The sequence below is a fragment of the Triticum urartu genome, chromosome 7A, assembly GCF_056163025.1.
Source record: "Triticum urartu cultivar PI428250 chromosome 7A, HENAU_Tu73, whole genome shotgun sequence".
In the NCBI taxonomy this organism is placed as follows: domain Eukaryota; kingdom Viridiplantae; phylum Streptophyta; class Magnoliopsida; order Poales; family Poaceae; genus Triticum; species Triticum urartu.
Genome location: NC_141879.1, coordinates 263,368,042 through 263,440,130, shown reverse-complemented (window position 1 = coordinate 263,440,130; position 72,089 = coordinate 263,368,042). Strand labels below are relative to the sequence as shown.

Sequence of the window (72,089 nt, the reverse complement as noted above, 5' to 3'; positions counted from 1 at the left end):
TGCTTACCATTGTTTCCTTGCAACACATATAAGGTAGTTAGTCATCAGGTTAAGAAAGGGTTTGCATGCTATCAGTAAAATATGTTGATGAAAAATAAGCACATTGCAGATTCATCAGATTAATTCAAGCCACATGGAAAACCCATTTATCCAAACCAAGCTTGATTAAGAACTAGGAAATATAGCACATGTATATGTTTCTCATGTATTAAGTGCAGCCAAATTCGATTTATTCCTCACATGGTATACAATAAGAGAATGTAGCCATAGCAATTGAACATCGCATTGCAAAATTGAACCAAGCAGTTAACTAAACACCGCAGCAAATGAACCAAATGTCAACTGAGCACCACATTGCACAATATAACATACTCCTAATAGAAGATCAGACACTTAATCAAACCAAGCATGCTTAACAACTTGGAAATATAGCAATTGTATTTGTTTCTCATGTATTTAGTACAATGAAATTCGATTTATTCCTCACATGGTATACAATAAGAGAATGCAGCCACAACAATTGAACATCGCATTGCAGAATTGAACCAAGCAGTTAACTAAACACCACAACAAATGAACCAAATGTTAACCGAGCACCACATTGCACAATATAACATACTCCTAATAGAAGATCAGATAGTTAACCAAACCAAGCATGCTTAACAACTTGGAAATATAGAAATTGTATTTGTTTCTCATGTATTTAGTACAGCCAAATTCGATTTATTCCTCACATGGTATACAATAAGAGAATGTAGCCAGAACAATTGAACATTGCATTGCAGAATTGAACCAAGCAGTTAACTAAACACCACAACAAGTGAACCAAGCCACAACAGATGAACCAAGCAGTTAACTAAACACCAATTGAACAATATAACATACTCCTAATAGAAGATCAGACAGTTAACCAAACCAAGCATACTTAACAACTTGGAAATATTGCACCATGAAGAATTGAACATCACATTTGCAGAATTGAACCAAGCAGTTAATTGAACACCACATTGCAAGACATATAGAACATATACAGTATAGCAGAAGATTGCATGGTGAAAGTAGATAGCACAATTCACTAGAATTTGTTAAGGAAAGGCAGTAGCTAGCAAACTGAGCATGGGTCCTTATAGTGAGCTAATAAGACAAGCTACTCCTCATTGACGGAGATATCGATGGTGATTGGCTCCTTGGACATGGAAGAGGGCAAGGCCTCCGCATCGTGGGTTCCCTCTTTGTAGTGGTGAGTTGTCTGTGCCGCTCCGGGCACCAACCTGCTGGCTCTCGAGATGAGGTAAGCACGTGCACGCTGAGAAAACACCTCGTAGTCTTCATCGAAGGCACCGACGGTGGCCTCGAGAAAATGCCATGAACTATCGTTTAAAGCAGCCAATCGCATCGCGGCATCGGCACGCGAGGCGTCAATGGTGGCCTCGACGGCGAGGTGCTCCTCCAAGATCTGGGGGTCGGCATGAATGGCAGCCATCGCGACCTCATCCGCCCGTGTGGCCGCGATTTGCTTCTTCGCTGCCAAATGCTCCTTGAGGTCTTGGCTATACTGCGTGCACCATGGCTTAGGCCGAACCTTATTTGGTGGAGGGGTCGGTGATTTGGGTGGAAGGTGTCGCGCTCGCGCCGGCGGTCGGGGCATGTGGGTTGTGGAAGGAGGAGGAGGATGGGGGTCGGGTGTGGATTACCTGCCTGGAAAGACGAGGCCGAGCAGCGTGAAGGTGGGTCGCCGGTGAGGAGGCGGCAGTGTTGCAAGAAGGAGTGAAGGTTTGAACTTGGAAAGGAAGCCGGAAAGGGGGGAAATGTGGCTTTTGGTAAGGGGGAGGGGCGGGGAGGTAGATATTTCCGCGGAAGCCGAAAATTTGGAATCGCTTCAGCCAAAAAACTGGCGCGCAAAGTGTCATCAGACATGGTCCCTTATTCAGACACGGTTCGAAGATATTTTGTGCCGCATCTCACACGGTTGGTTATAATAAACTGTGTGGGATCTACTTGATTTTTCGTCTTGAATTGAATTGCATAATGGGGTCACAACGGCCATGGACGGTGTTTGAATTGCTAGACCTTTTATCTGCAGTGATCATAAAAGAATTGGAATTATTCAGGGTTCGTATGGACATTTTTATGCATTAAGTGAGTTTTCAATGCATTTATGTGCATAACTCAAATTTGAACTACATGCACATGCCCCGGTGCATATAAATTGGTTGAAATATCAAATCTTTGTCCTTGGGTGCATGCTTTGATCCCATGCAAGAAATGGGAATGAATGTCAAGCACATTGCCACCCTCACTCGGCCGCAAACATTGAGATACATGGTTTTTAAATTCCAGTAAATCCAAAACTCGTTTGAAATTCATGAAACTTGGCATGCTATCATGGAGCGGCATCAACATGGTCTGGTAAAGTTTTTATCCCATTTGTGGCAAGTTAGGATATATGCTTCTCACAAACCAGAGCTTCTCACAACAAGCATGATGGTTTCGGTAGGGAACGCCCCAACTTTGGGGGTGAAACGATATCTATTACCTCTAATTGCTTCAATTTTTTCTCATGTCAACATAGAACAACAGGAGTGTTGTGTTATTTTTTGTGATTTTTCAGGGTTTGTTTGGACATTTTTATGCATTAAGTGAGTTTTCAATGCATTTATGTGCATAATTCAAATTTGAACTACATGCACATGCCCCGGTGCATATAAATTGGTTGAAAAATCGAATCTTTGGTCCTTGGGTGCATGCTTAGGTCCCATGCAAGAAATGGGAATGAATGTCAAGCACCGTGCCACCGTCACTCAGCCGCAAACATTGAGATACCTGATTTTTAAATTTTAGTAAATCCAAAACTCATCTGAAATTCATGAAACTTGGCATGCTATCATGGAGCGGCATCAACATGCCGTGGTAAAGTTTTTGTACCATTTGGGGCAGGTTTGGGTATATGCTTCTCATAAACCAGAGCTTCTCAAGAAAAGCATGATGGTTTCGGTAGGGAACGCCCCAACTTTGGGGGCAAAACGATATCCATTGCCTCTAATTGCTTTTCAATTTTTTCTCGTTTCGACATAGAACAACATGAGTGTTGTGTTATTTTTGTGATTTTTAGGGGTTCGTTTGGACATTTTTATGCATTAAGTGAGTTTTCAATGCATTTATGTGCATAATTCAAATTTGAACTACATGCACATGCCCCGGTGCATATAAATTGGTTGAAAAATCAAATCCTTGGTTCTTGGGTGCATGCTTAGGTCCCATGCAAGAAATGGGAACGAATGTCAAGCACCGTGCCACCGTCACTCGGCCGCAAACATTGAGATACCTGGTTTTTAAATTCTATCAATTCGAAAACTTGTCTGAAATTCATGAAAATTGGCATGCTATCATGGAGCGGCATCAACATGTCGTGGTAAAGTTTTTGTCCCATTTGGGGCAGGTTTGGGTATCTGTTTCTCACAAACCAGAGCTTCTCACAACAAGCATGATGGTTTCGGTAGGGAACGCGCCAACTTTAGGGGTGAAACTATATCCATTGCCTCTAATTGCTTTCAATTTTTTTCTCGTGTCAACATAGAACAACAGGAGTGTTGCGTTATTTTTTGTGATTTTTCAGGGTTCGTTTCGACATTTTTATGCATTAAGTGAGTTTTCAATGAATTTATGTGCATAATTCAAATTTGAACTACATGCACATGCCCGGATGCATATATAAATTGGTTAAAAAAAATCAAATCTTTGGTCCTTGGGTGCACGCTTATGTCCCATGCAAGAAATGGGAACGAATGTCAAGCACCATGCCACCGTCACTCGGCCGCAAACATTGAGATACCCAATTTTTAAATTCTAGTAAATCCAAAACTCGTCTGAAATTCGTGAAACTTGGCATGCTATCATGGAGAGGCATCAACATGCCGTGGTAAAGTTTTTGTTCCATTTCGGGCAGGTTTGGGTATATGCTTCTCACAAACCAAAGCTTCTCACAACAAGCATGATGGTTTCGGTAGGGAACGCCCCAACTTTGAGGGAGAAACGATATCCATTGCCTCTAATTGATTTCAAATTTTTTCTTGTGTCAACACAGAACAACAGGAATGTTGCATTATTTTTATGGGTTTTCGGGGTTCGTTTGGACATTTTTATGCATTAATTGAGTTTTCAATGCATTTATGTGCATAATTCAAATTTGAACTACATGCACATGCTCCGATGCATATAAATTGGTTGAAAAAACAAATTTTGTCCTTGGGTACGTGCTTAGGTCCCATGCAAGAAACGGGAATGAATATCAAGCACCGTGCCACCGTCACTCGACCGCAAACATTGAGATAGCAGGTTTTTAAATTCCAGTAAATCCAAAACTCGTTTGAAATTTATTAAACTTGGCATGCTATCATGGAGTGGCATCAACATGTCGTGGTAAAGTTGTTTTCCCATCTGGGGCAGGTTTGGGTATATGTATCTCACAAACCAGAGTTTCTCACAACAAGCATGATGGTTTCGGTAGGGAACGCCCCAACTCTGGGGGCGAAACGATATCCATTGCCTCTAATTGCTTTCAAATTTTTTCTCGTGTCAACATAGAACAACAAGAGTGTTGTGTTAATTTTTGTGATTTTTCGGGGTTCGTTTGGACATTTTTATGCATTAAGTGAGTTTTCAATGCATTTATGTGCATAGTTCAAATTTGAACTACATGCACATGCCCGGATGCATATAAATTGGTTGAAAAATCAATTATTTGGTCCTTGGGTGCATGCTTAGGTCCCATGCAAGAATTGGGAATGAATGTCAAGCACCATGGCACCGTCACTCGGCCGCAAACATTGAGATACCTAGTTTTTAAACTCTAGTAAATCCAAAACTCGTCTGAAATTCATGAAACTTAGCATGCTATCATGGAGTGACATCAATATGCCGTGGTAAAGTTTTTGTCCTATTTGGGGCAGGTTTGGGTATATGCTTCTCACAAACCAGAGCTTCTCACATCAAGCATGATGGTTTCGGTGGGGAACGCCCCAACTTTGGGGGCGAAACGATATCCATAGCCTCTAATTGCTTTCAAATTTTTTCTCGTGTCAACATAGAACAACAGGAGTGTTGTGTTATTTTTTGTGATTTTTCGGGGTTTGTTTGGACATTTTTATGCATTAAGTGAGTTTTCAATGCATTTATGTGCATAATTCAAATTTGAACTACATGCACATGCCCCGGTGCATATAAATTGGTTGAAAAATCAAATCTTTGGTTCTTGGGTGCATGCTTAGGTCCCATGCAAGAAATGGGAATGAATGTCAAGCACCGTGCCACCGTCACTCGGCCGCAAACATTGAGATACCTAGTTTTTAAACTCTAGTAAATCCAAAACTCGTCTGAAATTCATGAAACTTAGCATGCTATCATGGAGCGACATCAACATGCCGTGGTAAAGTTTTTGTCCCATTTGGGGCAGGTTTGGGTATATGCTTCTCACAAACCAGAGCTTCTAACATCAAGCATGATGGTTTCGGTAGGGAACGCCGCAACTTTGGGGGCGAAACGATATCCATAGCCTCTAATTGCTTTCAAATTTTTTCTCATGTCAATATAGAACAACAGGAGTGTTGTGTTATTTTTTTGTGATTTTTCGGGGTTCGTTTGGACATTTTTATGCATTAATCGAGTTTTCAATGCATTTATTTGCATAATTCAAATTTGAACTACATGCACATGCCCCGGTGCATATAAATTGGTTGAAAAATCAAATCTTTGGTTCTTGGGTGCATGCTTAGGTCCAATGCAAGAAATGGGAATGAATGTAAGCACCGTGCCACCGTCACTCAGCCGCAAACATTGAGATACCTAGTTTTTAAATTCTAGTAAATCCAAAACTTGTCTGAAATTCATGAAACTTGGCATGCTATCATGGAGCGGCATCAACATGCCATGGTAAAGTTTTCGTCCCATTTGGGGCAGGGTTGGGTATATGTATCTCACAAACTAGTACTTCTCACAACAAGCATGATGGTTTCGGTAGGGAAGGCCCCAACTTTAGGGGTGAAACGATATCCATTGCCTCTAATTTCTTTCAATTTTTTTCTCGTGTCAACATAGAACAACAGGAGTGTTGCGTTATTTTTTGTGATTTTCGGGGTTCGTTTGGACAATTTTATGCATTAAGTGAGTTTTCCATGCATTTATGTGCATAGTTCAAATTTCAACTACATGCACATGCCCGGATGCATATAAATTGGTTGAAATATAAAATCTTTCGTCCTTGGGTGCACGCTTAGGTCCCATGCAAGAAATGGGAATGAATGTCAAGCACCATGCCACCGTCACTTGGTCGCAATCATTGATATACCTGGTTTTTAAATTCTACTAAATCCAAAACTCGTCTGAAATTCGTGAAACTTGGCATGCTATCATGGAGCGGCATCAACATGCCATGGTAAATTTTTTGTCCCATTTGGGGCAGGTTTGGGTATATCCTTCTCACAAACCATAGCTTCTCACAACAAGCATGATGGTTTCGGTAGGGAACGCCCCAACTTTGGGGGCGAAACGATATCCATTGCCTCTAATTGCTTTCAAATTTTTTCTCGTGTCAACATAGAACAACTGGAGTGTTGTGTTATTTTTTGTGATTTTTCGGGGTTCGTTTGGACATTTTTATGCATTAATTGAGTTTTCAATGCATTTATGTGCATAATTCAAATTTGAACAACATGCACATGCTCCGATGCATATAAATTGGTTGAAAAATCAAATCTTTGGTCCTTGGGTGCATGCTTAGGTCCCATGCAAGAAATGGGAATGAATGTCAAGCACCGTGCCACCGTCACTTGGTCGCAAACATTGAGATACCTTGTTTTTAGATTCTAGTAAATCCAAAACTCGTCTGAAATTCATGAAACTTGGCATGCTATCGTGGAGCGGCATCAACATGCCGTGGTAAAGTTTTTGTCCCATTTGGGGCAGGTTTGGGTATATGTATCTCACAAACCAGAGCTTCTCACAACAAGCATGATGGTTTCGGTAGGGAATGCCCCAACTTTAGGGGTGAAACGATATCCATTGCCTCTAATTGCTTTCAATTTTTTTTCTCGTGTCAACATAGAACAACATGAGTGTTGTGTTATTTTTTGTGATTTTTTGGGGTTCGTTTGGACATTTTTATGCATTAAGTTAGTTTTCAATGCATTTTTGTGCATAATTCAAATTTGAAGTCATGCACATGCTCCGGTGCATATAAATTGGTTGAAAAATCAAATCTTTGTCCCTGGTTGCATGCTTAGGTCCCGTGCAAGAAACGGGAATGAATGTCAAGCACCGTGCGACCGTCACTCGGCCGCAAACATTGAGATACCTGGTTTTTAAATTCTAGTAAATCCAAAACTTGTCTGAAATTCATGAAACTTGGCATGCTATCATGGAGTGGCATGAACATGCCATGGTAAAGTTTTTGTCCCATTTGGGGCAGGTTTGGTTATATGTATATCACAAACCAGAGCTTCTCACAACAAGCATGATGGTTTCGGTAGGGAACGCCCCAACTTTAGGGGTGAAACGATATCCATTGCCTCTAATTGCTTTCAATTTTTTTTCTCGTGTCAACATAGAACAACAGGAGTGTCGCGTTATTTTTTGTGATTTTCAGGGTTCGTTGGGACAATTTTATGCATTAATTGAGTTTTCAATGCATTTATGTGCATAGTTCAAATTTGAACTACATGCATATGCCCGGATGCATATAAATTGGTTGAAAAATCAAATCTTTGGTCCTTGGGTGCACGCTTAGGTCCCATGCAAGAATTGGGAATGAATGTCAAGCACCATGCCACCGTCACTCGGCCGCAAACATTGAGATACCTGGTTTTTAAATTCAAGTAAATCCAAAACTCGTCTGAAATTTGTGAAACTTGGCATGCTATCATGGAGAGGCATCAACATGCCATGGTAAAGGTTTTGTCCCATTTGGGGCAGTTTTGGGTATATCCTTCTCACAAACCATAGCTTCTCACAACAAGCATGATGGTTTCGGTAGGGAACGCCCCAACTTTGGGGGCGAAACGATATCCATTTGCCTCTAATTGCTTTCAAATTTTTTATGTGTCAACATAGAACAACGGGAGTGTTGTGTTATTTTTTGTGATTTTTCGGGGTTCGTTTGGACATTTTTATGCATTAAGTGAGTTTTTAATGCATTTATGTGCATAATTCAAATTTGAAGTACATGCACATGCTCCGGTGCATATAAATTGGTTTAAAAATCAAATCTTTGTCCTTTGTTGCATGCTTAGGTCCCATGCAAGAAATGGGAATGAATGTCAAGCACCGTGCCACCTTCACTCGGCCGCAAACATTGAGATACCTGGTTTTAAATTCCAGTAAATCCAAATCTCGTCTGAAATTCATGAAACTTGGCATGCTATCATCGAGCGGCATCAACATGTCGTGGTAACGTTTTTGTCCCATTTGGGGCAGGTTTGGGTATATGCTTCTCACAAACCAGAGCTTCTCACAACAAGCATGATGGTTTCGGTAGGGAACACCCCAACTTTGGGGGCGAAATGATATCCATTGCCTCTAATTTCTTTCAAATTTTATCTCGTGTCAACATAGAACAACCGGAGTGTTGTGTTATTTTTTGTGATTTTTCGGGGTTCGTTTGGACATTTTTGTGCATTAAGTGAGTTTTCAAAGCATTTATGTACAAATTCAAATTTGAACTACATGCACATGCCCCGGTGCATATAAATTGGTTGAAAAATCAAATCTTTGGTCCTTGGGTTCATGCTTAGGTCCCATGCAAGAAATGGGAATGAATGTCAAGCACCGTGCCACCGTCACTCAGTCGCAAACATTGAGATACCTGGTTTTTAAATTCTAGTATATCCAAAACTCGTCTGAAATTCATGAAACTTGGCATGCTATCATGGAGCGGCATCAACATGCCGTGGTAAAGTTTTTGTCCCATTTGGGGCAGGTTTGGGTATATGTATCTCACAAACCAGAGCTTCTCACAACAAGCATGATGGTTTCGGTAGGGAACGCCCCAACTTTGGGGGCGAAACGATATCCATTACCTCTAATTGCTTTCAAATTTTTTCTCATGTCAACATAGAACAACAGGAGTGTTGTGTTATTTTTTGTGATTTTTCAAGGTTCGTTTGGACATTTTTTTGTATTAAGTGAGTTTTCAATGCATTTATGTGCATAATTCAAATTTGAACTACATGCACATGCCCCGATGCATATAAATTGGTTGAAAAATCAAATCTTTGGTCGTTGGGTGCACGCTTAGGTCCCATCCAACAAATGGGAATGAATGTCAAGCACCATGCCACCGTCACTCGGCCGCAAACATTGAGATACCTGGTTTTTAAATTCTAGTAAATCCAAAACTCGTCTGAAATTCATGAAAGTTGGCATGCTATCTTGGAGCGGCATCAACATGTCGTGGTAAAGTTTTTGTCCCATTTGGGGCAGGTTTGGGTATATGTATCTCACAAACCAGAGCTTCTCACAACAAGCATGATGGTTTCGGTAGGGAATGCCCCAACATTGGGGGCGAAACGTTGTCCATTGCCTCTAATTGCTTTCAAATTTTTTCTCATGTCAACATAGAACAACTTGAGTGTTGTGTTATTTTTTGTGATTTTTCGGGGTTCGTTTGGACATTTTTATGCTTTAAGTGAGATTTCAATACATTTATGTGCATAATTCAAGTTTGAACTACATGCACATGCCCCGGTGAATATAAATTGGTTGAAAAATCGAATCTTTGGTCCTTGGGTGCATGCTTAGGTCCCATGCAAGAAATGGGAATGAATGTCAAACACCATGCCACCGTCACTCGACCGCAAACATTGAGATACCTGGTTTTTAAATTCTAGTAAATCCAAAACTCGTCTGGAATTCATGAAACTTGGCATGCTATCATGGAGGGGCATCAACATGCCATGGTAAAGTTTTTGTCCCATTTGGGGCAGGTTTGGGTATATGTGTCTCACAAAACAGAGCTTCTCATAACAAGCATGATGGTTTTAGTACGGAACGCCCCAACTTTGGGGGTGAAACGATATCCATTGCCTCTAATTGCTTTCAAATTTTTTCTCGTGTAAACATGTAACATCCCAAAATTCTAAATTTTGGAATGTTATAGTAAATAGATAGATTTGATTGATTGTTTGATTGATTCTCTGAAAGTGAGTGAATTCGAATCTTTTGAAAGTTAAATGAGAGGGAATAAAAGGACTTTCCCAAACTTTCATATTTGCTTTCTGATCTCCATGAATTCAAATTCTTTTCAAATACAAAACCCTGAGCGAAGATGATATGACTTCTTCCATTTAAAATTAAATGAAAGGGTATTTGAAAATAATTGAATTTCATTTGGAAATATTTCAATTCATAAACTTCATGCAGCTCAATGATTTTCATGAGAGAAGATAAAATGACTTCTTCAAATTATATGAAATATGAGTTGGGAGTTTAAAGAATTAAATTCAAAGTTCTTTCGAATTTATTTTCAATTTGGAGTTATTTGAGTTTTATTCAAATTATTTTTCTCCAAAAATAAAATATATGGAAATTAGGGTAACATGATTCCCTACAATAGAAAATTGGAGAAAAATTAATTTGAAATCATTTTGGTTTTTTTTAAATGATTTTTGTTGGGTTTTAATAGACCAGTAGCACTCTTTGATTTATTTGATTTTGTGTGGATTTTATTTGACTTTACTAAAATGTCCATGTTGTAGATAATGTTTTTCTAAAAATTCTGATATATTATATGCCTATATAATATTTTTATTTATTTTGGTTTTGTTATTTTCGTTGTCTGGAAAATAATGTTTTAAAAAAAACTTTCTCCTCTTCGCCGACTAGGCCGGCCCAGCTCCCAGCCAGGCCGCGGCCCAGCCCATCCGCACCGTCGCCACCGACCCCGGGCGGAGTCCCTTGCCCGTACGCCGCCGGCCGTTGCCGTGTCCGAGGTGGACACGCCGCCGTTGCCCCTTCCCCACGCCTCCCGAGGCCCCCTGACCCCTTTAAAGCCCCGCCGCGTCCTCCTCCCCGCTTCTCGTCGCCGCCGCATGCGCAAGCGCCGCCGCCCTCTGCCGCACTCGCCGCCGCCATTGGTTGCCGTCGCCGCCGCCTCGCTGCTCGCTGCTCCACGCCGCGCGCCGCACTCCGCCCCTCCGCCGTAGCCGCGCCTCGCCTAGCCCCTCGCCGCCTCGCATAGCTGCTGCCTCCGCCGCCGCGCCGGAGCGCGCTGCCCTCGCCGGAGCCGCGCCGACTCACCGGACTCGATCCGCCGCTGAAAACCGCCGGTTTTCGACGAAAACTCAACCGGTATAAACCGCGAACCTCTTCGGTTTATTTTTTTATTCGTTTTCGGTTTTATTAAGAAAACCTAGATCTGTTTTTTTAGGTTTAGTTATATAGAGAACGCTCGCTAGTTTAGGGTTTGTAGAGAACAGTTTTCGTTCATTAGCGTTCGGTAACGAACGTCCGCTATTTAGTCTTTTTCTTTTTATTTTTAGTTTTCTGCCAGGGACCCGTTTGTGAATATTTTATTTACAGATTAGCCCCTATTCTTCAAACGATCACAACTTTTTACTCGTTAGTCCAAATCCAACGAAACCAACGCCCACTTCTTCGTTATGATCTCCTCTATCCAGTAATCCAACTCAAACATGTTTTTGAAAAGTTTAAAATTTGAATTAGATCAGATTTGAATTCAAACTTCGTTTGATCATAACTTGAGTTTCGTAGCTCCGTTTGAGTTGATTCTTTTTGCAAATCGAAGCTCTTGACCTAAACTTTCTGATAAGGCCAAATTCACTTAATTTTGGTACTGTTAGAAATTGTTTTATGTTGCAAGAGTTATTTGCTTGGTTTTGACGTTTTCCGAATTGTTTTCTTTGTTCTCTCCAATCTTTGAGTGATTGCTTATGTGTGGTTACTATTGCTTGCTTACGATAGATTGACCGGAGTGAGACGAGTAGATCTATCAAGAATTTTGAGTGCAAATCGTCTTCATCAACATTGCAGGCAAGTTCACACTTTGATCATATCCCTTTCATACCCATTTTTTATGCATTAGTTTCACCCTCAAACATTGCATGAGTAGGATTGATAACATGTGGGTATTGGGAAGTAGTTGATGAGGTAGGAACCTATTGCCCTGCATTCAAACCTTGGGAGTTACTATTACGTTATGCTTATAGTGCCATGCTATGCTCGTAGACATGGATTGGGTTTTGAGAGTATTCATGACAGATGTGAGATTGTTAATTAATGGTTTACTTAAGGTGGCAACTTAAACACACATCTGGGTGGATTGAGGTACCTGGTTATTCTAGGATTGCCTGTCTAGGCACCTGGGTAGACCAGGATTGCCTATTTTTTTATGGACCGCCACCCAGGCTCAAAGGGATCATGAGATTATTCATACTAGAAACTTCCGTGTGCAGCCACAAGCTATTATGGGCTCTAGCATAGTTGATTAAGTCGTGCGAACTCTTACAGGGTAGACTAGCAGATGTAGAGGAAAGTAGGTGTACCGGTCTATCCATCGTAAGGTGCAAACGCTTTTGAAAGACTATGTCTCGGTCATCCGTCTTCTCAAACACCATGTAGTGCGAGAAAACAAATGGAGGTGATCGAGTCTTGTGGGGAAAAGTGCGCAAACCTCTGCAGAGTGTATAAACTAATCATGATTAGCCGTGTCCTCGGTTATGGACATCTTGAGTATCTAGTTCTTGGATTATCCTGTTGATCTCATCACGTTACTTTAAATGAATATTGTTGGTTTAATGATGTTACTTAATTGGGATTGAGAATGCTGTCAACCATTCTCAATGTTCAACAACCACCATGATAGTTAAATAAAATTTATTCCTTTGTAGTAGGGAAAAATTGGCTTTATGAAAAAACCTTATAACCATAGAGCTTTTCCACCAGCCAAATATGCATGTAGTGATAGTCTTTATTCATCATTCTCTATGGTGTGAATTTGCCAGTACATTCAATGTACTGACCCTCTGTGGCTGCAACGTCTCATGTTGCAGGATTATCTTACGACGAGTAAGTGATACGTTAGGGTTACGATTTCTACACTCAACTTTGCCGTTGGTGTTGATGGGAATCCACAACCTTGTTACTTCCGCTATTTTGGATTTGAGGTAATAGTATTTACGTTACTTTTACATGTGATTTACCTCTGTTATAAATCCTCGAGTACTGTGTGTGTCAGCATACCGATCCAGGCATGACACTTAAGCACAGAGACTTGTCCCATTTGGGTCGGGTCGCTACAAAACATAGAAAAACCGAAGTGTTGTGTTATTTTTTGTGATTTTTCTGGGTTCGTTTGGAAATTTTTATGCATTAAGTGAGTTTTCAATGCATTTATGTGCATAATTCAAATTTCAACTACATGCACATGCTCCGGTGCATATAAATCGGTTGAAAAATCAAATCTTTGGTCCTTGGGTGCATGCTTAGGTCCCATGCAAGAAACGGGAATGAATGTCAAGCACCGTGCCACCGTCACTCGGTCGCAAACATTGAGATACCTAGTTTTTAAATTCTAGTAAATCCAGAACTCGTCTGAAATTCATGAAACTTGGCATGCTATCATGGAGGGGCATCAACGTGTCGTAGTAAAGTTTTTGTCCCATTTGGGGCAGGTTTGGGTATATGTATCTCACAAACCAGAGCTTCTCACAACAAGCATGATGGTTTCAGTAGGGAACGCCACAACTTAGGGGGTGAAACGATATCCATTGCCTCCAATTGCTTTCAATTTTTTTCTCATGTCAACATAGAACAACAGGAGTGTTGTGTTATTTCTTGTGATTTTTCGAGGTTCGTTTGGACATTTTTTTTGCATTAAGTGAGTTTTCAATGCATTTATGTGCATAATTCAAATTTGAACAACATGCACATGCTCCGATGCATATAAATTGGTTGAAAAATCAAATCTTTGGTCCTTGGGTGCACGCTTAGGTCCCATGCAAGAAATGGGAATGAATGTCAAGCACCATGCCACCGTCACTCGGCCGCAAACATTGAGATACCTTGTTTTTAGATTCTAGTAAATCCAAAACTCGTCTGAAATTCATGAAACTTGGCATGCTATCATGGAGCGGCATCAACATGTCGTGGTAAAGTTTTTTTCCCATTTGGGGCAGGTTTGGGTATATGTATCTCACAAACCAGAACTTCTCACAACAAGCATGATGGTTTCGGTAGGGAACTCCCCAACTTTGGGGGCAAAACGATATCCATTGCCTCTAATTGCTTCAAAAAAAATTCTCATGTCAACATAGAACAACTGGAATGTTGTGTTATTTTTTGTGATTTTTCGGGGTTCGTTTGGACATTTTTATGCATTAAGTGGAATTTCAATGCATTTATGTGCATAATTCAAGTTTGAACTACATGCACATGCCCCGGTGAATATAAATTGGTTGAAAAATCAAATCTTTGGTCCTTGGGTGCATGCTTAGGTCCCATGCAAGAAATGGGAATGAATGTCAAACACTGTGCCACCGTCACTCGGTCGCAAACATTGAGATACCTGGTTTTTAAATTCTAGTAAATCCAAAACTTGTTTGAAATTCATGAAACTTGGCATGCTATGATGGAGCGGCATCAACATGTCGTGGTAAAGTTTTTGTCCCATTTGGGGCAGGTTTGGGTATATGTATCTCACAAAACAGAGCTTCTCACAATAAGCATGATGGTTTCAGTAGGGAACGCCCCAACTTTGGGGGGTGAAACGATATCCATTACCTCTAATTGCTTTCAATTTTTTTCTCATGTAAACATCGAAAAACCGGAGTGTTGTGTTATTTTTTGTGATTTTTCTGCGTTCGTTTGGAAATTTTTATGCATTAAGTGAGTTTTCAATGCATTTATGTGCATAATTCAAATTTGAACTACATGCACATGCTCTAGTTCATATAAATTGGTTAAAAAATCAAACCTTTGGTCCTTGGGTGCATGCTTAGGTCCCATGCAAGAAATGGGAATGAATGTCAAGCACCGTGCCACCGTCACTCGGTCCCAAACATTGAGATAACTGGTTTTTAAATTCTAGTAAATCCAAAACTCGTCTGAAATTCATGAAACTTGGCATGCTATCATGGAGCGGCATCAACATGCCGTGGTAAAGTTTTTGTCCCATTTGGGGCAGGTTTGGGTATATGTATGTCACAAACCAGAGCTTCTCACAACAAGCATGATGGTTTCAGTAGGGAACGCCCCAACTTTGGGGGTGAAACGATATCCATTGCCTCTAATTGCTTTCAATTTTTTTCTCATGTCAACATAGAACAACAAGAGTGTTGTGATATTTTTTGTGATTTTTGTGGGTTTGTTTGGAAATTTTTATGCATTAAGTGAGTTTTCAATGCATTTACGTGCATAATTCAAATTTGAACTACATGCACATGCTCCGGTGCATATAAATTGGTTAAAAATCAAATCTTTGGTCCTTGGGTGCATGCTTAGGTCCCATGCAAGAAATGGGAATGAATGTCAAGCACCGTGCCACCATTACTCGGTCGCAAACATTGAGATACCTGGTTTTTAAATTCTAGTAAATCCAAAACTCGTCTGAAATTCATGAAACTTTCACGCTATCATGGAGCGGCATCAACGTGCCGTGGTAAAGTTTTTGTCCCATTTGGGGCAGGTTTGGGTATATGTATCTCACAAACCAATGCTTCTCACAACAAGCATGATGGTTTCGGTAGGGAACGCCCCAACTTTGGGGGCGAAACGATATCCATTGCCTCTAATTGCTTTCAAATTTTTTTCTCGTGTAAACATAGAAAAACCCGCGTCTTATGTTTTTTTGTGATTTTTCTGGGGTTGTTTGGAAATTTTTATGTATTAAGTGAGGTTTCAATGCATTTATGTGCATAATTCAAATTTGAACTACATACACATGCTCCGGTGCATATAAATTGGTTGAAAAATCAAATCTTTGGTCCTTGGGTACATGCTTAGGTCCCATGCAAGAAATGGGAATGAATGTCAAGCACCGTGCCACCGTCACTCGGTCGTAAACATTGAGATACCTGGTTTTTAAATTCTAGTAAATCCAAAACTCGTCTGAAATTCATGAAACTTGGCATGCTATCATGGAGCGGCATGAACATGTCGTGGTAAAATTTTTGTCCCATTTGGGGAAGCTTTGGGTATATGTATCTCACAAACCAGAGCTTCTCAAAACAAGCATGATGGTTTCGGTATGGAACACCCCAACTTTGGGGGCCAAACGATATCCATTGCCTCTAATTGCTTTCAAATTTTTTCTCATGTCAACATAGAACAACAAGAGTGTTGTGTTATTTTTTGTGATTTTTTGAGGTTCGTTTGGACATTTTTTGCATTAAGTGAGTTTTCAATGCATTTATGTGCATAATTCAAATTTGAACTACATGCACATGCTCCGGTGCATATAAATTGGTTAAAAATCAAATCTTTGCTCCTTGGGTGCATGCTTAGGTCCCATGCAAGAAATGGGAATGAATGTCAAGCACCGTGCCACCATCACTCGGTCGCAAACATTGAGATACTTGGTTTTTAAATTCTTGTAAATCCAAAACTCGTCTGAAATTCATGAAACTTGGCATGCTATCATGGAGCGGCATCAACATGCCGTGGTAAAGTTTTTGTCCCATTTGGGGCAGGTTTGGGTATATGTATCTCACAAACCAATGCTTCTCACAACAAGCATGATGTTTTCAGTAGGGAACACCCCAACTTTGGGGGCGAAACGATATCCATTGCCTCTAATTGCTTTCAAAAAAATTTCTCGTGTAAACATAGAAAAACCCGCGTCTTGTGTTTTTTTGTGATTTTTCTGGGGTTGTTTGGAAATTTTTATGCATTAAGTGAGGTTTCAATGCATTTATGTGCATAATTCAAATTTGAACTACATGCACATGCTCCGGTGCATATAAATTGGTTGAAAAATCAAATCTTTGGTCCTTGGGTACATGCTTAGGTCCCATGCAAGAAATGGGAATGAATGTCAAGCACCGTGCCACCGTCACTCGATCGTAAACATTGAGATAACTGGTTTTTAAATTCTAGTAAATCCAAAACTCGTCTGAAATTCATGAAACTTGGCATGCTATCATGGAGCGGCATCAACATGCCATGGTAAAGTTTTTGTCCCATTTGGGGCAGGTTTGGGTATATGTATCTCACAAACCAGAGATTCTCAAAACAAGCATGATGGTTTCAGTATGGAACGCCCCAACTTTGGGGGCGAAACGATATCCATTGCCTCTAATTGCTTTCAAATTTTTCTCTTGTCAACATAGAACAACAGGAGTGTTGTGTTATTTTTTGTGATTTTTCGAGGTTCGTTTGGACATTTTTTGCATTAAGTGAGTTTTCAATGCATATATGCGCATAATTCAAATTTTAACTACATGCACATGCCCTGATGTGTATAAATTGGTTGAAAAAAATCAAATCTTTGGTCCTTGGGTGCACGCTTAGGTCCCATGCAAGAAATGGGAATGAATGTCAAGCATCATGCCACCGTCACTCGGCCGCAAACATTGAGATACCTGGTTTTTAAATTCTAGTAAATCCAAAACTCGTCTGAAATTCCTGAAACTTGGCATGCTATCATGGAGCGGCATCAACATGTTGTGGTAAATTTTTTGTCCCATTTGGGGCAGGTTTGGGTATATGTATCTCACAAACCAGAGCTTCTCACAACAAGCATGATGGTTTCGGTAGGGAACGCCCCAACTTTGGTGGCGAAACGATATCCATTGCCTCTAATGGCTTTCAAATTTTTCTCATGTCAACATAGAGCAACTAGAGTGTTGTGTTATTTTTTGTGATTTTTCGGGGTTCGTTTGGACATTTTTATGCACTAAGTGAGATTTCAATGCATTTATGTGCATAATTCAAGTTTGAACTACATGCACATGCCTCGGTGAATATAAATTGGTAGAAAAATCAAATCTTTAGTCTTTAGGTGCATGCTTAGGTTCCATGCTAGAAATGGGAATGAATGTCAAGGACCGTGCCACCGTCACTCGGATACAAACAGTGAGATACCTGGTTTTTAAATTCTAGTAAACCCAGAACTCGTCTGAAATTCATGAAACTTGGCATGCTATCATGGAGCGGCATCAACATGCCGTGGTAAAGTTTTTGTCCCATTTGGGGCAGGTTTGGGTATATGTATCTCACAAACCAGAGCTTCTCACAACAAGCATGATGGTTTCAGTAGGGAACGCCCCATCTTTGGGGGTGAAACGATATCCATTGCCTCTAATTGGTTTTAAATTTTTTCTTGTGTAAACGTAGAAAAACCGGAGTGTTGTGTTAGTTTTTGTGATTTTTCTGGGTTCGTTTGGAAATTTTTATGCATTAAGTGAGTTTTCAATGCATTTATGTGCATAATTCAAATTTTAAGTACATGCACATGCTCCGGTGCATATAAATTGGTTGAAAAATCAAATCTTTGTCCTTGGGTGCATGCTTAGGTCCCATGCAAGAAATGGGAATGAATGTCAAGCACCGTCACTCGACCGCAAACATTGAGATACCTGGTTTTTAAATTCTAGTAAATCCAAAACTCGTCTGAAATTCATGAAACTTGGCATGTTATCATGGAGCGGCATCAACATGCCGTGGTAAAGTTGTTGTCCCATTTGGGACAGGTTTGGGTATATGCTTCTCACAAACCAGAGCTTCTCACAACAAGCATGATGATTTCGATAGGGAACGCCTCAACTTTGGGGGCGAAATGATATCCATTGCCTCTAATTGCTTTCAATTTTTTTTCTCGTGTCAACATAGAACAACAGGAGTGTTGTGTTATTTTTTGTGATTTTTCTGGGTTCGTTTGGAAATTTTTATGCACCAATGCATTTATGTGCATAATTCAGATTTGAACTACATGCTCATGCTCGGGTGCATATAATTTGGTTGAAAAATCAAATCTTTGGTCCTTGGGTGCATGCTTAGGTCCCATGCAAGAAATGTGAATGAATGTCAAGCACCGCGCCACCGTCACTTGGCTGCAAACATTAAGATACCTGGTTTTTAAATTCTCGTAAATCCAAAACTCGTCTGAAATTCATGAAACTTGGCATCCTATCATGGAGCGGCATCAACATGCCATGGTAAACTTTTTGTCCCATTTGGGGCAGGTTTGGGTATATACTTCTCACAAACCAGAGTTTCTCACAAAAAGCATGATGATTTCGGTAGGGAATGCCCCAACTTTGGGGGTGAAACGATATTCATTGCCTCTGAATGCTTTCAAATTTTTTCTCGTGTCAACATAGAACAACAGGAGTGTTGTGTTTTTTTGTGATTTTTCGGGGTTCGTTTGGACTTTTAAGTAATTTAATTATGATAATTGTTCTTTAATAGATTGTATTTCCTTGTTGCAATCCATGTTGAATTCTCCGCATGCTTATAATCAAAACAAAGCTTTTAGTAAGCATATCGTTGACGCTATGATGCAATCTTTTGAAGAAAAGCTTGAATTGGAAGTTTCTATCCCTAGAAAACTTTATGATGAGTGGGAACCTACTATTAAGATTAAGATTAAAGATTATGAATGTTGTGCTTTGTGTGATTTGGGTGCTAGTGTTTCCACGATTCCAAAAACTTTATGTGATGCGTTAGGTTTCCGTCAATTTGATGATTGTTCCTTAAATTTGCATCTTGCGGATTCCACTATTAAGAAACCTATGGGAAGGATAAATGATGTTCTTATTGTTGAAAATAGGAATTATGTACCCATAGATTTCATTGTTCTTGATATAGATTGCAACCCTACATGTCCTATTATTCTTGGTACACCTTTCCTTAGAACGACTGGTGCAATTATTGATATGAAAGAAGGAAACATTAGATTTCAATTTCCGTTAAGGAAAGGCATGGAACACTTCCCTAGAAACAAAATTAAACTTCCTTATGAATCTTTTATGATTCAATGTTATGATTCAATCGTATGATTCAATGTTCACGGGTTTAAACCCTTCTGGGAATTGATGATCCATTACTTCATCAGTGAAGCATAGGGGGTGTGCGGCGCCTCTATGCCGGGCTATGTCACGATGCAATTCATACGAGTCTTGTCTGCTGTGTTTGGCCCGGTCGGATTTGCTTTTGGTATATCCGGCATGACGGTCGTCTTCATGTGTTGGGGCGCGCCCTCGTGATCCGAAGATCGATCTTTTGTGTCCTGCTTTGTTTTCCAATACGTCTCGTCCTGCGTGTTGCCTCGGGCCTTGCTATTTTTGTTTGACTGACGACGGGGTGCGGGCTGGACTTTGGGCAGATATGCCACTTTGTCCCGGCCACGAGGTGGCCGGTCTGCCGTATCATACGCCGGAAGCGCAGGCTTTAATGCTTCCTCTTCAAGTTGGGGTAGCAACCTGCACTTTAGGAAACTTTTGATTGGGCGCTCGAGTTCGTATTCCTCGGCTGCCAGGACCACAGTCCATCTATCCGCTAGCAGATCTTGCTCAGCTTGAAGCTGTTATTGCTTTTTCTTCAGGCTTTTTGCTGTGTCAATAAGCCGGCGCTTGAAGCACTCCTGTTCGATGGGATCCTCAGGCCCGATAAATCCTTCGTCGCCGAGGCTCACCTCGTCTTCGGAGAGAGGCATGTAATTGTCATCCTCTGATTCTCCATCTTCTGCCTATTCCTTAGGGCTGGCTTGCCCATCCTCCTGCTCAAAGCCTATCTGGAGGGGATTGTCTTCGTCTTCGGCACTATTTGCAGCGTTATTGTCTCCTGTGCCAGTATCGCTGTTTTTGCTATGGCGGGGCTTAGAGTGGCGCCGATGACGCCTGTTCTTGGATTGCTTCTCGGGGGGATTATCCTCCGTTGGCTTATAGCCATCGCATTCTTTGGGGGTGTCCACCATGTATATATCATATGATGAGGTGGCAGTCCAGCGCCCTGGGGGCGGTGGTTCCTGTTCATCTCCCGCATCGTCGTCCATATCGTTGATGTCTTCGGAGCCGAAATCGAGCATGTCGGTTAAGTCGTCGACAGTGGCTACTAAGTGGGTGGTGGGTGGGGAACAAATTTCTTGCCGTCCGCTTCCCACTCGAGCCAGACATAGTTTGGCCAAGGGTCTCCTGACAAGGAGAGAGACTGTAATGAGTTTAGCACGTCACCTAGGGGTGAGTGCTGAAAGATATCTGCGAAGGTGAACTCCATGATCGGTTCCCAATCAGATTGGATGGGCACGGACTCGAGCGGTTCGGAGTCTGTGGCCAGGGACGAATCCGAGTGTCTGGCAACACAGATCATAGGAGGTGAAGTCAGCATTCGACTCTATCGATGCTGAGTGTGCGGCCTCCGTGGCGGGGTCCATCCACCCATCCTCAGATGGCGTGATCTGTCCCAGATTCAGGGCCGGAGTAGTTACAGGTGTGATCTCCCGAACACTGTCCATCGGCAGAGCTAAATCATGTCCATCGTGACTGTGCGGCGCACCTGACGTGGGTTCGAATCCTTCGAAGATCAAGTCTCCGCGGATGTCGGCGGTATAGTTCAAGCTTCCAAACCTGACCTGATGGCCAGGGGCGTAGCTCTCGATCTGCTCTAGATGGCCAAGCGAGTTGGCCCGCAGTACGAAGCCACAAAATACGAAGATCTATCCAAGGAGGAAAACCTCACCCTAGATCGCATCGTTACCGATGATCGAATGAGCCATCAAGCCTTGCTTGTGACAGCACAGTGGAACTCTCAATCAAAGCACCAATGTCGGTGTCAAAACCGGTGGATCTCGGGTAGGGGGTCCCGAACTGTGCGTCCAAGGCGGATGGTAAGAGGACGCGGGGGACACAATGTTTACCCAGGTTCGGGCCCTCTCGATGGAGGTAATACCCTACTTCCTACTTGATTGATCTTGATGATATGAGTATTACAAGAGTTGATCTACCAAGAGATCGGAGAGGCTAAACCCTAGAAGCTAGCCTATGGTATGATCGTTGTTGTCCTACGGACTAAACCCTCCGGTTTATATAGACACCGGAAGGGGCTAGGGTTACACGGAGTCAGTTACAAGGGAGGAGATCTACATATCTGAATTGTCAAGCTTGCCTTCCACGCAAAGGAGAGTCCCACCCGGACACGGGACAAAGTCTTCAATCTTGTATCTTCATAATCCAACAGTCCGGCCAAAGTATATAGTCCGGCTGTCCAAGGACCCCCTAATCCAGGACTCCCTCAGGCGCCTCCGTGGTGGTATGCAGATCTTTGTGAAAACCAAGAACATACAAGACTAGATGAGAATCAGAAGACGAAGATCCTCGGCAAGATCCTTGCCGAGGATACCCATGAGATCCCCCAGCAAGACCCTTGCCAGGGACGCCCACGACGCCCCGGCAAGACCCTTGCCGAAGACATCCGCGGGGCCGCAGCCAAGCCCACACCTTCCAAGACTCCACCGCTGTTCCCACATAGCTGCCAGCCCATCAACTAGGTGAGCACATGTGTGTCGACGTGCGGTCTCTAGGCCAAGTCAACAAGCACCTGTGTGGTGGCATGCAGATCTTCGTGAAGACTTTGCCACTGCACCAACTTAGTAGCCAGCCAGCCAGCGTGGCACTACACGCCTCGTCAGCTCGGATGCGCGTCGAGGCCAGGCGAGGCGGCGACAGCTGGGACGAGCTTCCTTGTCGTCCCCGTTAAAGCAAGAAGGGCACTTCGGCAGCGCATTAAATGTGTTTGTCCTATGGTGCCAGGAGATAGACTCGACTACTGTACAACTTTCCACCTCTTGTGTGCCACTATGGCAGCCCCTTTATCTATAAAAGGAGGCCCGCGGCGTACTAGGAGAGGATTTGGACTTTTTGGACCCTACACGCTTTGTAGCTAGTCTAAGAACACCAGATAAACATAAACCAGCAGGAGTAGGGTATTACGGATCACTTGCGGCCCAAACCTGGATAATCCCCCCATGTTGATCCCTCAAACCCGCTCTTTCCACAGCCCCGCGCCAGCCAACCATAGCAAAAGGGATTCTTCATGATCCTGTAGGTGTCGTTTCCCCCGACATCTTTGGCGCGCCAGGTAGGGGGCGCAAGCTGTGAAAATCCGGTTTGAAGGTTAGCACATCGACTTCATCATCACCATGGCCCCCAAAAGAAAGGGGATCACACTGATCGTCTCGTCCGGGGCCGGCCCGTCCGCGCCAGCGCGAGCAGGCGGCCAGGTGGCCACGGATGGAGCCGGAGACGCGGCCCATGAGCATCCACGACATTCTGGCGATCGGAGCCAGGCGAGCAGCGTCGTCCGAATCCGGGACGATGAGCCACACGCCGCTGGGTCCGGGGGCAGGGCCGTGCTACCCACGGGCGGCGTGGAAGCCTCAACGGCACCCCAGCGGGCACCCGTGCCACGCCCTTCCCAGGCCATGCGCGATGAGCAACGCCGCAATGCCGGAGCCCCCGGGCACCACCGTGGAAAGAGCCCTGTGCGCCACTCGCACCCACTGGGGTGAAGCCCCCAAGTTCCGGGCCGGCTGCTGAGCAGGTGGCTCGGAACTTAAGGTAAGTTCCAAGAGCTAACTTTTTTTATTCTGTTGTCTTCGTTGCAGGATTACCACAACATCCGTGTGGCCGCCTTCATCTCCCAGGTCCAGGAGCTGGCCAAGCGGACCACGGATTTGGCCGAAAGCCGAAGTAAGCACTCCACCTTCTCTCTTGCGGGGGCACGTCAGCGCACCCGCTGGGTGTAGCCCCCAAGATTCGGGCCGACTGCTGAGTAGTTGGGACGGATCTTCTGGCAACCACATTTCTTTTTTCTTAATTGCTGATTGTCTTCTCTTTCTTATCTTCTGCAGGAGCGGCTGCCACACTGCAGCAGCGCCTGGGCAAGGTCAAGACCGAGCTGCGCGCCAAGGAGGAGGAGTGCCGCAAGGCGGCCCAGGAGCACGACCGCCTAGTCAAGGAGTTGGCGGACCAGGCGGATCGACACAAGGTGGACCTCCAGAAGGTAAAGGATAACGAGGCCAACCTCCAGGCCGAGTTCGAAACTGAACGCTCGGCCTGGGCCGAGAAGGGGAAGGCTCTGAGCGATGGCTACGGCGAGATCGAAGATATGATCGATGGTGAGTTATCCTTTCTTTCTTTCAGCCACCGACTTGTTATTTGAGCCTGCTTCTGGCCTCAGACTTCTTTTTCTTTCTTGCGCAGAATTCTTTCCTGGTCATGTCGTTGCCGCCAGCCAGGCCATCGAGGCTCGCCACGACGAGTGAAGACGGGCTGGTGCAGAAATCGCGCCCTACGCGCCTCAAACCCTCGGTGAGCAGCTTCTTATCGTCTGAGCTCGCCTCCAGCTGGCTCATCGGATGCTCCGCCGCCTACAGCACGTTGGGGCCCAGGTGTTGACTGCCCTCTGGTCGGATGCTTAGATTCCACGCACCCCAGTCAGACTGCCGAGTGGCTGGAGGTAGCAGCCGGCCGCTTTGAGGCTTGGAAGGGCTCCGCGGCTCGTTCCGGCACTCGGAAGACCCTGGAGTTCATCAAGGCATGGTATCTAGGCCTGGACTTGGCCCAACTGGCCACCTTCCGGCAGGAGGCCGCACCGGAGCTGGCAGCGGCAAGCCGCGACCTTACCCAACGCGCGGCGGCGATCGCCGACTATGCCGACACCATCGAGTTCGTCCCTGAGCTGAACAAGGATGGCGCCATGGTGTCACCCAACTAGTTTGGGCTGAACCCGGAGTATGGCGAGGACTCGGCGGAGGATATCGCCTCCAGCGACGAGGGCGAGGACGAAGAAGGCGAGGATGAAGAGGTCGACGCACCAGAAGGCGAAGCGGATGGCCAGCCCCAGCTCGATCGAGCCTCAAGCAACGAGCCGTGTGCGAGCGCGCTGACCACTACTGATGCTGACCAGGCCGAGACTCGCCAGACGGCCACTTCACCAGCCGGCGCTGCCGACTCCACCAACCTGTCGGACCCGCCTGCTGCTCCTCTTGCCTAGGCGGCCAGTTTTATCTTATCCTTTCTTGCTTTTGTAACCTTTCAAACAAGCTCACTAAATTTGCGCAGTTCCACCCGCTGGGGTTGTATTCAAACTTGTTGAATTCTGGCTATGAGCCTTGCTATGTAAATTAACTTAATTCGCACAAGCTGTGCTTTGTCGGGTTCTGACTTGTCTTTCTTTTCTACTATTTTGGCTTTTTCCTTTGCCGTCTTCCCTTGGCTTCCGCCTTGCCAGCCAGGCAACCACTCTGTGGTCTGTGGCTGGCTCAAGTACTTGGCCATTTGGGAAGACAAGTACTTTGGCCGTTTAGAACGTAGCAAGTAAAGTAAAAAAGCCAGTCGACCGGGTGACCAGCAGCCGGATGGTGATGCGTGGAGCCGGCTTGGCCTATGTAGATGCTTTTTCCTTAGCCATTTTTCATGTGGACACCATTTCTCGCCTTTAGCTCTTGCCAGCCGGACAGTCGCTCTGTGAGCTGCGGCTTGCGGCAAGAGAGGGCTTAGATGCCGGCATACTGCTCGTCCGACTGCAGGTAGCATCAACATAGTACAAGGCGGCAAGCCCCCGGGCCGACTGGTCGAACCCGGTGCCAGGCAAAGGAATGAAATAACACATTCACAGGCATAAAAATTATCATATAGATAAAAAGGGGAGCCCCCGAGTGCTCCTCAAGGGTCTCGATGTCTTTGCGCTTAATGCAAAAGGTAGCATGGTACATACTGCATTTAACTGTAAAATCTTCGAAGGAGATTCGCGTTCCATGGGCACTTTGTTTCTTTGCCTGGATCGTCCCTCTTGCGTGCCCTGGGCTTCTGTGCATCGATCAAGTAGTGGGAGTCGTCGCCCAAGGCTTTGCTGGTGATGAAAGGGCCTTCCCAAGGGGCCGAGAGCTTGTGTTGGCTGCCTGTTCGCTGGATCAGCCGGAGTACAAAGTCCCCCTCTCAAAAGGACCTTGGCTTGACCTTCTGACTGTGGTAGCTGCGCAGGCTCTGCTGGTAGATGGCAGACCGACTGAGTGCCAACAGCCGGCCCTCTTCCAGCAGATCGACACCGTCTTCTCGTGCTTCGTTCGCCTCCGCCTCCGTGTACATGGTGACGTGAGGTGAGTCGAACTCAATGTCAGTTGGGATGACGTCCTCGGCCCCGTACACGAGGAAGAAAGGAGTGAAGCTGGTTCATTTGTTTGGGGTGGTGCATAGACTCCAGAGGACGGCTGGCAGCTCATTGATCCAGCAGCCAGCTGAGTGTTCCAATGGCTTGACCAGTCAGGGCTTGATGCCGGAGAGGATGAGGCCGTTCGCTCGTTCGACTTGGCCGTTTGACTGCGGATGAGAAACAAATGCTAAGTCCAGTCGGATGCTCTGCGTCACGCAGAAACGAGCCAAGGTGCCTTTGGCAAAGTTTGTGCCATTGTCGGTGATGATGTTGTGCGGTACACTATACCGGACGGTGATATCTGCGGTGAAGGTCACAGCGGTCAGACCATTCAACTTCTTGATTGGCTTTGCTTCAATCCACTTGGTGAATTTGTCCACAACGACAAGCAGATGAGTCATGCCGCCACGTGCTATCTTGAATGGGTCCACCATGTCTAGCCCCCACACGGCAAAGGGCCAAGTGAGGGGGGTGGTCTTGAGTGCAGAAGCCGACAGATGTTGCTTGGAGCTGAATTTCTGGCACCCCTTGCATTTCTTGACCAAATCTTTGGCGTCTTCTAGAGCAGTCGGCCAGAAGAAACTGTGGCAGAAGGCTTTGGCGACAAGGGATCTGGAGGCCGCGTGGTGGCCGCACTCGCCTTGGTGGATGTCTCTGAGGATTGCTTTGCCCTTCTCTGACTCCACGCAGCGCTGGAACACACCAGTGACGCTGCGCCTGACAAGTTCTCTGTTTACTATCGTGTATGCTCCCGCCCGGTGTTGCACCTGCTGGGCCAAAATCTCGTCGGTTGGTAGCTCGCCGCTCACCAGAAGGTTGAGGATGGGATGCGCCCATGATGGTGCTTCGACTTCATTCACTGTCATCACGGCCACTGAAACTAGGGCGGTTGGGTTGGGAGGCGGCGGGGTGGAGTCGGCCACCACTTGCTGCATTGTTGAAGTCCCCGGGCTAACTGCCATAGCCCCCGGGCCGGGTTCTGAAGTCCCCGGGCCAGGTGCGACTGCTGCTGCCCCCGAGCCGCCTGCCGAAGTCCCCGGGCCAACTGATGCAGCCCCTGAGTTCGATCCGACTGCTCCGGGGGCAACCGGCATGAAGATAGACTCTGATTCCAGTGAAGGCTTGATAGACGGCTTGAGGAGGCGCTGAAGGGAGACGCCGGGTGGATCCAATCCGTGCCAAGGCATCTGCTTGCTCGTAGTCGGCTCGTGGCACATGAAGGAACATGCACCCGTCAAAATATCTGCTGATTTGCTGGACGAGGAAGCGGTAGCTCGCCATGTTTGCATCCTTGGCGTCCCAGTCCCTAGACGACTATTGGACCACCAAGTCCGAGTTGCCATAGCACATGATCCGGCGGATGATGATCTCTTTGGCCAGCCGGAGTCCATGTACTAGCGCCTCGTATTCGGCCATGTTTTTGGAGGCGGCAAAGTGGATTTGCAATGTGTATCTGAGCTTGTCGCCTTTGGGAGAGGTGAGGACGATGCCGGCTCCCAAGCCGGTGCGCATCTTCGAGCCATCAAAGTGCATCCACCAATGAGTGGAGTCCATAGCTGGCGGCAGGTGCTAGGCTTTGGCCCAGTCAACGAGGAAGTCGGCCAGTGCTTGGGACTTGATGGCGGTGCGCGGCTTGTAGAAGATGGTGTAGGGGGCCAGCTCGATGGCCCATTTGGCCACCCGGCCTGATGCATCTCTACTGCCTATGATCTCAGCAAACGGGGCGGTGCAGATGACTGTGATGGGGTGCTCTTGAAAGTATGGCTTAAGCTTCTTGGCGGCAAAGTGCACGGCGTAGCACATCTTCTGGTAGTGGGGGTAGTTCTGCTTCGAGGCCGACATCACCTCGCTAAAATAGTACACAGGCCTCTGAACCAACTGTGCTCTTCCATCTTCTGGGCGCTCTACCACAATGACAGTGTTGACCACCCGGCTGGTGGCGGCGATGTAGAGGAGCATGGGCTCCTTAGCAGCCGGAGCCGCTAGAACAGGCGGCGTAGTCAGCATCTTCTTCAGCTGGAGAAAGGCTTCGCCCGCCTTGTCGTTCCACTCAAAGTGAGTGGTTTTCTTCATTAACTGGTACAGGGGAAGAGCCTTCTCTCCCAGCCGACTGATGGATGCCAAGCACCACTACAAAAAAATACACTTCTATGATGATACGTGTTTGTCACAGTAGGTCACATTTTCTGTCATGCATGTACATCCATGACAAATTTATGACAGAATGAAGATAGTCATACTTGTGCTGTCGTAGAAGTGTTCCATGACATTGCCAAAATTATCATCACGGAAGTGTCCACTTCCATGACGATAAATCGTGCGTCATAGAACTGCTTTCGTCAAGGGTGACCGACACGTGGCATCTACCGTAACAAGACGCCGTTAAGCTATCGGGTCCGGTTTTGGATCCGATAACCCGCTAACAGCCATGACCAATGCCGATTTTCCACGTGTAAAATTCTCATTGGCCGACGGAACCACACGTCAGCTCCGCGTTGGCACAGGTGTCACTCATCGAACGGTCAAGATGGGCCTATGATATGTTGACACGTGGATTGACCCAAAAGTGGACCCTAAAGTTTAAATGGGCCAGACCAACTAAAGGCCCACAAGATTTAGCGAACCATAATGGGCCGGCCCAACTAAAGGCCCACAAGCTTTTGCAGACCATAATGGGCCAGCCCAGCTAAAGGCCCACAAGATTTAGCAGACCACAATGGGCCAGCCCAGCTAAAGGCCCACAAGATTTAGCAGACCATAATGGGCTGCCCCAGCTAAAGGCCCAACATTCTCAGTTAAGGCCCGCACGGCTAGTGTCAAATCGGCCCGTCAACGGCCTGTCCTAAACTTGCCATCATCGTGACCCATGGTCACTTCTGGCCCGTTAACAGTCCGCTAAGTATATGGGCCGAATTACAGCCCGGTGTATTTCCAGCCTGTTAATGGTCCTGCTTCATTTGGGTCCATTTACAGACCATTGAAACTTTCGGCCGATAAATGACCGTGAATGATTTGGGTCATATTCGGCCATGTCTGACATTCGGCCTGTTAGAGGCCCACTATAGATTTGGGCCACTTTCGGCCTGATGTGATTTTCGGCCTGTTAACGTCGGACGAAATCTATGGGCCATATGTGGCCCAATGTCACATTGGTCTCATTAACAGACCATATAAAAATGACGATAATCTAGCCCGACCGAACTTCCGGCCTGTTAAAGGCCCGTGTATTAGGTCGACGCATTTATGGCCCGTCCGAATTTCGGCCTGTGAAAGATCTGCATTATAAATGGGCCACCATTTCGGCCTGCTAAGACCAATGGGTTATTTGGCACAATCAGGGCCCAATCTCACTTTCGGTTTATTAAAGTCCCATGTTTTTATGGGCTTGAGATATTTACACCTGTAAACGGCCTATTGTTAAAGAGGGCCCAAATTATGTTTAGGCCTGTTAAAGGCCCACTATGGGCAAAGTCCTACCAGAAAAATATGAAAGCTTATGCTGATTTAGGCCCAAATATTTTTAGTGGGCTACATGCAAATTTCGGTCCATAATCGTTTTTAGCCCAATTGGAATGGGCCCGACGAATGTTGGCATGTTGGGCTCCTACGAAGCTTTCGGCCGAATACATTACTAAGATAAACCTACACTATACAAAAATAGTGTCGTAATTACTGCAGCCTTTGGCAGCATCATAAATGTTGTATCACAACAAAATAAATTCCAACCATACAACAATAGGCCTGTTGGCATAAAGTTTACATTCCTTGCAAATAAAAGCACCATCAGATGTATAGAAGCACAGATCATTTGACCTAAGTGCTAATGTTTCAGGCTGTAGAATCTGATGGAGCAGCACGATCTTCACCTTTTTTCTGCCATTGCTCTTGAACAACGAAGCGAATGTCTGATAGTCTGGTTTCAAAACCATTCATATCTTGATGACATTTGTCAACCACTATTCTTGTTTCCAAAACGACGTCCATTAGGGATTGGACTTGTGTCTGGAGCACAGATATATCACTCTGTCTAGCTGGAAGATTTTGTTCAGTAGGCGATTTGGACGAGGTTACCTTGACAACCAACCCAGAATTACGCAGGAAGGTGCTTTTTGCACTGTTAGTGGAGAGATACTGACGCACTGCAGCAAGAGGTGACATTGTGCATGTGGTAGCCTCGTCACCTTCAGGTTGTTGTGGCTATTCAATCATTTGTTCCATAGCTTCCTAAAAGTTTGAACTTATAGATTAGTGTACCAGATAAGTTACTAATAAGACAAAAACAAACAAAGTAGGTTACACGTTTATACATAACTTATTTTGGTGAACTACTGTAATACATTGGCATGTATTGTAGTGCCAACTACATAATAAAATCACTTTCGGAACATATGTCCATGTAGCATGACTACTATATTGTCTATTTCCTCACATTCGTTGACATCTAAGGATAAAGAGACATGGTTTAAAGTAGGATGAACATAGTATGCCATCATTCATATCATGGGCAAACAGATATAAAACAAACAGGCTATTTTATCATTGTGTGCGCACATGAACATAACAACTATATTACAGATCAAGACCAAAAGAATATCCTTCATCTCTTTTAAACCATGTAAGGTGAAATGATACGTTAAGACAACTGTGTCTAAAAGTGAATAGAGTAACTGACATTGCTTGCAAACCAAGTAGTTAAATGAACACATCACACTACCAATCAGTTCAAGGCAGGAGGAGTAAGGGCTTACAACAACGGCTTGAACTGGTCTGCTTGTGCCCTTCATCTTGCTGGTGTGGCAATCCTTGAAGATTTGCACTACATTGAGTTTCAAGTTCATTTTGGTCCGCACAGGCTTTCCTCTGTATTTGGAACAAGTCAATATAGATACGATATATGGCACAGAAAAAAGAAGGAAATAGCAGCTATTTACAAGAGCCTCGCAGTGTGCAATATAGCTACGAGATCCTGTTGTCTGTTGGAATTTCACTTTAGAACGGCTGGCCTTGTTCTTCAAACAGTTAGCCTAGAAGAAGATACACTTGTAAGGCACATACATAAATACAAGTTCAATATGTGGTCTGATCAAATACATATAGCCTACCTGATACTTTGGATCAGACCAGTGTTTAACAAGGGTTGTCCAGTCCTCATCTGTAATATATTCAACTGGAGATGTTTGGGCGATTTCATTGTTAGCCCTGCCTTCAATGTGAGATTTTCTAAGGTGGTACTGATACTGTCGTAGAGCAGACTGAAAAACATGAGTGCATGCTTGTTTAGTTGCATCATCTTTCGGATCCAACTTGAACCTCATTTGTTGAAAAAAGAATGTGAGTCTTATTAGGAGGAAGCTAGAAAGTATGGGACAGAGCAAGAAAATATTACTAATTGCGATGAATAACATTACTTACGGATAAATGGTCAAGGAAGGTGTTAAACTGGGTATTGTCTTTCTCATTCCTGTACTGGATCCACGTTGGGAGGATACGTGCATGACACCTAACGGCAACGGCTGCCTCTGATACTAACTTGGCTGACTCTGTAGCATCACGTGGCCTTTTTAACCCTGCCTCAAAATGGATCTCCATTCTTCCTCCTTTAAGATTTTGTTAATCTGTCAAGCATTATCCCTGATGTCTATTTCTGCTTGTGCCGTGGTGCTAGTTCAACAACGAATATGGAAAGTGTTAGTGTACATCAAACTGTGAAAGTACATATAAAGGAGCATGCAACTTCAACTTGACTCGGTCAGGTACCATATTGGTGTTGATGCTCATGAGGTTCATCTTATCTTGCCAAGTCCTGTTGTGTCAGCAGTGCTTCGGAAGTAGTGTTTGGTGTGAAGGCAGCTTGGGAACTGGCCAGTTCTGGAGCAAATGAACGAGTAACTCATTGACATGCTAGTACAGTTGAAGCGGATGCTGCAGCTGGTGGAGCAGGTGATACTATGTTTGTAGATTTAGCCGGTGGACTTGGACCTTCTACTGCACTATAAGTACCAGCAGAATCTGGACGACAGATCCTTTTCCGTTTCTCCCGATGAGTAACACCACTCCCTACTATATTATTTTCCTTGCTCTTTTTTGACTTTGCCATGTCAAGCCGTACCCACAACACAAAAGAATAAAATCACTCTTCAGAACTCATTGATGCATGATACAGACAAGCAATACTTTGATGTAAGACAACCGTATAAGGATGGAATATGTAAGAAAAACAGGACGACATGACATATTCACAACTACGATGTGTAAACTAAGCAGAAGGATTTTCAAGAAAATAGAAGTAATGCAACCAATATTACTCTGCCAAGTTAAAAGTGTCTTGTCATAAGTGGCAATACGAAAAATTAGAAGTGGTACAACGTAGAAATCAATGCAAGATGCAACCACTATCAAACTTCCATGTTAAAAGCGTCCAATCATGAGTGACTGATGCAGGATACACAACAACAGTACTTTGATGGAAGAACATGGTATGATAGATAGATGCAGTGTATTCTAGACACAGAACGCCATGTCATATGCACATGTATAACGTATAAACTCAGCAGGTGCAATTTAATCAAAATTGAAGAAATACAGGCTAGACAACATATGCAACATGAAACTAATTGTCACACTGTTAACTTAGAGCAAGCACCTGTGATGGTGGAGTACGGGAGATGAACTCATCATGTAGACTTGGGACTTCAACTTCATTAGCAGTAGCAGTGGCAAATCTAGAGAGTCTCTGTTTGCGTCGGTGCGGAGGACCACCGACATCCCCTGACTTACTCTTTTCCTTCCTATTTTCTGATATTTCCTTATGAAGTCAAAACCACAAGAAGATGAATAAAATTAGCTCTGCATAACTGGTTGATGCATGATACAGACGAACACTACTTTGATGTAAGGCAAGCGCGGGATAGGAGGATGGAATATATACAAAAAAGACAGCATTTCATATTCACATGTACGATAGGAGGATGGAATATGTATGAAAAAATAGTAAGCGAAAGGCATTTCAACAAAATTAGAAGAAATGAACGCTAGGCACCATATGAACATGCAACTGATATGTCTCCGACGTATCTACTTTTCCAAACACTTTTGCCCTTGTTTTGGACTCTAACTTGCATGATTTGAATGGAATTAACCCGGACTGATGCTGTTTTCGGCAGAATTACCATGGTGTTATTTATGTGCAGGAGCAAACGTTCTCGGAATGACCTGAAACTTCACGGAGCCACTTTTCAGAAAATAAGAAAAATACCTGCCAAAGATGAAGGCCAGGGGGCCACCATCTCTCCACGAGGGTGGGGGCGCGCCTGCCCCCCTAGGGCGCGCCCACACTACCTTGTGGGCCCCCTGTTGCCTCTCCGGCTCCAACTCATTGAGTTTCGGGGAGAAAAAAATCAGAGACAAGAAATCATCGCGTTTTACGATACGGAGCCGCCGCCAAGCCCTAAAGCCTCTCGGGAGGGCTGATCTGGAGTCCGTTCGGTGCTCCGGAGAGGGGAATCCGTCACCATCGTCATCATCAACCATCCTCCATCACCAATTTCATGATGCTCACCGTCGTGCGTGAGTAATTCCATCATAGGCTTGCTGGATGATGGTGGGTTGGATGGGGTCTATGATGTAATCGAGTTAGTTTTGTTAGGGTTTGATCCCTAGTGTCCACTATGTTCTGAGATTGATGTTGCTATGACTTTGCTATGCTTAATGCTTGTCACTAGGGCCCGAGTGCCATGATTTCAGATCTGAACCTATTATGTTTTCATCAATATATGAGTGTTCTTGATCCTATCTTGCAATTCTATAGTCACCTATTATGTGTTATGATCCGTTAACCCCGAAGTGACAATAATCAGGATACTTACCGATGATGACCGTAGTTTGAGGAGTTCATGTATTCACTATGTGTTTATGCTTTGTTCCGGTTCTCTATTAAATGGAGGCCTTAATATCCTTTAGTTTCTGTAAGGACCCCGCTGCCACGGGAGGGTAGGAAAAAAGATGTCATGCAAGTTCTTTTCCATAAGCACGTATGACTATATTTGGAATACATGCCTACATTATATCAACGAATTGGAGCTAGTTCTGTGTCACCCTAGGTTATGACTGTTACATGATGAACCGCATCCGGCATAATTCTCCGCCACTGATCCATTGCCTACGAGCTTTTCATATATTGTTCTTCGCTTATTTACTTTTCTGTTGCTATTGCTATCATCACTACAAAATACCAAAAACATCACTTTTACTATTGTTACCTTTTGTTACCGTTACCACTACTATCATATTACTTTGCTACTAAACACTTTGATGTAGATATTAAGTTTCCAGGTGTGGTTGAATTGACAACTTAGCTGCTAATACTTGAGAATATTCTTTGGCTCCCGTTGTGTCGAATCAATAAATTTGGGTTGAATACTCTACCTCGAAAACTGTTGCGATCCCCTATACTTGTGGGTTATCAAGACTATTTTCTGGCGCCGTTGCCGGGGAGCATAGCTCTATTCTTTGAGTCACTTGGGATATATATCTGCTTATCATTATGAAGAACTTGAGAGATCCAAAAACCAAGATCTATCCCTCAACTACGAGGGGAGGTAAGGAACTTCCATCTGGCTCTGCACTTGATTCACCTTCTGTTATGAGTAAGTTTGCGACACCTACACCTGCTTCTGCTATTCGTTCTAATATATCGCATGTTATTGATGATGCCACTTCTGCTATGCATGATACTTATGATGAAAGTACCTCTATGCCTGATACTACTGTGCCACTTAGTGATTTTCTTGATGAACAACTTGCTAGGGCTAGAGAAATTGAAAATATTGAATCTGATGATACTGATGAAGGTGATGATGAAGAATCACTTGTTATTCCTAAGGGTTATGTCTTTGATCAAGAAGCTTCTTTAGCTATTTTAGCTTGACAAAATAGAAATGAACTCAAAATATTATTAGCTAAATGGAGTAAGCAATCTCTAAATGCTAGAATGAAACCTGACCCTGCTTTTGCTACTTCACGCATTTTTGTTACTGATAAGGATTATGAATTCTCTGTTGATCCTGGTATAATTACTTTGGTTGAATCTGATCCTTTTCATGGTTATGAATCTGAAACTGTTGTGGCACATCTTACTAAATTGAATGATATAGCCACCCTGTTCACTAAAGATGAGAGAACTCGTTACTTTTACATCCTTAAAATATTTCCGTTCTCATTAGAGGGTGATGCTAAGATATGGTTTAATTCTCTTGATCCTGGTTGTGTGCGTAGTCCCCAGGATATGATTTATTACTTCTCCGCTAAATATTTCCCTGCTCATAAGAAACAAGCTGCTTTAAGAGATATATATATATATAATTTTGTGCAAATTGAAGAAGAGAGTCTCCCACAAGCTTGGGGGAGGCTTCTCCAATTACTTAATGCTTTGCTTGATCACGCTCTTAAGAAAAATGAAATACTTGATATCTTTTATAATGGACTAACCGATGCCTCCAGAGATTACCTGGATAGTTGTGATTGTTCTGTTTTCAGGGAAAGATGTAACGCCCTCGATGCGGCTATATCTCCCACGTGTCGAAGCACGACTTAGAGGCATAACCGCATTGAAAGCAATGTCGCAAGTGAGGTAATCTTCACCAACCCATGTAATATATAAGGGAAAAAATACATAGTTGGCTTACAATCGCCACTTCACACAATTACATGAATAAAGCATTACATCATCCAGATACAAACAAGGTCCGACTACGGAACCAAAGTAAAAGAAGAACCCCAAATGCGACACGGACCCCGATCGACCCCAACTGGGCTCCACTACTGAACAACTAAAGCAAAACAACACAAAGGACAAGATCTTCATCGAGCTCCTCCTGAGCTTGATTGCGTCGTCTGCACGGACTCATCGGCACCTGCAAGCTGGTTTGGAAGTATATGTGAACCACGGGGACTCGGCAATCTCGCACCCTCGCGATCAAGACTATTTAAGCTTATGGGTAAGGTAAAAGTATGAGGTGGAGCTGCAGCAAGCGACTAGCATATATGGTGGCTAACATACGCAAAAGAGAGCGAGAAGAGAAGGCAAAGCACGGTCGATAAAAGTATGATCAAGAAGTGATCCTAAAAAAAAATACGTCAAGCATAACTCCAACACCGTGTTCACTTCCCGGACTCCGCCGGAAAGAGACCATCATGGTAACACACGCTGTTGATTCATTTTAATTAAGTTAAGGTTCAAGTTATCTACAGCCGGACATTAACAAACTCCCATCTGCCCATAACCGCGGGCACGGCTTTCGAAAGTTTAAATCCCTGCAGGGGTGTCCCAACTTAGCCCATCACAAGCTCTCATGGTCAACGAAGGAATAGACCTCCTCCCGAGACATTCCGATCAGACTCGGTATCCCGGTACAACAAGACATTTCGACAGGGTAAAACTAAACCAGCAACACCGCCCGAATGTGCCGATAAATCCCGATAGGAGCTGCACATATCTCTTTCTCAGGGCACACTCAGATTGTCCTAGGTACGGGTAGGCCAGCCCAGAGTTGCCCCTGGTGGTCACCGGCAGCTGACAGTTGGACCAACACTCAGAGGAGCAATGGCCCGGGGGGTAAAATAATGATGACCCTTGAGTCCGCGAAACCCAAGGGAAAAAGAGGCTAGGTGGCGAATGGTAAAACCAATGTTGGGCATTGCTGGAAGAGCTTTACTTAAGGCGAACTGTCAAGGGGTTCCCATAATAGCCCAACCGCGTAAGGAACGCAAAATCCGGGAACATAACACTGATATGACGGAAACTAGGGCGGCAAGAGTGGAACAAAACACTAGGCGAGAGGCCGAGCCTTCCACCCTTTACCAAGTATATAGATGCATTAAGATAACATGGCAATATAATGATATCCCAACAAGTAAATAAATGTCCCAACAAGGAACGGCCTCCGATCTTCACCTGCAACTAGCAACGCTATAAGAGGGGCTGAGCAAAGCGGTAACATAGCCAAACAACGGTTTGCTAGGACAAGGTGGGTTAGAGGTTTGACATGGCAATTTGGGAGGCTTGAAAGCAAGTGGTAGGCATCGTAGCAATGGCATAGCAAAAGAGCAAGCAAACTAGCAAAGCAAAGATAGTAGTGATTTCGAGGGTATGATCATCTTGCCTGAAATCCCGCAAGGAAGAAGAACGAGTCCATGAAGAAGACAAACGGACGTAGTCGAACGTATCCTCACAACACGACGTTATCGGAACCAACCCGAAGAAGCAACACTGGAAAGAAGCAAACAAACATGGTAAACAACCACCACAAAATCATGGCATGATGCACAACAAGTATGATGCATTTCCGGTTTAATGAGGCATGGCATGGCAAAGTGCACAAACAATTCTACAAATTAAGTGGAGCTCAATATGCAACGAGTTGCATATTGACAAAACACCACAACAAGTTATTTAGTTCGATCTCGTTTATGTACCCAACAATATTAAATGTTGATTAACATGGCAAGGGGTGAAGCAAGTGAAAACTACCTATCTAGGCAAATTTAAAGGAGGCCAGAACAACAAACAACAAGTTCGGAAACTCCTCATGTGCATGTTTTAAGGTTTGATCATGTTCTGCCCTAAACACAATTTTAGAGTTGTTAAACATGAAAGGTGAAGTCATCATGTTAAACTAGGCAATTTTCTACCCCATTTACATATAAATTTTATTAAAATCCGAGTTACGGTCATTTAGTTATGAATAAAAGCATTTTAGCATGGCATAGGAGCAAATTTAACCCAAACAGCATTTTTTTAACATTTTAAACATGGATGAAAATGGCAAATTATTAACCTACACAAAATTCTAAGCAAGTTTCATATATAACATACTTTAAACCGATGCATGGTTTGAGAGATATTATATGCATGAACTCCAGGGACTTTTCTGAAAAACTGCAGTCTCTGGAATAAATAGAAAAAAATACGTGGATCTGGAAAAAAACATGATTGGGCCGAAACAGATGCTGGCCCAACAAGCAACAAGGACAGAGAAAAATATCGGGCCGAATCTGGTGGATCTGGGCTGGATGGAAACTGCTCACATTGGGCCCCTTGAGGCCCGCGGTTGGGGAGACTGGGCCGCAGCGTCTTGCTGGGCCGCGGACGGGGCGGATGAGGCACGGAGCGAGGCCGGCCCGTGCGAGCGATGCGGTCAACGGGTGCAGGCGCGGCGCTCGTCTCCCTCACGACAGAGGCAGCAGGGACATGGCAAAGCGGAGGAGGCAGGCTTGCCGGCGGCGTGGCCGGATGCGGAGGTCCGCCTGCTGCGGTGGCTCAAGGAAGAGACGACGGAGGGGGGTGCGGCTCCAGGCACAAGACGGCGAGGCGAGGGACTTGGCGAGGCGGCGACCTGTAGGATTCACCGGCGTCTCCACTCACGGCAACAGGGCGATGCAGGCGCGGCAACAGGGAGGCCGGCGAATTGGAGGAGGGCCGCGGCAGGAACTTGGCGTCCATGGCGTCGGCTGGAGGAGTCCATGGCGCTGCTCATGCGTATCTGAGAGAGAGGTTAGGGACAGAGGCAAAGAAGAACGGGAGGAAGGAGGGCACGAGGAGGCCCGGCCTGGATCTGGCGGCGCACGGAGAGGTCCTGTTGGCGCTGCTGCTCATCACCGGCAGGGACGGCTGGCTCCAAGGAAGACCCGAGAGGGAGGGGATCCAGGCGCGGTTCCTACCGATCCAAAAGGTGAGGGAGGCTGCGAACAGTTGGGTGGATCGATGGATCGAGGGGAGATGGCTGGTGGTTGCTGCAGGGGGAATGAGAGGATCCCGAGGTGGGGAATGAGTGCGGCGGCGGCTAGGAGGATCCCTAGAAATTAGGGATTTGGTCTGAAATTAGACTAGGGGTGGACTATATATATGGAAAAGAGGGAAGTTTAGGGGCTAATCCGTCCCTCCAATTAAAATCGAGCGGTTGAGAATAAAACACTAGGAAGTCCAAATAAGAAAACGGTGATGTTTTGTAGACGTTTGGGGATGATCCGGACACAACGGTGACGACTGCTCGGGTCGGGTCCGGGACAGCTTTTCGGACGCGCGCGCGAGGGGGGGTTTGATGCACTGAGCAGAGAGGGTTTCGGGTCGTGCGATCGCATCGGACAACTCCAGAAGCGAAGAGGGGAAAGAGGATGGACTAGGTGGGCCGTGGCGAGACTGTGAGGGGGAGAAGAGAGAGAGAGCCCGGCATCTGTTTCCGAAGACCGAAAACGTCCGACGAAAGGACCGGCTATAATGCCGCTATAGTTTAACGGTTGGGCTAACAAAAGAACTCCGAATGCGGTGAAACTTGACAGGCGGTCTATCTACACTATAATAAGACCACACGCCAACTTTCAACCCAATCCGAGAACATTTTCTAGCCACTTATAAAATACTATTTCGAACATGCCGCGGGCGCGTGCGAGTGTGCCTGGACTCAGAACGAACAACAGAAAGAACTCGGAGAACCCGGACGAATGCAAGTTTTGCAAACATGATGATGCAATGCACATGATGATATGACAAGATGCAACACGCAAGCGAATGACAAAGCAACAACAGCGAATAACAGGAATACACGTGGCACATCGGTCTCGGGGCGTTACAACACTCCACCACTACGAGAGGATCTCGTCCCAAGATCTAGAATGGCACCGGAGGGAAAACGGAAGAGGAAGAGGAGAGGTAAAACTAAGTTGCTTCTTTGAAAAATGAGTGAGACCAAAGAACCTTGAAAAGGTTAAGCCATTTAGAGAAAAAGAATAACGGAGATGACAAATTTGAAAACACTCGGTTAGAAAAGAGGGACAAAGAACATTGCGAAAAACCTTGAGGTTGAAGGGCAAGATGTATATTGAAACCACTCCGGTTAAAACAAGATAGAGAAGGATTAAGAATGATATAATTTGAGCAGCACTCCGTCTGAGAAGGGAGGCAAAACTTGGCAGAATGGGAAAAATTCGAAAAGCAGGCACGACACTCCGGTTAAAAGGATAAGGACGAAAAGAACACGATTCTGACAAAACAAGAAGATGGGTTTCAGAGAGCAACATCACAATGCCTCCGGAAAGAAAGAGTAGAGTAAAGATAATTGAGACAAACGAATGTAGAAGACAATGCCAACTTCTGCTACAAAAGAGCCTGAAAAGGCATCTTTAGGAGAAGGGTTGAACGGAATTGTTGGAACACCAACAATGGAAGGACAAGCTTGAAGTGGGCTTATAGAAGGCATCTCAACATTATGGGGTGACAACTTGCCACTCACGGAAAAGATTTGATTGGATTTATAAGACAAGGGGACGAGAAACTATTTCACTGGGAGGATAAATGAAGAATTTGGGTCATTTATGGGCACCATAAATAGCAGCAATCCTTAGGGAAGGCTTTAGGTGAAATATGACCCAAGATAACTCCAATGATGAGATTGATGGATTTAAAATATCTCATTCTTGATAACATGTGAATCATGAAACATGAACTCAAGATATCAAGAATGACATAATACCACCTCCAATGATACGGAAGAAAGAATTGCACTCCGGATAGCAAGAAGAAGAATGCTGGAGCTCCTCTGAAAAGAATCTTGATGAACACTTCGAGAAGGAATTAAATCCTTGATGAACCATCATGTAGAACCTTCATGAGAACTCCGATAATAAAAGGATGATCAAAAGGAAGTGAAGGATGAAAAGAATAAGATTGAAACCTTGCAATGATTAGATGGAGCTTTGAAATGATATAATTGAAATAACTTGGAGCTCCGTAAAATAAAGATTAACCAAAGCGATCAAGAAACTATTCGTCATGAGCAAACTCCGGAGGAAAAGATTAACATATGGATGGAACAAGAATAAGAATTACATTATGCTTAACCTTCACCAATTAAATTGATGACAATCAATGGATTTGGCATACTACTTATTCTCGTAGAAAGGATTAAGATAGATAATGCGCAAACTTGAGACGGTCTTGAACTAACCACCGGTAGGATAGAAATAACAAATGAATCGATACAATAACAAAGGAAGAGAAATCTTGAACGAGCCACCGGTAAGAATTGAAAAACGATTGAAGAAAAGGTAAAGAAACACCGGGAAGAATTATAAAATGAACGAAGAAGCTTGAGAGAATCTAGATACATGAGAACGAAGAGATTACGAGCTGATTAGAGAATCCTTGATTTAGACACCGGTATGATTTAGGGTATGAGAGCTGAAAGCTGGACTGAATAAATCTTAGATGATGGGCTTCGGATAACAAACTGAGAAGACTCTTGAATTGCTCCGGATAGGTGAAAAGAATACTCACGATCAAAACAATTATGAGAGGATGGTAACAAGCTAGCACCACGAGTCTCTGAGAGAACGGATAAGATATGGAGGAAAACTCTTCTTCGGTCTTCAAAATCCGAGAATGACGATGAGAAACACCACCAAGAATTATTTAGACACTCCGGAAGAATCAAAACGAGGAGGTTGAGCCAACGATGAAAAGAATTGGGAGATCTAGGAGAAAGACATTTGACTGATGAAAATTCATTCTTACGTCAAACTTCGAAAAGCAATTTGAGGATAGCTCCAGGAAGATTGGAAGAGTCAGGTAAGATCCTGGGAAAAGACCTGTGGGTTAGGGCCCACTCAAAATAAACACCGTTGAATGATTTAAAAGAGAGATTGCACCGGTTGAATTAAATGACTTGAATGAGATAACATCCTCGAAATAGGTTGAACTGATCTTGAATGAAAAGACGAGCCTTCTGAGATATTTTGAGCACTCCGGGACAAATGAATAGTGAGAAGTGAATTATTATGAGGTGCACCGGTATGAGAAGGCATTGAAATGAGGAAAGGGTAAGATCACCAAAGCTTGACTTGAAACCACCGGGGAAGATAAAAGAAACGAAGAATGATGAACTAGAAGCTCCGTTAGTATCTTCAAGAGAATCACCGGATAAGAACCTGAAGGAAAAAGAATGGAGAGGCTTCCATAATAAAATGGATACTCGATTAAGAAATCTGAGTCCTTGAAGAAAAACAAGGGAGGGAGGGTGGGAAAACAAAGGCAACTTGGAAACGGATGAAACGAACAACATTGAGAAGACTTTGAGTTGATCTTGCGGATGTTGAAAATGATCAGTTCCACTTGAAGAGAAACACACCGGTTGAAAAGGATTGACATGACAATCTCGATTATCATGAAGGATTGGTATCCACATCGGAGTATGAGAACACCGTTTAGAAAAGGTATGGAATCAACATTTAGACAATGAAGCAACTCGAATACCACAACTCAAAACAAAAAAACAAAGGATTGGCTTGTAGAATAAGCCGGAACAAACATATGATAGAGATTTTGTCCGAAGTTTTCGTGGTGGGGCCTACACGGGCTCGATCGTACAGCACCATCATGTACAAGGCAGTGCACATGACATACGAAGCATCCCCGAGTCGGCATAGCCAAGAACTCTTTAAGACACAACGAGACCACTGTAAAACCGACCGTGGATAGGCGGACCACTAGACGTCGAACCCCAATTTCAAATCATACATCTGTCGGAAAGATATCCTAAGAGCTACTTGAATTCCCACTTATAAACTCCCGAAATTTTCCGGTTATGCAATCAGGTGTTGGGGATACAGGGGAAGCATAATATCTCACCCAAATCTAGCAAATCCTACATCCAGTTGTATCCATCCTTCAACACATAACCAAGAAACCTTCGGAAATCGTCTACCTCAACCTTCGAAAAGCATCCGTTATACAAGTTATGGCAATACTCCCGAACTCCCGCCCTAGTACTGGGTGGCGTCGAGGTTATCTCACCAACGAACTGCATAAAAGAGATTTTCGATGTCGGCGTACTAAACTCAGGTATTCCAGAACTGCAACGATAAAATTATGACGACAACACCTTAGAGCTCAACTCCCCGGGACACTTCCACAAAACCCCTGACAGGAGGCACCAAGACAATGTTCTCGTCATAAAACCATCGGAACGATTCCAAGATACCCGCGTGATCCTAAATTTTTTTAGTGAAATTTGAGAAGAGAAGAGTCAAAACTCTACGTCAGGATGCCTTACCAGAGCGATGAGGAGACTGGGAAGTAAAAAGAATTCCTAAACTCTCCGATATATAATTCCTAAATGACTCAAAACATTTTTCTAGACTCAACAACATCCGCTAATAACGATCAAGCAGTGGGGGCTCCTAAGGTCGGGGAAGGCTCTGATTACCAACTTGTAACGCCCTCGATGAGGCTATATCTCCCACGTGTCGAAGCACGACTTAGAGGCATAACCGCATTGAAAGCAATGTCGCAAGTGAGGTAATCTTCACCAACCCATGTAATATATAAGGGAAAAAATACATAGTTGGCTTACAATCGTCACTTCACACAATTACATGAATAAAGCATTACATCATCCAGATACAAACAAGGTCCGACTACGGAACCAAAGTAAAATAAGAACCCCAAATGCGACACGGTCCCCGATCGACCCCAACTGGGCTCCACTACTGATCAACTGAAGCAAAACAACACAAAGGACAAGATCTTCATCGAGCTCCTCCTGAGCTTGGTTGCGTCGTCTGCACGGACTCATCGGCACCTGCAAGCTGGTTTGGAAGTATCTGTGAGCCACGGGGACTCAGCAATCTCGCACCCTCGCGATCAAGACTATTTAAGCTTATGGGTAAGGTAAAAGTATGAGGTGGAGCTGCAGCAAGCAACTAGCATATATGGTGGCTAACATACGCAAAAGAGAGCGAGAAGAGAAGGCAAAGCACGGTCGATAAAAGTATGATCAAGAAGTGATCCTAAAACAACCAACGTCAAGCATAACTCCAACACCGTGTTCACTTCCAGGACTGCGCCGGAAAGAGACCATCACGGTAACACACGCTGTTGATTCATTTTAATTAAGTTAAGGTTCAAGTTATCTACAACCGGACATTAACAAACTCCCATCTGCCCATAACCGCGGGCACGGCTTTTGAAAGTTCAAATCCCTGCAGGGTGTCCCAACTTAGCCCATCACAAGCTCTCACGGTCAATGAAGGAATAGACCTCCTCCCGAGACATTCCGATCAGACTCGGTATCCCGGTACAACAAGACATTTCGACAGGGTAAAACTAAACCAGCAACACCGCCCGAATGTGCCGACAAATCCCGATAGGAGATGCACATATCTCTTTCTCAGGGCACACTCAGATTGTCCTAGGTACGGGTAGGCCAGCCCAGAGTTGCCCCTGGTGGTCACCGGCAGCTGATAGTTGGACCAACACTCAGAGGAGCACTGGCCCGGGGGGGGGGGGTAAAATAATGATGACCCTTGAGTCCGCGAAACCCAAGGGAAAAAGAGGCTAGGTGGCAAATGGTAAAACCAATGTTGGGCATTGCTGGAAGAGCTTTACTTAAGGAGAACTGTCAAGGGGTTCCCATAATAGCCCAACCGCGTAAGGATCGCAAAATCCGGGAACATAACACCGATATGACAGAAACTAGGGCGGCAAGAGTGGAACAAAACACTAGGCGAGAGGCCGAGCCTTCCACCCTTTACCAAGTATATAGATGCATTAAGATAACATGGCAATATAATGATATCCCAACAAGTAAATAAATGTCCCAACAAGGAACGGCCTCCGATCTTCACCTACAACTAGCAACGCTATAAGAGGGGCTGAGCAAAGCGGTAACATAGCCAAACAACGGTTTGCTAGGACAAGGTGAGTTAGAGGTTTGACATGGCAATTTGGGAGGCTTGAAAGCAAGTGGTAGGCATCGTAGCAATGGCATACAAAAGAGTGAGCAAACTAGCAAAGCAAAGATAGTAGTGATTTCGAGGGTATGATCATCTTGCCTGAAATCCCGCAAGGAAGAAGAACGAGTCCATGAAGAAGACAAACGGACGTAGTCGAACGAATCCTCACAACACGACGTTATCGGAACCAACCCAAAGAAGCAAAACCGGAAAGAAGCAAACAAACATGGTAAACAACCACCACAAAATCATGGCATGATGCACAACAAGTATGATGCATGTCCGGTTTAATGAGGCATGGCATGGCAAAGTGCACAAACAATTCTACAAATTAAGTGGAGCTCAATATGCAACGAGTTGCATATTGACAAAACACCACAACAAGTTATTTAGTTCGATCTCGTTTATGTACCCAACAATATTAAATGTTGATTAACATGGCAAGGGGTGAAGCAAGTGAAAACTACCTATCTAGGCAAGTTTAAAGGAGGCCGGAACAACAAACAACAAGTCCGGAAACTCCTCATGTGCATGTTTTAAGGTTTGATCATGTTCTGCCCTAAACACAATTTTAGAGTTGTTAAACATGCAAGGTGAAGTCATCATGTTAAACTAGGCAATTTTCTACCCCATTTACATATAAATTTTATTAAAATCCGAGTTACGATCATTTAGTTATGAATAAAAGCATTTTAGCATGGCATAGGAGCAAATTTAACCCAAACAACATTTTTTTAACATTTTAAACATGGATGAAAATGGCAAATTATTAACCTACACAAAATTCTAAGCAAGTTTCATATATAACATACTTTAAACCGATGCATGGTTTGAGAGATATTATATGCATGAACTCCAGGGACTTTTCTGAAAAACTGCAGTCTCTGGAATAAATAGAAAAAAATTGTGGATCTGGAAAAAAACATGAATGGGCCGAAACAGATGCTGGCCCAACAAGCAACAGGGAAAGAAAAAAATATCGGGCCGAATCTGGTGGATCTGGGCTGGATGGAAACTGCTCACATTCGGCCCCTTGAGGCCTGCGGTTGGGGAGACTGGGCCGCAGCGTCTTGCTGGGCCGCGGGCGGGGCGGATGAGGCACGGAGCGAGGCCAGCCCGTGCGAGCGATGCGGTCAACGGGTGCAGGCGCGGCGCTCGTCTCCCTCGCGACAGAGACAGCAGGGACATGGCGAAGCGGAGGAGGCAGGCTTGCCGGCGGCGTGGCCGGATGCGGAGGTCCGCCTGCTGCGGTGGCTCAAGGAAGAGACGGCGGAGGGGGTGCGGCTCCAGGCATAGGACGGCGAGGCGAGGGACTTGGCGAGGCGGTGACCTGCAGGATTCACCGGCGTCTCCACTCACGGCAACAGGGCGATGCAGGCGCGGCAACAGGGAGGCCAGCGAATTGGAGGAGGGCCGCGGCAGGAACTTGGCGTCCATGGCGTCGGCTGGAGGAGTCCATGGCGCTGCTCATGCGTATCTGAGAGAGAGAGGTTAGGGACAGAGGCAAAGAAGAACGGGAGGAAGGAGGGCGCGAGGAGGCCCGGCCTGGATCTGGCGGCGCACGGAGAGGTCCTGTTGGCGCTGCTGCTCATCACCGGCAGGGACGGCTGGCTCCAAGGAAGACCCGAGAGGGAGGGGATCCAGGCGCGGTTCCTACCGATCCAAAAGGTGAGGGAGGCTGCGAACAGTTGGGTGGATCGATGGATCGAGGGGAGATGGCTGGTGGTTGCTGCAGGGGGAATGAGAGGATCCCGAGGTGGGGAATGAGTGCGGCGGCGGCTAGGAGGATCCCTAGAAATTAGGGATTTGGTCTGAAATTAGACTAGGGGTGGACTATATATATGGAAAAGAGGGAAGTTTAGGGGCTAATCCGTCCCTCCAATTAAAATCGAGCGGTTGAGAATAAAACACTAGGAAGTCCAAATAAGAAAACGGTGATGTTTTGTAGACGTTTGGGGATGATCCGGACACAACGGTGACGACTGCTCGGGTCGGGTCCGGGACAGCTTTTCGGACGCGCGCGCGAGGGGGGTTTGATGCACTGAGCAGAGAGGGTTTCGGGCCGTGCGATCGCATCGGACAACTCCGGAAGTGAAGAGGGGAAAGAGGATGGACTAGGTGGGCCGTGGCGAGACTGTGAGGGGGAGAAGAGAGAGAGAGCCCGGCATCTGTTTCCAAAGACCGAAAACGTCCGACGAAAAGACCGGCTATAATGCCGCTATAGTTTAACGGTTGGGCTAACAAACGAACTCCGAATGCGGTGAAACTTGACAGGCGGTCTATCTACACTATAATAAGACCACACGCCAACTTTCAACCCAATCCGAGAACTTTTCCGGCCACTTATAAAATACTATTTCGGACATGCCGTGGGCGCGTGCGAGTGTGCCTGGACTCAGAACGAACAACGGAAAGAACTCGGAGAACCCGGACGAATGCAAGTTTTGAAAACATGATGATGCAATGCACATGATGATATGACAAGATGCAACACGCAAGCGAATGACAAGGCAACAACAGCGAATAACAGGAATACACGTGGCACATCGGTCTCGAGGCGTTACAAAAGAACACCGGATGAAGCTGAAATTCTATTGAATAATATGTTGACAAATGAAAATAATTGGACACCTCCGGAGCCAATTCCTGAGCCTATTCCTAAACCAACTCCGAAGAAGAGGGGTATTCTATTTCTCAGTCCTGAAGATATGCAAGAGGCAAAGAAATCTATGAAAGAAAAAGGTATTAAAGCTGAAGATGTTAAGAATTTACCTCCTATTGAAGAAATACATGGTCTTAATTTAACGCCTATTGAAGAAACATATAATCTTAATCCTTTACCTATTGAATAAACTCATGGTCTTGATAACCCGACACAGGTAGTAAAGGTAAATTCTCTCTATAGATATGATAAAGCTGTAATCCCGTTCACTAAATTTGCTAACCCATGCTTAGATGAGTTTGATAAATTTATGGCTAAGCAAGAAGATTTTAATGCTTATTTTGGTAGACAATTGAAAAACAATTCAAATATGCTTGAACACTTGGGTGATTATATGGCTAATGTTAATGGTGAACTTAAACTTATTAGTAAACATGCTTCTATGGTTACCACTCAAGTAGAACAAGTACTTAAAGCTCAAAATGATTTGCTCAATGAATTGAATAATAAGAATAATGATAACGTTGTTGGAGTTATGACTAGAGGTGGTAGAATGACTCGGGAGCCTTTGTATCCTGAAGGCCATCCTAAGAGAATTGAGGAAGATTCTCAGAGAAATAATATAGATGCACCTAGTTCTTCTAAAAAGAAGAAAAAGAAAAATGATAGGACTTTGCATGCTTCTAGTGATCCTATTGTTGAAACACCTGAGAATCCAAATAATATTTCTATTTCTGATGCTGAAACACAATCTGGTAATGAACCTGAAACTAGTGATAATGCTAATAATAATGTTCATGATGATGCTCAACCTAGTAATGATAATGACATAGAAATTGAACCTGTTATTGATCTTGATAACCCACAATCAAAGAATCAATGTTATGATAAGAAATATTTTGTTGCTAGGAAACATGGTAAAGAAAGAGAGCCTTGGGTTCAGAAACCCATGCCTTTTCCTCCCAAACCATCCAAGAAAAAGGATGATGAGGATTTTGAGCGCTTTGTTGAAATGATTAGACCTATCTTTTTGCGTATGTGATTAGCTGATTTGCTTAAAACCAATCCTTATGCTAAGTACATGAAAGATATTATTACAAATAAAAGAAAGATACTGGGAGATGAAATTTCCACCATGCTTGCTAATTATACTTTTAAGGGTGGAATACCAAAGAAACTTGGAGATCCAGGAGTACCCACTATACCATGCTCCATTAAAAGAAACTATGTTAAAACTGCTTTATGTGATCTTGGAGCCGGTGTTAGTGTTATGCCTCTCTCTTTATATCGCAGACTTGATTTGAATAATTTGACACCTACTGAAATATCTTTGCAAATGGCCGATAAATCAACTGCTATACCTGTCGGTATTTGTGAGGATGTGCCTATTGTAGTTGCAAACGCTACTATTTTAACAGACTTTGTTATTCTTGATATTCCCGAGGACGATAGTATGTCTATTATTCCTGGAAGACCCTTTTTGAATACTACAGGGGTTGTTATTGATTGCACTAAAGGAAATGTCACTTTTCATGTTAATGGTAATGAGCATACGGTACACTTTCCGAGGAAACAACCTCAAGTTCATAGTATCAACTCTATTGGGAAAATGCCATCGATTATATTTGGAGGTTTCGAATTTCCTCTTCCTACTGTCAAGAAGAAATATGATATTCTTATTATTGGGGATGTGCATATCCCCATTGAGGTAAGATAGTGTTATTCGAAATTTCTCCGGTTCCATGTTATTCGGAATGAGTTCGTTAACAAGACTTGATCAACCTTGTTAGTGGATTCCTTTTGATGATCATGAGATGGATGAAACTAGAAGGCACAACCTTCTGTACCCCACTTTTACTTTCTGTTATTTATATTAAATAAAATAAAAATAAATATTTTTCCGTCTGTTATCTGATTATCCATGCAATATGAAAATACCTCGAAAATAAAAGTTCTCCAAATGCCCTAAAATTTAAATATGATTTTTTTCTAGAATATTTGAGGATTTATGGAACTGAGAACACACCAGGGGGGTCAACCACCTGCCCACGAGGGTGGAGGGCGCGCCCCCTACCTCATGGGCCCACGGTGGCCCTCCTCCACTTATTCCTGCACCCACACACTTCATCTTCCTCCCACAAACACAAATAACCAGCTCAAACCCGAGTCCAAGCTCGTTTTGCTGCCATTTTCGATCTCCTTGCTCAAAGCACCTCTCACAAAACTGCTTGGGGAGATTGTTCCTTGGTATGTGACTCCTCCATTGGTCCAATAGGTTTTTGTTCTAGTGCTTTATTCATTGCAAATTTGTGTTTACTTAGGTGACCCTGTTCTTGAGCTTGCATGTCAAATTTATATGGTCAAAACTAGTTTTGATGCATGATATAGGCCCTAGGCACTTGTAGGTGTAGTTGCTATCAATATTATTGAGTTTGGTTTACTTTTATTTTGAAGTTACTAAAAATTTCAGAATTTTTCAGAAAATGATGAGGAGACTTTTGAGGGGCTCATCGATCCAAAGCTCGAAGGAAAAGGCACCAAAGCCTAAGTATAATCTGCCTCGCACCGCGGAGGTTCGGGCGTGTGAATGGCCTTCCGAGGACTTCTTGAGAGCAGCCGGGATTTATGAAGATTTTCATGAATTGGCTCATAATGCAGGCCTCACCGCTTTCCTCCACGACCAATGCGGTCAGTATCTCTTACTCACAAATACCTTTGTGCAAAACTTTCATTTTCATTCTAGGAACTCACCACCTACGGTGGAGTTTCATTTATATGATGAGCATAAGGAGATGTCACTTTATGATTTTTGTCAGATTTGTTTAGTCTCTTTTGAGGGCAAGACAGAAGAACCACATCGTGATGATGTGGAGGGGTTTATTGATACTATCACTGTAGGGGAAACAAGGAAGGTTTCTGATGCACGAATCACTAGCATACATTTTCCTGTTTTACGTTACTTTGCATTATTTGCTAGTCGTTGCTTAATTGGTCGAGGAAACTGTGGAACCTTAGTATCCCTGATATTATTATTTTTCTCCAAGGTATATACGGTGATAACACTTTTAGTATGGGTGGCATTATTGCCAAACGGTTAAATCTGAACCGTACCAAGGGCCCCATCTTTGGAGGCATCTATGCCTCATGCCTAGCTGCACATTTTAACATACCTATTAGGCATTATGAGAAGGAAGAAAAAGTACTGCCTCGTGTTTATCTAGATTATAAAAGTATGGTGGCACATGATTTTATTGTTAAGAATAGGGAAGGAGAGCTTAAATATCAATTATTCTTTAATAAACATCATCCTGAGACTATTACCCTGCATGCTCCTTCTTTGTTTGATTTATCTGTAGGCCAATACCTTGTTCTGTTGAAGGCTATTCACGCCTACCGGAACCCTGCACCAGCCATGGAGCCAGAGCCGGAACCACAGGTTGATCCTTCAAGACAGTCTAATTACCACTGGGATCCGGAGATGATTGTCAGCCAGTGGCAATCGAAGTCTTCTTCTTCTTCTTCTCAGTACGACCTCAGCTACTATTATGGATATCCGCCAGGCCAGCCATGGCCATAGACTAACTTAGGCCAAAAGCCTAAGCTAGGGGGAGTACGTATTTCCCACCGACATTACATTTATGCTCACACACTCATTGCTAGATGTCGGTGCTCATACTTTTTCATTGTATCATCCATGCTAGTTTATTTTCCTTTTTATGCTTTCTTCTTGTGTGTTTAATAAACCTTCTGAAAAACCAAAAAAAATAGTTGTAACTTTTAGTTTGTTTAATTTCCATGCTTGTAGTAGTAATTAAAAAGAAAACCCAAAACTATTTCCTGTTCTTCTTTTGGTTGTTGGGAGTTTTCCCGTGTAAATAGTTTTATTTCTTTTCTTTGGGGGTCGGTGGGAGAAGACCATAATTAAATTATTGAAGTGGCTCTTATATGCATTATTGTTTATCTGACAAAAGAGCCCATATTGCCTTGTCTTCTCCTGTTTATTGAATGCCTGCAGATTCCATCTTAGTCCAATGCACGTGCACAATTATAATTATTCACATCGTTCGGTCGTGCAAGTGAAAGGCAATTATGATGACATATGATGGACTGGCTGAGATGAGAAAAGCTGGTATGAACTCGACCTCTTTTGTTTTTGTAAATATGATTAGTTCATCGTTCCTGATTCGGCCTATTATGAATAAACATGTTTGCAATGACAACTAGAGATCATAGTTTCTTGTGCCATGCTTGATTAGCTATGAGTTATAATGGTTTACCTTGCATGCCAACATGCTATTAAAATGGTTATGATGTGGTATGATATGGTGGTATCCTCCTCTGAATGATTTAAGTGACATGACTTGGCACATGTTCACGCATGTAGTTGAAACAAAATCAACATAGCCTTCACGATATTTATGTTCATGGTGGATTATATCCTACTCATGCTTGCATTCGGTGTTGATTAATTTTAATGCATGTTCATGACTGTTGTCGCTCTCTAGCTAGTCGCTTCCCAGTCTTTTGCTAGACTTCACCTGTACTAAGCGGGAATACTGCTTGTGCATCCAAACTCCCTAAACCCCAAAGTTATTCCACATGAGTCCACTATACCTACCTATATACAGTATCTACCTGCCGTTCCAAGTAAATTTGTATGTGCCAAACTCTAAACCTTCAAATAAATATCATGTTTTGTATGCTCGAATAGCTCATGTATCAACTAGGGACGTATGTATCTTCCATGTTAGGAGGGTTATTCTCAAGAGGAGTGGACTCCGCTCCTCACTCACGAGATAAATGGCTGGTCACCGGGATGCCCAGTCCCATGCTTTATGCAAACTAAATCAAAATAATTGCAAACAAAACTCCCCCTGGGACTCTTGTTAGTTGGAGGCACTCGTTGTTTCGAGCAAGCCATGGATTGATGCTTGTTGGTGGAAGGGGGAGTATAAACTTTACCATTCTGTTTGGGAACCGCCTATAATGTGTGTAGCATAGAAGATATCGCCATCTCTTGGTTGTTATGTTGACAATGAAAGTATACCGCTCAAAATATTATTCACCTCTGTTTCAAAACTGAGCTCTGGCACCTCTACAAATCCCTGCTTCCCTTTGTGAAGGGCCTATCTATTTACTTTTATACTGAGTCATCATCCTCTTATTAAAAAGCACCATTTGGAGAGCACCGCTGTCATTTGCATTCATTACTGTTAGTTTACATTGAGTATGACTTGACTAGATCTCTTTTACCATGAATTACAATGTCTAGTCAGTCCTTGGTCTTTAAAGGTACTCTGCATTTATGTTTTGCGGTCTCAGAAAGGGCTAGCGAGATACCATCTTGTTATATCATATTATGATTGTTTTGAGAAAGTGTTGTCATCCGAGATTTATTATTATGGCTCGCTAGTTGATTATGCTATTGATATGAGTAAACTTGAGACCTATGCATTATTGCGAATGTGGTTAGTTATAATCTTTGCTGAAAACTTGAATGCTGGCTTTACATATTTACAACAACAAGAGCAAACAGAGTTTGTAAAAGTTTTTCTTTATCACTTTCAGTTTGTCAACTGAATTGCTTGAGGACAAGCAAAGGTTTAAGCTTGGGGGAGTGTTCTAGAAGTCAATTCTAATTGATCAATAAAAATACAATTCCAATTTCTTCCCGAAACTTACCAAGAAAAATCCCGAATTGGATTCAAAATTGACGGGGATACATCTCCGACATATCTACTTTTCTAAACACTTTTGCCCTTGTTTTGGACTCTAACTTGCATGATTTGAATGGAACTAACCCGGACTAACGTTGTTTTCAGCAGAATTACAATGGTGTTATTTATGTGCAGGAGCAAACGTTCTCGGAATGACCTGAAACTTCACGGAGCCACTTTTCAGAAAATAAGAAAAATACCTGCCAAAGATGAAGGCTAGGGGGCCCACCGTCTCTCCAGGAGGGTGGGGGGGCGCGCACCCCTACCTCGTGGGCCCCCTGTTGCCTCTCCGACTCCAACTCCACCTCCATATATTGAGTTTCGGGGAGAAAAAATCAGAGAGAAGAAATCATCGCGTTTTACGATACGGAGCCGCCGCCAAGCCCTAAAACCTCTCGGGAGGGCTGATCTGGAGTCCGTTCGGGGCTCCGAAGAGGGGAATCCGTCGCCATCGTCATCATCAACCATCCTCCATCACCAATTTCATGATGCTCACCGTCGTGCGTGAGTAATTCCATCGTAGGCTTGCTGGACGGTGGTGGGTTGGATGGGATCTATCATGTAATCGAGTTAGTTTTGTTAGGGTTTGATCCCTAGTGTCCACTATGTTCTGAGATTGATGTTGCTATGACTTTGCTATGCTTAATGCTTGTCACTAGGGCCTGAGTGCCATGATTTCAGTCTGAACCTATTATGTTTTCATCAATATATGAGTGCTATTGATCCTATCTTGCAAGTCTATAGTCACCTATTATGTGTTATGATCCGTTAACCCCGAAGTGAGAATAATCTGGATACTTACCGGTGATGACCGTAGTTTGAGGAGTTCATTTATTCACTATGTGTTAGTGCTTTGTTCCAGTTCTCTATTAAAAGGAGGCCTTAATATCCCTTAGTTTCCGTAAGGACCCCACTGCCACTGGAGGGTAGGACAAAAGATGTCATGCAAGTTCTTTTCCATAAGCACGTATGACTATATTCGGAATACATGCCTACATTACATCAACAAACTGGAGCTAGTTCTGTGTCACCCTAGGTTATGACTGTTACATGATGAACCGCATCCGACATAATTCTCCATCACTGCTCCATTGCCTATGAGCTTTTCATATATTGTTTTTCGCTTATTTACTTTTCCGTTGCTATTGCTATCATCACTGCAAAATACCAAAAACATTACTTTTACTATTGTTACTTTTTGTTACCGTTACCACTACTATCATATTACTTTGCTACTAAACACTTTGCTGCAGATATTAAGTTTCCAGGTGTGGTTGAATTGACAACTCAGCTGCTAATACTTGAGAATGTTCTTTGGCTCCCCTTGTGTCGAATCAATAAATTTGGGTTGAATACTCTACCCTCGAAAACTGTTGCGATCCCCTATACTTGTGGGTTATCAGCAACCAATATCACTCTATCAGGTAAAAAGTGTCTCGTCGTAAGTGCCATTTCAAGAAATTAGAAACAGTACAAGCTAGAAGACAATGCAAGATGCAACCTACATCACAGTCCCAAGTTAAATGTGTCTTATGGGTAAGTGATCATTGTAGGTATAAGTTGTAAGCTACGTAGATGCCATTCAACATAATCATAAGCAATACAAACTAGACATCATACGAAAAATGCAACCACATATAACAGTTCCATGTTAGAGCAAGCACTTGTGATGGTGGAGTAGGGGAGATGTGCTCATCATGTACACGTATGTTCTAGAAACAGGAACACATGTCATATTCACAGGCATTATGTGTAAAGTAAGCAGATGCAATTCAAGAAAGTTAGAAGCAATTCAAGCTAGACATCATACGCAACATGCAACCACATATAATAGTGCCAAGTTAGAGCAAGTACCTGTGATGGTGGAGTAGGGGAGATGCGCTCATCATCTACACAGCTACGTTGACTGTCTAGCCTTGTGTTGTCTTGCGAATCTTGATGGGAGGATGGTGGAGTAGAATCTGTAGAGACCCCCTATTTGAGTTGCTCCGAAGGACCACCATCATCCACTGACGGACTAATTTCCTTCAGCTGTAATGATTTTGCATTGTGAAGTCAAACCGATAAGAAAAAGGAATAAAAATTCGCTCTTCAGAACTCATTCATGCATGATACTGACGAACACTACTCGGATGAAAGGCAAACACATGATGCGAGGATGGAATATGTATGAAAAATAGGATGGCATGACATATTCACACCTATGATGTGGTAACTAAGAAGAAGGCATTTCAACAAATTAGAAGCACTACAAGCTAGACACCATATGAAATATGCAACCAATATCACTCTGCCAAGTTCAAACTATATGGCATTTCAACAAATTAGAAGCAGTACATGCTAGAAATCATATGCAAGACACAACCAATATCACAGTGGCGACTTAAAGGTGCCTTATCATCAGTGACTGATGTGGGATATGCAAGAATAGTAGTCTGATGTAAGAACATCGTGTGATCAGATATAGTATGTTCTAGAAACAGGAACATATGTCATATTCATAGGCATTATGTGTAAAGTAAGCAGATGCAATTCAACAAAGTTAGAAGCAATAGTACAAGCTAGACATCATACGCAACATGCAACCACATATAATAGTGCCAAGTTAGAGCAAGCACCTGTGATGGTGGAGTAGGGGAGATGTGCTCATCATCTACACAGCTACGTTGACTATCTAGACTTGCGTCGTCTTGCGAATCTTGTTGGGAGGATGGCGGAGTAGAATCTGTATAGAACCTCCATTTCAGTTGCTCGGAAGGACCATCATCATCCAATGCCTTGCCAATTTCCTTCAGCTTTATTGACTTTGCATTATGAGGTCAAACTAACAAGAAAAAGGAATATAATTCGCTCTTCAGAACTCATTCATGCATGATACTGATGAACACTACTCTGATGAAAGGCAAAGTCATGATACGAGGATGGAATATGTATGAAAAAATGGACGGCTTGACATGTTCACACATATGATGTGGTAACTAAGCAGAAGGCACTTCAACAAATTAGAAGCACTGCAAACTAGACACCATATGAAAGGTGCAATCAATATCACTCTGCCAAGTTAAAACTGTCTCGTCATAGGTGGCGTTCATCAAACTAGAAGCAATACATGCTAGAAATCATATTCAAGACGCAAACCAATATCACACTGCCAACTTAAAGGTGTCCCATCATAAGTGATTGATGCAGGATACACAAAAAGAGTAGTTTCATGTAAGAACATGGTGTGGTAGACAGATATAGTATGTACCAAAAACAGGAAAGCGTGTCATATTCACATGTATCATGTGTAAGCTAAGCAGATGCAGTTTACACTAATTAGGAGCAATACAAGCTAGACATCATATGAAACATGTAACCAGATATCACACTGCCAAGTTAGAGCAAGCACCTTGGATGGTGGAGTAGGGGAGCGGAGACTTGGACCTTGTAATGCACTATCAGTACAAGGAGAATCGGTACAGATGCTCCGTTTACATTGCTGCAGAGGACCACCATCATCGCCTTCCTTACTCTTTTCCTTCCTCTTTCTTGATTTTGCCTTGTCAAGTCAAACTCACAAGAAAAAGGAATAAAATTTGCTCTTCAGAACTCATTGATGCATGATACTGACGAACACTACTTTCATGTAAGGCAGCCGCATGATAGGAGGACAGAATATGTATGAAAAACAGGACGGCATGACATATTGACATGTATGATGTATAAAGTGTAAACTAAGCACAAGGTGCTTGAACTTGTTAGAATCAATGCAAGCTAGAAACCATATGAAAGATGAAACCAATATCACTCTGCCAAATTAAAAGGGTGCCCTAACAAATGTATTTGACCAAATTAGAAGCAATGTATGGCAATAGGCTAGAAATAATATGCAATATGCAACGAATAAAGGTGACTCATTGTAAGTGATTGATACAGGATACAGAAGAGAGGTAGTTTCATGTAATAACAAGGTTAACACATAGATGTAGTGTGTACCAAAAATAGGAAGGCATGTCATATTTCACAGGTATAATGTGTAAACTAAGCAGATGCAATTTACCCTAATTAGAAGCATTACAAGCTAGACACTGTATGCAACATGCAACCACATATCACACTGCAAAGTTAGAGCAAGCACCTGTGATGGTGGTGTGGGGGAATTGCGGTCATCAACTAGAGAGCTACGTTGGCTATCTTCATTTAGCCTTGCTGTTTCTTGAGAATCATGTGGGGAGGATGACAATGCACTCTTTAAACGAGTATGGCGTCTCATAGTAACCCACTGGGGTGACTGTCTCATCATAAGTGATTGACAAGGGATACAAAAGAGCATTAGTTTGATGTATGAACATGGTTATTAGACGTATGTAGTATGTATCAAAAACAAGAAGGCATGTCATTATCAAAGGTATCTCTCCCTATAATAATAAAGCACGGATTCAGTCTCCGGGTTCACCGTCGCATCATTTTTATAAAAAAGTCCCTGTGGTTTTTGTTAATTAACCCGCGCTACAGTTTTAAGTGGTAAACAGAAGAAAAACGTTTCGTGTATTGGGCTTAGGACTCGGCTTGGCCTTCAAGCGAGAAAATAGCACGGCGGCCTGTCCTCTCCTCTGCGTACGCACAACATCACGGGGTCTTCTTCCTGGGGACGGCACGGCACAGCACCGCCGCCATGAATCCCGCCTCCACGCGTGGCTCGTCTACCTCTCCAGCTACCCTCCAGCAGCGCCGCTGTTGCCCTGTTCTTCCCTTCCTCACCCGCCCAACTCCTCACCCCTAGCCTCCTTTTCCTCAAGGCGGACGTCTCCGATTTGGATAGGATTCGATGGCGTGTTCATGCCACCACGCGCGACCGGTCTTCCTCTCCAGCTACCTTCCAGCGGCGCCGTCGTTGCCCTGTTCTTCCCCTCCTCACCCGCCCCAACTCCTCACCCCCAGCCTCCTCCGCCTCGAGGCAGACGTCTCCGATTTGGATCTCAAGTACTGGCTCCCCGACACCTCCATCCCCTTCTCTGCCATGGATTTGTATGCTTGCAGATTTGGATTGGAGTGCAACTGAGATGAGGAAGGACAAATCATGAACAGCTCAAGTGAGAGCGAACGGATATGAACACCACAACCCTCTCAGGTTGGATTGCCATATTCTATGCTCATATTCAAAGTATCATCTAATGTTTGGCTAAAGGCTCTATATATAATTTGATCTTTGATTTCTAGATCGCTAACCAAATGTGCCATTTGATTTCAGAGTATCTATTAATTTTTCTTGTTCTTCAGATCTTTGAGAGGTAGTTTGATTTGTCATGGTTTTTGCAGGGGATGTTGGCTGATCAGGATACCCAATACTCAAACAAGCATGCTGAGATGCTCTAGATATGGAAGTTTACCCCCAAGCTTGACCACCAGGTTTTTTTGGTTCATGTTCAATGGGAGGTGAAGAGTGTCGAGCGGGTATCTGATGCAGGTCCAAGGTAAACTCTATTTTGCTTCTTTTATTGTGTTTAGATGAACATGTCAAAGATGCAGATGGACATGATGAAGCCGTGAATTTTCACAAAGGTCACTGAGCTTCTTGGGTTCGACAAACTACCTAACTGCTATTAACCTAAATTTAGTTTCATCTGAACTAAGAGGACCACCTGTGCTTCCTCTAACAGAATTACTCATTTGGTGTTCTTTTGCACTATTTATTTTTGTTCAAATTGGTGTGAGTGCGACCTCTTTGTCAATTTAGATAAGCCTTTCTGTATCACATGGATGTGACCTATAGTATGGTGTAGAAAAGTGATGAAAGGTATTCGTTGGAATTAATTTGGCAGCAATAGTTTATCAAGTTTTTGCCTAGCTAGCTATTTCTAGAATTTCTGCAGTTGTACTTTTGTGCCATCTCCCTCATGTAGATATATATATATATATACACTAGCAGACTAGCAAGTAAATTATTTACATCAAAACTGAGATGTATCTATCTATGATGAAGGCATTTTTTTTCTTTATCTTCAGCAGTACCTCTTGCTGCTATAAAGAAAGTAGGAACATGGTTGATAAATAATCAGATTGTTCTGCCCATTTTTCATTTCACAATCCATTACAATTACTATGTCCTTGCAATCATACCATTACACATAAGCTACCCAGATTTGGAACCCAACCAAAGAACAATCAAGTTTGATTCGTGCTGTTATTGGGCCTTGCTGCGACGCTGATACTTTTGGGCAAAGTTGCGCAGAATCTACTCATGCTTATAAAACAAGTTTGTTAACAGATTAAATAGTCCCACCTTGCTTCTTACACATAATTCTATGAAGTTAAAAAACACTAATTCTATCAATTTATATATGCATGTAAGTATGAGAACTAACAAGCAGCCTGAGAATAGTATTGTATTTAGTTTTCTGGAAGGATGCAAAAGTAATATTGGGCTTCCTGTGTATACTGATTGCTAAAGGATGCAATAGTATTTGTATGCTGGGGAAGTGTCATTCCCTCTGTTTACTGATGGACCTCACCCTCTTAAGAGATCTAACCCTTGTCACTGTAAGGAAAAAAGCAAAGAGTATTATGACGCCATAAAGTTTGAATTCAGATAAGTATATGCTGAAGAACACCAGAATTAGTCTTCATGAACCAGCGTCGCCTTGTTGATGATGCTTCACATGTAAGTTTTCTGGTCCTTTGACAAGGTCTTATAATTATTCAGAGGTGATGTCAAATGGTGCGTACCATTTTTTATTTTAATTTTCTTGAATTGTTAAGTTGAGAACTGATGCTTGCATTTCCATGTGGGAAAAAGAGAGGAGAAAGTGATGGATTTGAGCTTTGGCGGAACATTATTACTGTCTAGAAAATTCATAGCAACAGGGCCAATGGTTGAACATATAAATCTTTTTGAAGTAAATTCTTCTATAACTCTCAGTCTCGGTACTACCTTGTTTATTTATACTTAGAGGACCAGAGGGCAAAATCCAAAGCAAAGCCCTACACATGTCTGGGCATCCGGCGCATGGCTGTGATTTGAGCAATTTTAGGCCATTAAGCATCATCTTCATGCAGCTCCTGCCCAAAAGGAGCAACTGCATTTTGTCTATAATGCATCTTTGACTGAAATTCCCGTTTCTATTTTTTGCAGAGCGCTCACAAATTAAACAACCTATGAAATTGCCAGAAGGGACCAGATATCCTTCTTGGTATGTGGTTTTAGAAGCGACTTATGTTCAGCTTGCTGTGAATTTTATGATTTATCACTGCTATACTGTTAACTACTTAACTCGATACTAAAACATTGGAGCCGTAGTATGTGCAGAGGAATTTCGGACAGGCTTCATCAATTCAGTAAAGGCTTATGTAGAAACATCTATGACTTCACTAGAGAGTGGATTTGCATTCGAGGAGCAGCTTGAGCAGCTTTGCGCACATGCCTAGACCTACTTTCATGTCGGTGCTGTTGATATGTGTTGTTCTGTGTCAGTCTTTACCTCTAGCGTGTGATGTAATCCATTTCCAAACGTTTTCTAATAGATGTTCATTGAACTTATTGTCATATAAAAGCGCATGTACATTCTCAGCAAAAACAAGAAAGTGTGTGTGCCCGACCTTCTCCCAGTCCGACCTTGACCAGGAAGCACGTCAAACAAAAACGCCAATCTTTACACTAGCATCAAGCCCCTAGAAATAGTCTATCACGTGTATCTTTGCATATCACTGAGATGGAGCTAGAAGATAGTTTTTTTTATCAGTTTATATCATTGTTGTGTAGAGATAGAAATATTCAGATTAGCAAACATTTAGCTTAAGGTGTGACTGGTACCCAATTACTCTTGGTCTCACTATTTGATATTTTTGCTGGACACTTTACATCTCTTTTGATTACTAAGTTTTTTTATTTCTATTGTTTTTGCTTCCTGTTCTGATGTCAGCTGAAACAAGAACACAAGGCACATCATTTTGCTTCTAACCTCACGCAATTAAGGAAGTTTCTTTCTTTCTTTAAGCATCACCAGATTTTATCTCTTTGTTTCAAGAATATGGTCCTTGGTACTTTTGATTATGTTAAATATTTTTTTTGCTACTTGCAAAGTTGTTTAAGTGGTGAATTGTTTTTCAGGTTTCTAAGCATTTTTCTTATGTACCCGTTGCAACGCACGGGCATCTGTGCTATAATAATAAAGCACGGGGTGAGTCTGTCGGGTTCACCATCGCGTTCTTTTTGCAGAAAGCCCCCTATGGTTTTAAGTAATTAACCTACAGTCTAGTAAAAAAGTGGAAAAAACGCTTCGTAATTCTGCTCCACCCGTGGACACATTTGAAAAAAAAACACCCCGAGTCGAGCGCCCGTGCCTCACACCCTGACCTGGATCCGCCGCCTCCGCACCATCGGCCCGGATCCTCCGCTGCACTATCTTCCCCGCACCCTGGCCTGCCTCCCCTCCTTCGTGCCCACCTTCATGCGCCGACCGAGTCCTCCGCGCGTGGTTTGCCGACGGCGAGGCCTAGGCCGTCGCGCTCCATGCCCGCACCGGCCGGCTCGAGCGTGCGCCGCCGACCACGAAGGGCTGCTCAACAGGCTCCTCGCTGCCACGGGCAACGCCCGGGAGGAGGAGGAGGACACGCGGGAGGTGGGGCAGCGTCAGAATCAGCGGCCATCGGATCCAGCCAGTGTAACGGCGACACGGACGCGGAGGCTCTGGCCAGGCCGCCGTGCTCTATGCCCCACCCTTGCTCGTTGATTATCAAGTTGAATCCACACCATTCCCACATATAAATTCCCTCAATCTGGCCAGGGCGTGCTGGGGACCTCGATCTCAGTGCAGGCGGGGGCGGCCGGGGGTCGGGACGGCGTGCCTCGATCTGGTTGCGGCGTGCTTGGGATCTCAATCTCGGTGCAGGAGGGGGCTCATGCCTACCTCGATTCCTTGCCACCTGACGGCAAGGCTGCTCCTCCGTGCAGAAGCTGAGCTTCTCCGGTCGCTAACCCAACTCCTCTTTGCAACCCGGGTGCTTCGCCACTGCCCCAACATGTGCTCCTGCACCACCAATTCTATCTACAATGGATCTACGGCTACTGGTCATCAGCCTGGGTAGGTTGCTTACTCTCTCACGAACGCATCGCCCGGCCGCGAATGCATGCTGATTGTCTGCGATTTTCCTGTCGAGTTGTTGCCACTTCCACCTGATGTTCAGAGCTGCAAAATTGTTCTGTTTAGGCAAAGCTGAGATGCAAAATCACTGCGCCTACATGGATCCATCACTTCTGAGTCGGGGTTCTCTGTCCCCGTCCTTGTGGCTCCAGAATTCGGCAGCCTACTGTTCAGTCGGTGTGTTCTATATGTTTTTCCAACATCGATCGAGACATTACATGTTCTGGTGACACCACAATCACCTAAGTTGGGCATCGATACATAGTGCTAATGCTTCCATCTTGAGCCAAACTGTGTACTTTTTCTTTGAGGTGACCTGAAGTTCTTACTGATTTAACCGATCTATTGTCAAATGGGACTTATGAGCACACTGGAAATCTCGACAAGTTTGGCATGAGGTCAGTTCCATTGATGTGTGCAGTTACACATTAATCTGATGACTTTCTATGGCTTTCGAGGGGTGTCCAAAAATTCTTCCTGGAGAGCTTGCAACAATTCTGACAAAGCTGGTGACTGTATTTAGCATGGGAAGTATCACATCAGTCACCGAGTTGAACTCCAAGTTGGAACTGTGGCTGGTGATATCTACCATTTGTAATGTAAAGTTTTGTTGTTGGCTCTAATACAAAAGCGGGCCTGGATTGCAAATCGCTAAGAATGGTTCCCCTTGTGTGTATTAGACTATTAATTAGTGATTCTGATTTAGTATAAATAAACATATAATTTAATTGGTCACTTTTCAATTCTTGTGCTAGATTAAACAAAAAGTTGAAGCTCGATAGGTTTGTGTCACTTTTTAGGATGACGACTGCAGACGTCTGGTACGCTGCAACCCGAGCCAACTAGGCAACTATAGACGTGAAGGAAGGGGTCACCGCCGGTCAATAGTAGCCACATTGGCTACCCACACCGATTGTAGCCATGTCGGAGGTGCCGGTCGGTAGTTGCCACGGGAGTTAAGGGCATCGGGTGTGACCGTGAAGGCACTAGCCGTCCTGGGAGATACAGGCAGCAGTAGAGTCAAATAACAAAGTTCAACCCGTAGCAACGCACGGGCATGTGTGCTAGTAATGTGTAAAGTAAGCAGATGCAATTTAACCAAATTGGAAGCAATACAAGCTAGACACCATATGCAACATGCAACCACATTTGACAGCGCGCAGTTAAAGTAAGCACCTGGGATGGTTGTGTGTGGCAATTGAGATCATCAACTGCAGAGCTACGTTTGCTGTCTCCAACTGCTGACACTGCACCCTTTAGAGCGCTGAAACGCTTAGTGCTTATCTTTGAATTACACTGGAGCGACTTCTGTCTTTTCTTTTCTGCATTCATCAACACTGTGTCAGAGTCTGAAATACCCATGCATAAAAAAACAATAGTGTGAGTATGGTTGAAGTGTGTGCACAAATAGTGCAGCGTAAAGGTAGCAGATAGCAGGTCGGTGAGAAATAAATGATGGGAGACATATGATAGCTCTACAACATGCATGGCACACTAAATTACTACAGGATTCTATGAAAATAGCAGTCGACTGAAAACAAATAGGTCAGTCCATTTTTTTCATCGTCCGATGTACAAAGAACGAGCAGATCACTTTCATCTACCTCCAGCCAGTCAGTGTTGACGATCTTCCTCGAAACGCCAGCGACCACCGGCCCAGTCCCCTGCCTGCGCCCTCCCCTCGACCTCACCACATCGCCGTGCTTGGCACCGCCCCCGGCCATCCATTCAAGCCTCGCCGACCTCCAGATCAGGCGCCAACAGCTCCTGCGCCCCACACCCCTATGATAGACACCGATGCGCCGCATCCCCAACGAACAGGCGGACTAGGTGCTCCGCGCGCCTAAGCGGGTGCTCTTCTTTTAATTGCGGTTCGACTGACCCTGAATTGAAATCCAGGTGGGCTACTGACCTCTAGCAAAGGTGAAATAGTAAAGGGAGGAAACCTTGTGCATTTAGTATCACGAAGAAGATGCAGTAAGAAGCGCTCAACTAGTTTCTTTCGTGGGATGAATACGGTGTGAGCAGAGACGTAAGGTTTGCACGAATAAGGGAAGAGGAGTACCTCTTTCTGCTGGCGGTGATGTGTCCTCCTTCTGTTTTTCCAACGATCTTCTTGTTATTCGCTGGAAACGAGAAGTTGTGGAGGACGGTGGAGTCTTGGATGAACCCATGGCCAAGTTGTTGAGTGTGGAGCGGTGGCCGTCTGTCGGCGGCGGGGAACCAGATCCGAGGCGGCGAACGACGGCGTAGCGGGAACAGCTCCGGTGCGGTGGACGGTTGCGACAGTGGAGCGGTAGCAATGAGGCGCAGGACGGCGTGGTCGGAGTGGTTCTGGTACGGCGCACATCGGCGTCGGCGTCGTGGGGGCAGCTCTACCTCGGCTTCAGCTGCTAAGTCCATGAGGGCTTTGCGGTTGCGGTTGCGTTGGACGACGACGTCGGGGTACCGGCTCCGGCGTGATGGAGGAGGGCGGCGGTGGATTGGGCGCTATGGGGTGGAGGACAGAGGAGGCTAGGGTTTCGCGGCTGGTGGAGAGGCCGTTTTGGTGCCCACGGAGTATGAATGGGGAAACAGAGGGAGGCGGGGAACTAAGGGGGAACAATGTTTCGGTTTGGGACGCACTTGTTTGAAATTTGGGGAAAGTTACAAACTTTGCCCCCATCTAAAATTTCGGACATATTGCGGGCTGGGGGTAGGACAGTAATCTCAGGTGTCCCAAATGTGGGCGGGGTAGATTTCGGCCCAGCGCATGGGTGTTTAGGCGCCTACGGCGTATGAATGCTTCTCGGAGCGGTTGAGACTGGCGTCATGGTGAAGTTACAAACCTACCCCGGTTTAGACCTTTGGATAACGGGCCGATAGGCTACACGGGCCAGACTTAGGACAGTAATTTCCTACCACCAAACATTAGTCTCGCGCGGTTTCGGGTGACCAGAGGCCTATTTGGCGCTTCGTTCAATATTTGGGAGTAGAAGCATTAACATTTTCGGTTCTCTTGAATTAAACTTTCAGGATTTGTCAAACTTCACAAATCTTTACTCTTGAAAATCCTAAAGCTACGATTATTTTGGAATGGAGGGGGTACATTTGAATATACATTGTACACGAGTATATATTAAAAAATATGCAACTTACCTCAGTTCATGCATGGTTCCAGATATAATCTCCTTGGTTGCAAAAAAAAGTTAGACATGCGTATGAATATATATAGCATGTTCAAACGCACAACAACGATTGATGCCCCCTTTTATATCTGATTTACAAATGCCATTGTCTCGGGTTCAAATAGATGAATGCACTTCCTATGAATTCGAATCTTCGAAACCCCCTTTATGTTGAATTCTACATGTATTCTATTTCGTAGCTAGCAATTTGGAATGTATCCATGCAAGTGACAAATGTATAAAGTGCTTCACACTAGCAACATGGAGTGCACTAATTAATGTTTATATATGAATTGCAAAAGCATCCATTGCCTGTATTTCAAACCGCTCTCACTCTATGGATCGATAATATGAAATAAACACATGCACATGCTAGAATTCAATAGAGTATGGGTGTCTGATAGACCGATTTTTGTCCATACGCAATTTGCAAAATTCATGATCTCATCCAAAAATAATAATGCCATTTATATTTTAATTTAATGCGTAGAACCGCCTTTTACACATAGATGCACTATGCCTCGGCCAGTTCTCACAAACGCGCTATATATCTCTCTATCTATCGCATAAGTGCACACACTTTATATGCACCGGCATTTCTCTTTCACACATGCTCACAATCTCTCTCGGGGTGTCGGGGAGTCTCACGCACATGCTCTCTCTGTATCTCTCTCTCTCTTTCTGACTACTATGTACCACTCTTTTCACTAATCTCAGTTGGAAAACATTATTTCTCTCACATGCATATATACACATGCACGGTCTCTACTAGCCCTCTATACGCACATATATGTGCCTACGTGTCTCCCGCACGCACATTATATTTAGGCCTCTCTCGCACACATTGCCCCCACCAGACACACCTCTCTCTTAGTAGTTGGCAGATATGATTCCATCATATCATTCGGTAGGATATCCCTGACTATTAGGCTAGATGGTAATACGAGGCAAAGTTTTACCCTAGTTCGGACCCTTGCAGTTGAGAAAAAAGCCTACTGCTGGTACTATATATTAGTGATAGGGGTGTGTACAAAGTACACATGAATACCAGGCATTGTGCGTGTGTGTATACTATCGATGAACTAGCCCCCAAGCAGCCCCCAAGCTTCTATAACATACTGGGGGCCTAGGGCTACAAATCATATATAGTCGGCTTATCACCAATGGGGATAGAGTCCTCCGCGACTCTGGTAGCTAGCTTCGTGTTGTACACCGAGTCCTCCACATGGGTCTTCGTATAACGCATCTCGGTCCAACCTATGTGGCGCAGGATGGAACCAACCCATGAGTCCTCATGTTGACCCACCACAACTAGAAATGATGTTCCCACCACACCACACACGCAATCGGCCACTAAGAAAATAAGCATATACAATAGTACAATGTTATACATGAAAGATAATTGCATGGTGCATCCAAAAATATTTGTTCTGCATTGTGAATGTTTATATATTCTCCTAAAATATTAGTCACGAGAAAGAGAAATGAAGGGCATATCTCTCCTTGTCTCCACCGGACACCCCCTCTTTCTACACCACTTTCACGTACGCACACAAACTATCTCTCGGCCCTCTAGAAGTATGCATGCCCATGACACATTCATGCGTGATGGTCACTGTATTTCAAGCTAAGGCACTATACGGTCATTGGACTTCGGAATATTCTCATTACGGTCACCGTATACATTCTCGTGGTGATCATACGGTATCTAGCTCATGATACGTCTTCGTATTTTCTTGATGACACTGACGGACTTTGCATTTGATGTGTGCTCCGTATTTTGTTGACGACACTTACGGTCATTGTATTTGAAGCGAAAGCACGATATGGTCACTAGACTTCAGAATAAGCTCATCACGGTCACCACATACATTTTGTCATGCTAACCAACATGTGGTTGGATGGTTAGGAGGATAGTGGTTTCTCGAGCCCACCAGGGTTAAAGTCCCAGTGCTCGCATTTATCTTTGGTTAATTTCAGTATTTTCCGGCGATGTGCGTTCAGTGGGAGGAGACGTTCCACTTGACTACGAGGCACCTATGGTGACTTCATAAAATCTCAAGATCATATGTTGGCTCACTCTCTCGAAGGTGCTCATAGGGGTAGGGTCTGCGTGTGTGCGCTTATAGCGGTGAGTGCTTGCGCGTATATATGAGCCCTTGCGTCTGTACCGTGTTAAAAAATACATGTCATGATTATACGGTCACTGGCTCACCCATACAACTCCATATTTTGTTGATGACACAATCAATTGACCAGTCAAACGTTCCACGTGGTGCAACTAGTGTTGCACCATCGGGGCGCGTAACCATGGGGCCCACATGTCAACCCGTATATGAAAGAAAGAAATGGTAGTTTGAGTCTGTACTGTGTTAATAAAATACATTTTAGGGTGATCATACAATCACTGGCTCACCATATAGCTCCGTAATTTGTTGATGACACGATCAATTGACCAGTCAAATGGTCCACATTCAGCAGTGACATTACCATAGGGCCCACCCGTCAACGTGTATATGAAGGATAGAAATGGTAATAAATTAGTGGTCAGTGGGTACTCGAAGTCATGAGACCTATGGTTGGCAGTCGCCGGCGATGGGGGGCGCGTTGATTAGGCGGTGGGGTGGGGATCGCCGAGAAAATGCTTGGCGCGGGGGGGCGGGGCTAGAGGGATGGCCGGTGCGGCGGCGGACCGGCGGGGGCGAGTGGTTTCGGGGCGGGCGGGGCAGACGGGGCGGTGTGGCGGCGCGGGGCGGCCGCGGGCGGCGGGGGCCGGAGGTTCGGCCGATGGTGGCTGGCGGCTCAGGGGGGTGGAGTTTGATAATAAACTGCAGGCCCTTGATTTCGTATCCAACGGCTGGAAAATCTAATGACCACAGATGAAAAAGTCAGTCGACTGACGTGTAGCCTCACCCCGCACGTACACATGCACGCACGCAAGACACGCACGCATGCAGGCGTGCAACACTGACACGTACACATAACGAACACACGCATGCATGCAGGCGTGCAACACTGACACGTACACATGCACTCACGAACACACGCACGTACGCACACATGCATGCAACACTGAAATGTACCCTTGCACGCACGCAACACTCGCACGCCTACATGCACACAACACACGACGCAAGACACACGCTCAACCTATACGTGCATGCACCCTTTGTTAAGGACATGGATTGTTACGGGTATTAATCAATCTTATCTGTGATAAGCAGAACATTGATGTTTGCAGCGGTCTTTATGAATCACAACGTATCGAACGGGCTATCAACATAGTAGGCTTATCTACAAGAAAAGGATGACGTCACACTCAATGAACAATCATCGGTTTATGAAATGCCCGCTTCTGACCGCCCTGGCCCACCAAAGGTTCCTCTGTTGTGCGCTGCCTGCGTTGGGTCACTGACATGCAGGCCATGTACCCAAAGAGCCACACGTCAGTGGAAGAACAACGTAGTGTCCTACGTCAGAGTCGAGGGCGCCACTCGCTCCACGCCCAGCTGAACACGCCTCCTTGCCGCATTCAAACACCTCCATGAAACCCGCCCGTGTGGAAGCCGAGAAACCCACTCTGGACACACGTTCGGTATTAAACGCAACGCCGGCCGAGCTCCTCCCGTCTGCCGTCTATTTAATCTCCTATTTAAACGAGGCCAAACGCCGGCCAAGAATCGCACACCTTCGCCGCTCCCCTATCTCCTCCTTCACCATTTTGTCCACTCTTACAATGGCTTACGAAGAGTAGTTATTCCACACAAGCCATTTGTCTAGGTTTGTACCTCTCACACACACCCACGTAGGTGGGGGACGTGCACGAAGAGAAGAGGTGCACGCACGGCGCATGTAGTCCCGTCTATTTCCCAACCACACCCGCGCGGGTACACGATGGAGCTCATTTCTGTACGAAAAGGCAGCCCACGTGGTAATTTGACCGTGTACTGGTTGTCCACTTGGTGGAGGGAGGATCATCTACCATGGGTGACAAACAAATTGCGACTTGACGTGTTATGTTAAAAAAGAGGCAAACCATGTGGGGCCTACCTTAGAGGCAAGGCTCTATACATTGGAGTACTTTTGATGTGTCCCGTCAACTCGCAAAACGAGGAGAAGCTTGCTTAGTATGCCGTCTCCCCCGCCCACGGGCGCGGTGGCTCATAGGATGAGGTGAAGCTTGCTTACTAGTAGTAGTACTGTACTCCTTACGCCCGCTCCCTCGCCCACGCACGCGGTGGCTCGCAGGACGAGGAGAAAATTTTACTACACCCTCAGTTTACTCCTCTTCCCTACTACCTTGGTTAGAGAGATTATCATATTGTTTGGAATATATATGTCCTTTAGTACTCCCTCCATTTACTTATACAAGGCCACTATAAAAAATACATTTTAGATCTATACAAGGCCACAAATAGTAATCGAGACAAAAGTTACTACTCCCTCCTTTCCAGTTTATGGCTCAATTTCAAAATCTCTCCAACCAAGGTAGACGGTGAGTGGTCAAATTAATTTCGTATTTTGCACAAGTAATTAGTACGCTCATTTTCTCAAGAAGTTATGTTTACCGAGGCATTAATTAGAACAAATGCATGAATGACCACTAAATTTCCATGAACTTCTACATGCATTGGTGAGTTTTCTCTTGACACTGCTTGCATCGGGTGATCTAACGCACCTCGGAATCCAACATGTGATGGTACTACTACTAGTAGTAGAATTGAGACTTATAAAACGGAAAAACGAATGTTTTTTAGATGAGCCAAGTCGGTGTACAAAAAGAGGGGTATATTTTTTGTACCCCTATAACTGTGCACGGGCAATCTGAGCCGCGGATACCACCACACCAAGCAAGGCAAGGGAGGTGAGCCAGGGTAAGACCGAAGCTCAAGAGAACTAGAATGACGCCAAGGCCAAGACCACGAAGAGCAAAGGGGATGAAGCGGACTCCCTCGGCAGGATCCTTGTCGAGAGACAGTTTTAGCAACCCCGGCAAGACTCTTGCCGCGGCAACTCGCCCCACACCTACGGAGAAAATCACCCTTGAGTCCACTGCCCCCATGGGGCAAGGATTCGGGAAACATCCCCGTGGTGGCATGCAGATCTTTGTGAAGACATTCAAGATCAAATACGCACTAAGGAGACGACAACCCTTGGTGGGATCCCAGCCGAGGAAGACCACAAGGCCCCCGGCAAGGGCCTTGCCGGGGATGACAGCAGGCGCCTCGGCAAGACCCTTGCCGGGGCCTCGGCAAGGCCCTTGCCGAGGACACCCACAGGGCCACCATCAGGCCCACGCCGACTAAACCCCCACCGCCGTTCGCATGGAGCCGCCGACCTAACCAGCTGGGCAGGCACCTGCGTGGCGGCATGCAGATCTTCATGAAGACCCACCACTGCGCCACCTCAGCTGCCTGCCTACCTACATGGCATCGCAGGCGTTGCTGGCCAGGGCGCGTGTCGACACAAGAAGGAGCGGCGACGGACGGGACAGATCTCTCCCCCGTCCCCGATAAAGCAAGGACACCTAAGCAAGATGCATTAAATGTGCCTTGTCATGTAATGTGAGGGATTACCTTGCATCACTGTACCCTTTCCACCTCCTGTGTGCCACTGTGGCAACCCCTTTTTCTATAAAAGGAGGCCCGAGGTGACCAGAGGAGGGATTCGGCTTTTTGGAGCTCCTCACGCCCCATAGCTAGCTCAAGAACACAGGTATACAATCTACCAAAGCAGGAGTAGGGTTTTACGCATCCTCGTGGCCCGAACCTGGATAAACGAACCGTGTGCTATCTGTTTGATCCGCTCTTCTCATGACCCCGCGCCCCGCTAACCATAGTAGGGATTCTTGTGATCCCATAGGTGTCGTTCCCACCGACATCTTTGGCGCGCCAGGTAGGGGGCGCAGTTGTGAGAATCGGCTTTAGCAGTTAGTTCGGCGCTTCTTCATCATCAGGGCGCCCAAGAAGAAGACGACGGTGGCGGTTGGCCAGTCGGAAGCCGGACAGCCCGTCCCGACGCAGGCGAGTAGCGGACCGGTCGCAGAAAGGACCCGGGGCGCTGCTCGCGAACACCAACACCATCCCAGCAGCCGGAGTTTGGGAGGCGGCGATGTTTGTGCGCCTGGTAACGGGCCACACGTCGCCAAATCCAAAGGCGGAGCCAAGCCCTTCGCGGGTGGAGCGGGGCCTTCCAGGGTCATTGCCGCCCCGCCCGAAGGCGACGCAAGGGCCTCCAAGACTCCCACGCCGGCGCCAACAGCGCACTCCTCCCAGGCAGCGCGCGACGAACGGCGTAATCACGCCGAAGATCCCGGGCGTCGCCGCGGGAAGAGCCCCAAGCGCCACTCTCGGGACGTAGAAGACCAGCCCACTCGCCGAGGCGCTGGTGAAAACGGCATGCGACCGCGGGGTCGTGATAGAGCTCCTTCTGACATGGTCAGAAGTCGAAGCGCGTCGCAATCCGTGCAGGTTTCGCTGCCACC

The 72,089-nt window shown here is 44.6% G+C and overlaps 1 protein-coding gene and 1 long non-coding RNA gene across 3 annotated transcripts; one reads left to right on the top strand and one right to left on the bottom strand.

The window, feature by feature from the left end:
* Positions 1–26,264: 26,264 nt before the first annotated feature.
* Positions 26,265–27,341, bottom strand: LOC125518620 (uncharacterized). The gene is made up of 2 exons (XM_048683448.2): positions 26,558–27,341; positions 26,265–26,455 (listed from the first exon to the last, which is right to left on the bottom strand). Exons 1-2 carry the CDS (start codon positions 27,339–27,341, stop codon positions 26,265–26,267), a joined length of 975 nt encoding a protein of 324 aa, XP_048539405.1.
* Positions 27,342–57,867: 30,526 nt separating this feature from the next.
* Positions 57,868–60,848, top strand: LOC125521858 (uncharacterized). Of its 2 annotated transcripts, XR_007289468.2 has the most exons (3): positions 57,868–58,429; positions 58,618–60,488; positions 60,596–60,848. It is a non-coding gene; the product is annotated as an uncharacterized LOC125521858 (long non-coding RNA). The 2 variants fall into 2 exon arrangements; XR_007289467.2 differs by having other exon boundaries at positions 58,618–60,848.
* Positions 60,849–72,089: the final 11,241 nt, after the last annotated feature.

Excerpts from the sequence above, each read along its gene's own strand:
- LOC125518620 (XM_048683448.2), bottom strand. The coding sequence starts at position 27,341 with ATGCCTTGGCACGGATTGGATCCACCCGGCGTCTCCCTTCAGCGCCTC. Across the intron at positions 26,456-26,557 it reads ATTCAAGATAGCACGTGGCG|ATATCACCGTCCGGTATAGT; the intron begins GCATGACTCATC and ends CCTTCACCGCAG.